The sequence below is a fragment of the Peromyscus leucopus genome, chromosome 8a (assembly GCF_004664715.2).
Source record: "Peromyscus leucopus breed LL Stock chromosome 8a, UCI_PerLeu_2.1, whole genome shotgun sequence".
In the NCBI taxonomy this organism is placed as follows: Eukaryota; Metazoa; Chordata; class Mammalia; order Rodentia; family Cricetidae; genus Peromyscus; species Peromyscus leucopus.
This window is the reverse complement of record NC_051085.1, coordinates 40131104-40202702: the sequence shown is the minus strand read 5'-3', so window position 1 is coordinate 40202702 and position 71599 is coordinate 40131104. Positions and strand designations below refer to the sequence as shown.

At 45.2% G+C, this 71599-nt stretch overlaps 3 protein-coding genes across 3 annotated transcripts; 2 read left to right on the top strand and 1 right to left on the bottom strand.

Moving 5' to 3' along the window:
- The first annotated feature begins 24836 nt into the window (after window positions 1–24836).
- LOC114687111 (sperm motility kinase Z-like) lies at window positions 24837–33053 on the top strand. Its single transcript, XM_028861815.2, has 3 exons — window positions 24837–24920; window positions 25129–26673; window positions 32458–33053. The coding sequence occupies exon 2, from the start codon at window positions 25143–25145 to the stop codon at window positions 26631–26633; it is 1491 nt and encodes a 496-aa protein (XP_028717648.1). The 5' UTR covers window positions 24837–24920; window positions 25129–25142; the 3' UTR covers window positions 26634–26673; window positions 32458–33053.
- A 14271-nt stretch (window positions 33054–47324) lies between these two features.
- LOC114686101 (p53 apoptosis effector related to PMP22) lies at window positions 47325–59596 on the top strand. Its single transcript, XM_028860734.2, has 3 exons — window positions 47325–47614; window positions 56695–56835; window positions 58148–59596. The coding sequence occupies exons 1-3, from the start codon at window positions 47401–47403 to the stop codon at window positions 58372–58374; spliced, it is 582 nt and encodes a 193-aa protein (XP_028716567.1). The 5' UTR covers window positions 47325–47400; the 3' UTR covers window positions 58375–59596.
- A 415-nt stretch (window positions 59597–60011) lies between these two features.
- Window positions 60012–62290, bottom strand: LOC114686110 (zinc finger protein 652-like). The gene has a single exon (XM_028860743.2). It carries the CDS (start codon window positions 61973–61975, stop codon window positions 60674–60676), a length of 1302 nt encoding a protein of 433 aa, XP_028716576.1. The 5' UTR covers window positions 61976–62290; the 3' UTR covers window positions 60012–60673.
- Window positions 62291–71599: the final 9309 nt, after the last annotated feature.

Here is a 71599-nt window from a genome sequence, read left to right as displayed (position 1 = left end):
AGAAACCTATAATCCTAAAAGGCTAGGAAATAGATAAGGAAGACGAAACATCAAAATAAAAAGCTGAAGTATTTGGACCAGTAGATGGCAGTAGAACATTGTTTTTCAGTATAATATTGCAAGACACAAAACTGGCTAAACGTTAATGAAAAAACAAAAACAAAAACAACTACTAGTTACCCAGTATGGTTTAGATATCCTGTCAGGCATGGTGGTGTGTGCTTGAAATCTCAACACTTGGGAGTCTGAACCCAGAGGATTCCTGTCAGTGTGGAGCCAGCCTGGGTTACATAATTATTAGACATTGTCTCAAAAAAAAAATGAAGATAGATAAACCAAAATACTTCTGTACTTTAGTTAGTGGTGATGTATTGATATTAGTTGTAAGACACAGCAGTAATTCTAGTGAATGAAATGCACTATATTAATGGAAGTTGTTAATAATGGGGAACTGGGTGTGATATCATGACTTTTTTATATCTGCAATTGAAAAAAAAAAGAAAATTGTAACTCTTCCCCAAATATTTTGCCTTCTTTGTTTGTTTACTTATTGATTTATTTACTTTCCCTTTTGAGGAAGGGTCTCACTAAATCGGCCTGGCTGTCCTAAATTCACTATATAAACCAGGCTAGCTAAAACTTACAGAGATCTGCCTGCTTTTTGAAATGGTTTATTATTTGGAAAAATCACTCTTGTTATAGAATAAGTAGAAAAACTCATTCTCAATCATTCTCCTCATGTAAACTTACATATGGAAATCTTTGAAAATGTAGTTTTAGATAGACAAAGTTGAAGATATACCAAGATTTTGTTTATACATTATCTCCATGTTCCTTATTTGGTTATGAAACCAGGGCTAAGTATCACAGACAGCAGATGAGTCACTCCCAAGTAACTACTTTAAAAACAAGTCAAAGAAAAATCTCTGCCATTTTATTCAATATTTTCTCTTTGGGGGATGTTCTCTGTGGTCATTGCATCATAGCCATGCACTAGTGTGCATGGACCACAATTCTGTGTAGAGTCACATAACTGTGGAATCACCAAAACATGGCCAACAGTGAAGGATTACTAAGGGTGCGTTGACTTAAAATTAATTTATTGTCAACTGTGTAATGAGTCTGGGCTATTGTGGCAGCACTCAGCAGTGTTGATGGGTAACTGAGCTGCAGCCTTGGTTCAGAACACACGACATGTACACTGCACGCTGTCACTCCACACAGTGTCAGCTAAAGCTGCACAAAACACCTGGTGACAGATTGCCCATTATCAACCACAGTGTTGACACAGTTCAAAGTCTTCCACCCTTGTAGAAACAGTGGTTTAGTTACGGAAACAAAGGCTTTTAAAAATAATTTTGAAAAAGACTAACAATATAATTACATCATTTCCTTTTTTTCCATTTCTTACCTCCATAACCTCCCAAGAACCCCCTTTCTCTCTTTTAAATTCATATTAACTGCATTTTTAAGTGTTGTTACATCTATATGTATATTCCTAAGTACATAAATACAGTCTGCTAAGTCTGTCTATTGTTACGCGTGTTATGTTCAGTGCTGATCATTTGGTGTTGGATAACTGATTGGTGTGCTCTTCCCTGGGGAGGACTATTCTCCTGATTGGTGTGCTCTTCCCTTGGGAGGACTATTCTCCTGATTGGTGTGCTCTTCCCTGGGGAGGAATATTCTCCTGTTCTCAGCTTTCCTTAGTTCCCTGTAGTTCTCTGTGTAGAGTTGAGACCTTTTGAGCTTGCCCCCTTCCACATTAGCATGTCTGTTGGCGTCATCATTGTTCAGATCAGAGGAAAAGGCTTTGGTAATCTTCTGTGTCGTTCTTCAGCGTATATCGTTGAATTATATTGTGGTAGAATGTTTCTAAAAATTATGGATTTAGTTTTTGACTAGAGTTTCATAAAAAGTGATTAAATTAATTTTGACTTGTGACTAGGACAGCATTTCTGATTTCTGCCTTTTTGGACTGTGTATTTATTTGATGTGAGGATATCACCTTGGAGGGTTTTCAAATCAAAATGTCCTTTAATTTTTCACCATCTCCTGTAGTATAGAGACTGTTGTGCCCACTGTACTGACACTGTACAGTTAAGTAAATCACCGGCTTTCTTCATGTATTCTCTTAAAATATAGTTGATGCAGCCAGCATGCACAGATATGGTAGCCGTCACGTGAGCATGGGCCACCTGCTAATAGCCACACTCCCCAAGAAAACTGACTCTCCCTTCCCAAGCTGGCACCAATGGTCAATAGTACCTCTGCTAGGGGTGGGGCTGCATGTCTCCCTCCTCCACCCATGCTAGAATGTTGACAGGCTTGATCTTACACAAGTCATGTGCAAGTAAGCACACTGCCTATAGGTCCGTGAATACAAGGGCCATGTCACATTCAGAAGACAGCATGCCACTTTCAAGATCTTCCCTAAGCCTTTGAGATAGGGGGTAGAAGGTTAATGTAGATGTCCAGTTTGGGGCTGAGAATTCAGGAACTTAGGCTCAGATCATTGGTTATAAGTCTCTGCCTTAACCACTGCCTACAGGGAAAAATAATAAATGCTCTGTATAAGGTTGAGAGCTGCATTGATCTATGTGTGTAACATACATGTTTAGAAGACAGTTTCATCACACTTTTATTTAGATAGACAACAGTAGTCTGTTCTCCAGGGGCCTATGACCTCCCTAGCCAGGACTTTTGATGAGGTTTACATCTGGACACGGTACCTCTTGTTTTCTGTGATTCCCATTTTGGGGATGGAATGCTTACCCTGTACCTTGGACATCAGTAACTTATATTTTATAGATGGTCACAGGAAGAGTTCACGATAAGTCTCAGAGGAGCCAATGGAGAAGGACTTTCAGGCCATCTGAGACTGCAAAGACTGTGAAGTCCTTGAAGAGGCCCAAGCGTGTTGTGCGTTATGAGACACACAGGAGCCTGTGGGAGCCAGAGCAGAAAGGGGTGTAGATCTTCAGTGACCTCTCCCTCATGTTTCGAAGACCTGGTCCCTAGTGCAGTCTTGTGCAGAGGAAGGGGCCTACAGAGGTGACTGGGTCCTGGAGACTCCCATCTAGTGACTGGATGAATCCATTTATGGATTTGTGGCTTGAGAATTCTCCAGAAAGCAGCATTTGCACAAGAGCCGGCTACGCTTGGCTTACTGGCTGCCGTGAGGGGGACGGCCTTGCCCCAACAATTGTTCCCAACAATTGTCCCCAGCATGCCACAGGAAGCAGCCACATGTGGTCTGAAGCCCCAAATAGCTCAATAGATCACACTCTGTTCTAAGTGGACAGACTCAGGCATGTGTCTCAGGGATGCAAACTGACTAGTTTTCTCATTCCCACCCTGACCCCTCTGTGTGCAGAAGGAACTTCTCTGGGACACAGGTCCCATGAAGACATCAGTCTCTTCAGTTGCCCATGGTCATGAAGAGCTTGGGTAGCAGCAGGTGGACTTGGGGTTCCTACATTGATTTGGGACTTCTGTACATGTGAGTTGGGGCTCAGCAAGGCATCCCAGGCAGGATGGTTGCTGTGCTCTGTTTTGCAGAGGGAACAAAAATCAAAGAGATCAGTGAGCGGTCAAGGAATACAGGATTTGGGCAGGATGGTAGCAGTTCCAAGGTCATTACTTGGTAGGTAGGCTTTGCTGGTGCACAAGATGTGTCTATATGAGCAGGAACCATCCTGTCACATGGGGCCACCTTCCTTTTCTCTCTTGCCACATAACTTCCTATCCAAGACATATAGCTCTTTGATTGGAACCCCTTGAGCATCCCAGCTTACTGAAATAGCCATATCTGCTGTTAGGCTTTAGAAGGACTACCCTGGACATGGATCCAGAGGGAGAGAATGTCATCAGAAGATTAACCTTCTTGCATAATGTAGTTAAGGAGTCGGATTGACCAGTTACTACTTGGGAATGCTGGAGAACATGCTCATGCCGCTCGGTGACATGAATATATAGAATATAGAATTGTCTACAGAACTTTGTCAGACTCCTCTCTGTCTGTCTAAAGATGTGAAACTGTCTAATGGTGCCAATGTTCCCAGTGCTCACACCTGAACTTCCTAACATGGTCTGTCAGGGTCTGAAAGCCACACAGATCTGGATTTATTTCCCACGGGTAGCTCCGAGCCTGGAACCTTCAGAAGTATTCTCAATGATTTGGCACTGTTGGAGGGACCCAGATAGGTCTCCACATTCTGCCTTTTCAATTAACTTTCCAACATGACTTGTAAGAACTCACTCCCCAAAATGGTGACTGTTTTACAAGGAGAAAGTGGAAGAGAATCTCTTTGATTATCTTTCATGAACATCCATCCCATTCAAAAGTATGTGAGAAATGCATATCCAAAGTACCAAGTGTGCTGTCTTACATCTCTTAGCACTGTAAAGCACAGAGAAGAGCAGGCCAGGGGGCACGTCCCAGGAACAGCAGTTTGGCATGGCTACAGGTGGGCCTGTCTCCAATAGCTTTGGGCAGACTTTTGGCCCACAAGCTTAGTTGGCCAGATCTTTGACTGGAGTACCAGATTGCAGCCCATTCTGATTAGAGTCTGCTGATTCAAGTTTCCACTTAATGAAATGCTTTGTCCTTATCATAGAGTAAGCTGAACGGGATCTTTGTTAACGGAAATCCCAGTTGACAGGAGTCCCTGTCAATTGGGATCCATACTGACTAGGCTTTCCATTGATTAGAATCTTCTTTGACTGGAGTTTCCCAATGTTTGCTCTGTCTCAATGCACATTGACAAGGATCAGTTTTGTCTTGAGTCTTCATTGATTAAAGTCCCCATTGACTGGTATTCACGTTGATTGGAGTTCTTGCTTACTGGAGTTCTCTCTGGTTGAATTTTCACTGATTGTAATGACATTGACTAAAATTCCTACTAATTAGGATTATACTGATTGGAATCTCTGCTGACTGTGAGAAAGTTGACGATCTTTACCTCAGGCTTTTGTCTTAGGATCTCCCCAACAATAAAGTGAGTGGTCCGTGAAAAGTGGATAAACAAAGGGAAGTTTATTTGCAACTTAGATGCCACAATTCAAACAGAAAACGAGAATTTCACACCGGAAAGTGGAAACTAAGACCTTTGGAGGCAGCAGGATGCCAGTGAAGAGAGGTTGGGACTGTTGGAGCTGTGAGCTCCAGGAAGCTAACCAAGAGAAGTCTTCTCTGGAGACCCAAGTCTCAGAAGCAGAAGGTCTCAGAGGGCCGAACAGTAGGCCAGTCCCTACAGCAGAGTAAGTCAGTCCCTCAAGATGACGTTGCAGGCTATGTCTCAGTGGCCACCGGGCTGCTTCCTCCAGCTAGAATCTGAGTCATGTTTTGTACTGGGTGTCTGAGAGGATGCTGCAGTCCTCCTCCTCTGTCTTCTTCCATGAGTGGTCCTGTGAGTGTGACTACGGTGTGTTCAGCCTTCCTTCAAAGTCAGGGAGCCAGAGGCAGGATCCGACTAAGCGCTAGGCAGGTGAAACAGATTTACATAGTTTGAGGAGTTCCTTGCCCTGTGCATACATTGGGGGCAAAGAACAGAAACGAACCAGGGACAGGCCTGTCAAACTCAGAGAAGAGACAGGAAAAAACACTACCCAAACTGAAAGGAGGTGGTGGGGTGGGGAGGGGCGGTTCCAATCAGGTCTGCTGCTGCTCAGTCCCCTCTCCTTCCCCTCTCCATCCCCTCTCCATCCCTGCACTGTAGAGGAAGCTGAAAAAGAAGTGGCCAAGGACAGTGTGGTCCAACAGCATCGGGGGGTTTCACCTGGGTTCAGCTTCTAAGGTTATTTTTTAAAGGCTATGGCTGCTGATTCACCCTTCAATTGGGGGCCTCTATTATCTCTCTCTCTCTCTCTCTCTCTCTCTCTCTCTCTCTCTCTCTCTCTCTCTCTCTCTCTCTCTCCCCTTGAACAGGAATCCCCTGGGACTAGAGTTCTGGATGACTAGAATACCTCAGGGAGAACCTCTATCGTTCGCTCACTCCCTCCTTACTGGGCAGGCCCCTTGTCCAGGAATTCAGAACCCATGGTAGCCTGAGTTTCCTACCTGTGTACCCCAACACAGTGACCTCAGGATCATGGAGCTCGATGTACTGTGGCCGGCCACTTTAAATGTAAGGATACACATGGCAGGGACTCTCAGGGAAAGTCATCACCCTGCTCTGCACTGCTCTCCAAGCTGGGTCCTCCTGTCTGAACTTGGTGATCTTTACCTTCCTTCAGCATCACTTTCTGTTCCCATCCCATAAACCTCCCCCCCCCCTTACTCCATCCTCATCCTCTGGTAACGCCCTTCTCCTCTTTCCTTCTCGCTTCACAAGCAGGATTGTCGTGTACGTTATGAGCTATGATACCCATGCTTGAGGTTTTACAGGAGCTTTTATTACGTAGTAGACAATAGTAAATTAAAAACAACAACAACAATAAAAAGTGGGAGAAGCAGCAGATATAGGAAAATACCTCCAATTGGGGGGGGGGATTACAAACACCCGAGCGATGACTGGGGGAGAAGAAACAAAACGTAACAGGATCCAATGGGGGGGGGTCATACAAATATCCAGCTGAAATCAACTGGGGAAGTCCCTGGGAGGCAGCCGGCTTGGGTTCTGATTCAGCTTCCTCTTTGTGAATGAGGAACTTCTAGCTCCTCCTCCTCACTGCGGGTGGTTTTCTAGCAAGGGGCAAACCATGGTACCAGCTGTTAGAGATTCCTGTCTCGCTGTTCTCAGACAGTTTTTACTCCCGGGCTGTTTTGCTTGTCCCTTCCTTGCTTGTTCCAGAATCAAGGGGGACAACCCCACCCCAGACGAGGGATCTTGGTGGACGCTTTGAGACAAACACGGTTAGGGCTCAAGTGTGTGTGTCGGGAGTTGGGGCGAACTCCACTTGCAGATCTAGCCTTTCACTGACCCTAAACAACACGTGACAGTTTACTATTGGAATGTATTCATAAACAGGCCGTGGGGATTGTCTTCTGAGGTGCTAATGTGTGGGTGGGCATGACTTAACTGCCGCTCAATGTCCAGATCTAGCCTCCAAATGTGCTTCTTCACCCTGTGAAGGTACAAAATGTTGGTCTACCACTAGACAAGGACATGAGTAGCTAAATGTCAAAACGGACCTGGCTCATTCCTTTCAATTGCTCTTAGAAATCTCACCTTGCCCCTCACTTCCTGGGAGACACTCTCATCTGGCAAATCTGACAAGGCTGAGGGTTTTCAGGGCAATATGTGGCAGCACAGTCTTAATAGGCATGTCCCAATCCTCCTCTCTCCCTTCTGGCCCCTGGGCTGGCCTGAATTAGACGCCGATTCCTGGTGTGTTTGGCGCCGCCATGTTGGAAGGTCTAACTGCCAGTTTGGCCTGATGCCTGGCCCCTGAGGAGGTGGTATGAGGCCATGGTCTCTTTAAGATTTTGTATATTAAAGGCTCTCTAGGTCTTGGGTATCAAGCCCATTATCTTCCACGGCTGCCACAATTTCAGAGTCTGGGCAGACGACGTCTCCATCACACAGCCATGGGTAACCCATGAGATTTTGTACAATTGGCCTCTGCTTAGCGTTTATTATTAATAATGGACTAATAATGCATGCTTATTAACTCTCTGGGAAGCTTATAGAGGGCATCATTTTGCACTTGAAGAAATTGTTCCCTAAGCTCTGACAAGGTGGCCCCTGCAAACAGGACAGGACACGTTGCTTTATAAAACAACTCCCAAAGTCCAGATGTCTACTTTGGGGCCATCCTAAGGCAGGTCCAGGAAGACTTCTGTGGGGGAAGGACCAAACTTTCAGGCTACATCAGTCCTTCTAGCCTTTGCCTGGGCTTGAATTGAAATTGTTTTTAATCTTTTGCTCCCATTCCACTAGGACATTATCAGGACCCAGTGGTCTCTGTGAGCTATGTCTTCATCAGGGCAATAGCCACTAGCAGTTAGGAACCGTTGGAAGGATTTTCAGCCTCTTTCAGGGTGCTGGTCTCCTGGACATGGTGGAATAGCTCTTCTCCCTCAGTTACTTTCAGGATTAAGAAAGTGTGCTGTTTGGTTTGGCTTACTTGGATGAATGAAACAATGTTAGGGTGGTTGACTGTCGTCACAAGGACCGCCTCTGCAATCACTGGTTTGAACCACCTCTCCCATTGGGCCCGAACTTTCACAGTGACTGGTTCATCTGTGAGATGATGGTGGGTCAGCATGACCTTAGCAATGTTGTCTTGGCCTAAAGTCTTTAGGATGATGATTGCCTCTTTATCGTAGATGACAGGCATGGTGTGGGGCCCTGATGACTCCTTGCTGTCACTATACATTGTGGGTGGGACATTACTACAGAAAGGGAAAGAAAGCAAAGGAAGAGATGAAGTAGGAAAGCATAAGAAGTGAAAAAAAATTTAAAAGGAAAAAAATATAAAAAAGCAAAGACTGTATACCATACAGACAGCTAAAAATGAGAAAAACCAAAACTGCATTTAAACAAAACCCCAACCATTAAATCCGAAACCCAAAAGCCAGCTCACAGTCCAGTGAGGTGGAAGGTTCAGAGTTCAGAAATGTGTGGATGTGAAGTGAAAAAATGCACAAGGGAAATAGAGAGATGGCCAAGGATGGGAGTGAAAGACTGGTCCACGCTCAAGTAACTGCAAAATCGTTAACATGAAGAACTCCAAACCAAAGGCCAACTAAGTAACAAACTAAAACATCAAATAAAAAACCACCCGGAAAAAAAAAAAAAAACACAAAAAAGTTAAAACAAAAACAAAAGGAAAAATACAATAAATAAAACCAGAGAATGGAAGCTAAAACTCAACCCAACCAGACCAAAACAATGCTAGAAAATCAAACCTGGTGAAAGCCAGAAAGTTGTAAATTCCACAGATCCAGAACAGTGCCAGAGGTAAACACATTCATGACAAGGGGGAAAAGAGCTGAATGAAAGTAAAATAAATACCAGAATATATTTTTTAAAAATGTGAATAAAAATGAAAACTAGGAAAAAAAAACCCTACAAAGACTGAAAAAATTAAAAAAGGAACTAATAATCAATTAAACAGATACATGGGAGCAAATGAACACACACCTCAGTAAACCATGTAATGAAAAGAATAATCTAGAGACTGGGGGGGATATCAGTCTACCAAGCACTTTGGTTGTAAGCATGAGGTGGGGAGTTATGGAAAATACCAGTCTCAGTGCAAGGTAAGTCAATGACTGTGCATCCTTGGAGCTGGGTGGCTGGCCAGCCTAATCTGCTTGGAAACTATAGGCCAGCTAGAGACTTCACTTCAGGGAAGGACATACCTGGAGTGAGTCAGCTGATGTGGAATTGTTACCTTGGCCAGCAAGCTTCCTTTGCATTCAAATTGGGAAGTACTTGAAAGTCAGAAGAGGCAGCCATGAGTGAGGTAGGTGGGAAGGCTGTCTCTGTATAGTTACAATTCCCTGGGGGATTGGCTGTTTTTCTGAAACCTACATGGCTACTGGAGGCCCTTCTTGCTCTTACTTAGAACTCTACAGAGAGGTGTGAATGTTCTGCCTAAAAAAGTTGTCACTATATGTGAGGCAGGGTAGGGGTAGCAGGAATAGGATTTCCCTTGGCTGGACTGTGAGGCGGGTGACAGTCCTGATATTGCAAATACCTCATCTACACATATTCCTCCCCAGGCTTCTCAGAGGCCCTATTGTGTGTGAAGAGCTCTCTGATGGCTTTCCAGGGGACATGGGGCATTCACTTTAGAGCAAATGTTCTGAACAGGCTTCTGCTTCTTTCGTGATTGATAACAAGTCAGAAGAAGATACAAATGGCTACAGTTATATCTGTTACCTCTGCAGAGGATACTCTGGAAAGGAAGGCAAGACCTAGAAAGTGTTCGATGGATCTTCTCTTGTTTACAGAAGGGTGGTCATCACCAATGGCTCCTCTAGACCCTGTCCTCACCTTTGGGAGCTCTTGGGTGCAAGGGCCTTTAAAAGGAACATCTGGTACATATATTTATATATATTTACTCTGCACGGGGATCCAATCTAGACTAAGTGAGTAGACAGTCTCCCCCACTGTGAGCAGACCCTAGCCTGCGTTGAGAGTTAGATGGGCTGGATTCTTTCTGGGTGATGCTTGATAGGCACTTGCAGATTGCTGTGATGCCTAGGTACTTCCAACTTTCTGCCTATTGTTTTGAATAAATGAAGCACCTTCAGGAAAGCCCTGGAACCCATAGATGGGTGTACTGGGGTAGCAGATCCTAGTGGTCAAGAGTGTCCCTGAAGATGTCCACTGATTGTACCGTGGGTCCTGCTACCCTGATGATCTTTGGACTATGACTGCATTTGTTCTCAATTAGATAACCCCTGCCCTGGCAGGGATGACTTTAGGCCTCTCTCCTTAAGGATGCATGTTCTCTGTATAAAGACTGTCTTATGGTTTTTATAAGGTTTACTTGGGAAGTTGCTGAGTCCCGTAGCTTAACAGTATGTACACATGTAATTTTAACTTATAAAGTGTGCACTTGGAATTCAACTTCCTTTTATTACGGTGCTAATACTTCTTTTATTCAGGTGCACTATCTTCTAAGCCAAATAATTGCCATGGCATCACTATGCCACATTTCAAAAGATCATCACAGCTAGGCTTGTTGATAATTGATCTGTTAGTGTTATTAAATCTAAAAAAAAAAAAAATGCCTGATTATTTTTCCTGAATGGAAAAGAAGGCTGGAAAGCTTAAGCAGATGATAGGGATCAAGTAAGTTGTATAAATATGTAAAAGGTCAGAATTCAATACACTGATGTCAAAGCTCTGCTTAAATCAATGGAGTTATGATCTAGTTTCCCTAGCAATTAAAACACTGCTTAGAGAACAAATACGTTCATTTAATCAAAATTTATTTCAATGTTTGGTTGTAACTGTCATTCTGGGTATTCAATAACCATACTTTGAGGTCATACTAATGTGGTCAGGAAAATTAAAATGGTGACTATATTCTCCCTTGCCCTCCAAGGTCAAGTAGGTCCTACAGATACAGGCATCTCTCAAAATGTTCTTTAACTGTTAGGAGTCACCTTTTCTTTTGTTAAGGAAGACCATGGAGATTCCACCTGGTGAGGTCTAACCAGTGTCCAGTCAACAAAAAAGAGGGTCAGTACAAAGGGGAGTTTTCTTCCATGTTTCCAAGCAGAGCCACATGGAATTATCTTCACATGGAATGAACACAGTTATAAAAGGAAAGTTAGATGATTCAGCGGTTCCTTTCAAACCCAAGTAACCCCCAAGGACCATATCCTCAACTGGCCTTGACGATAAAAATAAATGTAGCTTCCTCACAGTTAAAGAACACCTACCTGCATGGTCCTAAACATCCAGCAGGAAAGTATAACCAAAGAATAAAATGATTGGTGTACATCTTTAATGGTTTAAGGAACCACTCTGTAGACATAGGTTTAAAACCATGTGAGATGTTGGTTAGACAACTATTTCTCATTAGTGATTTTCTTCTTGATAACAAAATTGCTGCCCAGATATAAGACATCATGACCTTGGCTCAACTCAACACTGTGGTGTCTTATCTGTAGTCAAGACAGACAATCCCAATCTTATTTCAATGATCATTTGATTTTCAGGTTAAATTTCTTTTCTCTCTCCCTCTTTAGAAGCCACGTGAGAGAGACCTCACTGTGGTTCTGGTCACTCCAAGAGTTGTCAAAGTATCTGAAAACAGATTCATCACTCTCCATCCCAGCCTTGGATCAATTGCTACTATGTGGGATTTTTCTGAAAATGGTCACCTAGTTTGGTCTGTAACATAGTGTGGTCTCTAGTATTCTCTCTACTTGCGTCCTGCTTTTATGGATGGCCCTTTAGATGGAGCCTCAGATATACTGGCTGCCAAAACAAGACCAGCTCCAGGAGCCTGCCTACCTCATGGGAGTTCCCTCTCTCTTGGACTGACACCCCTCTGCCCTACTACGCCCCCTCACAGCATGAAGCAGCTAGAGCGGTCATCACCCCCTTTCCTGACAGTAGTTGGTGTCAACCTCTGAGGGCGGGAACAAAGGAAAGTTGGATGGTTATAGGTAGACTAGGAAAGCAAGAGCAGGCCTCCTGAGAGGGCTGTTTCGTATTCCCAGAAGATATTGTGAGGAGAAATGGTAAGATGTGGGAGCAGAAACAAGAGAGGGAAGGGGAGGACATAGGGACCCTATGTAATTCCCATCAGAATCCCTCTAGAGGGCTTCGAGCTGTAGGTATCTCCATCCTAAAGGAATAAAGCTGTTACTTTCACCATCTCCATGGTTGAATCTTCTGTCTTTTCCAGTGTTCAGTTCTTTGTTAGTGCAAGGGAAGAACTCAACTACCCACTGGACAAACACCATCAACCTCCTTATACAACTGCTGCGGGTGTCCTATCCAGTGCCACACAGGATTTGAAGGGCGGTGCATTAACTTTCTCTCAAATTGCAATACTAGCCTGTCTAAATCACTCAACTGTTTGACTACTGTACACACACACACACACACACACACACACACACACACACACACACACACGTGCGCGCGCACACACACACACACACGCACACGCACACGCACACGGGGGGGGGGGAGATGGGGGCGATGGAGACAGAATATAAATGAATGGATGAATGAATGAATGTAGATGAGCAGAGAATCCCAGGAAAGGATGCAGAATGTGAAAAAATACATAAATAAATATGTTACCATCAAAGTGTGTGTGTGTTTATAGTCCAGATAACTTCAGGGGTGACTCTGTAAGACAAGAAAAGTGTACATAATGGTTGTACTCTGAACAACTATGTGTCCTCAAGAGGAAATCCGATTTCTAACAATTGTCAAGCTGCTCTGCCTGTGCTGTGGGAATGCTTTCCCTGGGGAGCCACAAACAGCACCGACCCTTTACAAGGCCCCAGTGACCAACCAAAGTAGGATTCCACCATTGTCCACACTGAGGAACCAATTTAGTGGGCTAACTTGCAAAGGATGGGTGAGGGGATACTGGCAGGAGCCCGGGTGACCCTAAAGCAGCCACACTGACGTGTCTTCACCCAGCATGGAGGAGGGCTTCCCCAGACTGCACAGAGGGAGCCCCTTTCCAGTTCCATGCCCCAGCCTAATACTCTGGCACATTCTGAGAATCCAGCCCACAAGACCAGGGGCAACAAGGGCAGAGTTGCACACAAATGACTCAGGAGTGGCTGGAGACTCAGAGGAGGGTCTCATGACTCTCCACTCCATCCTTCCGTGAGGAAACGTCAAGACTCAACAAGTCCAGTTCCAACAGACCCCTGAGAGTGAAGGCCTCTCATGTGAAGAAGATGGTTTGCTGGAGGGACTGTGTTCTACAGCAGCCTGACTGCTGTACTGTGGAAATCAAGTGTAATGGAGGGCAGTTGGTGGGAACCAGTTTTCTCACTAATGGAGCAGAGGGCGGCTACGCTAACCACTGAACCATGAATGCCTCTCACTGCTGGAAGGTACAAATGAAGGGGAAGAAGTTCAGATGATCCATGGGATGATGCATAAGAACTGCAGACGGCATGAACTCATCTGTAGACTGATAGAGATGGTCATAAAAAGAAATATTTATAAACAGGTATTCTTTACACACATGTATTTCTTGCTTGGTCAGCTACCAGATCCTAAACAAAGTAGCAATAAGCAAGTATAGCATGATGTGTTGGTTTCAAATATTCTCTCACAAAAGGGACCAGGGCTCCTTGATGAAATAGCTACTTTGGGGACACAAAATGTACAGAAGAAGCCTAGAGCACATTGTATCACAGTGCCATGATATAAGTGTAAGGGGGGAGTTGAGGGGAGGATGAGAGAGAGAAATACCTATGTCAGACCCTCTGAATAGCCAAAGCTTGAACACTCTGAGGAAGGTAATAAACCAGGATTGAATAATAATCCGAACCATAAAATTCTACTGGATATTCTGTCTGAGCCCATATTGATAAATGATTAGATAGCAGGAGTAAAGATAGAGATGGTATTTACATAGGAGCATTCAGAATAATTCATGGGGACCCTCGGACCCAAGGACAAGGAGTGTGTAAGTTCTAGTTTGAAACACCTGTTCCAGAGTCCCTTCCTCCCAGAGTCCAGTCCATGAAAAGTGGGGGAAGAAGAGTAACTTCACCCCAACCAGGTGCCTACAGTGAACATCCCCGTGGCTGCACCGCTCACGTGACCCAGTGAAAATGAACCTCCCCCTCTGCAGCCCTCCTCCTCAGCACTGACACTTGCAGTCTCAGCATGAGAAACCCTGGATGAACCAAACGGAGACATTCTGCACGCCACCTGACCAGGACATGCCAAAAGGCGTCAGTGCCATCAAAAGCAAGGGCCATCTTGGAGATAGCCACTCTGCAGAGGACCCCAAGGAGACCTGAAAGTGGGGTGCAGTGTAATGGACAGGATGAGGCACTGTAAGTATGAAAGGGCATTCGGGAAAGTCACGAATCTGAACAAAGCATGGTGGATAATACGGGATAGGTGTGGGTTCATGAATCTGGGTAAACGTGGCACATTCAGAAGCTCATGATAGGAGCATGGGTAAGAGGATGTCTCTAAACTTTCTACGGGCCAGAAATGATTCTAAAATGAAATTCTGGACAGAAAGTGGGGGGAAGGCAAGGGAAAGCAAGTGTTAGTCAACATTAGGGCAGGCTTGAGGAAACAAAGGCCACAAGCCAAACCCAGCCCACTGGCTGTTTCTGGGGGATCGGGATCAGCTGATGTTCAGCAATGCCCATTCTTCTACAGACTGTCTGTGGTTGCTTTTCCACTACACTGCTGGAGCAGTTACACCAGAGACCATGAGGCTGCAAACGTTAAAATGCTCATCAAGTTGCTCCCAGATGAGGATGAACAACAGAAATGAACATCAAAACATGGGCTCCAACAGGGAGCTCACAGTAGCAGTAACTGGGAGAACTTCATGTATGACGGTCCATGACTGCCCTGGACAGAGGTAGGTCCATCCCTGTCACTTTCCAGAAGCTTCTTTCTCATTCAGTCATGTTCTCTTACACTGCACAATACTTCTCAGAGCCAGGACCTAGTAGCATTTTCTTAAATGCTCTGATCTCAGGAGGAAACAAATGTTGTTCTGACATCACCCAAAGGTGCTGTGGTCACGTCCCCAGGCTGTTCACATTTCACCAGTGTGTTCCTATGCTGAGCAGTCACCTTTTGGGAGGACAGGCTGGAGACCGCCCAGACCCAGGAGTGGAATTGTCCACTCCATCAAGATAATCCCTCAACTGAAACCAGCAAGGAGTTTCAAGGCCACCAAAGTCAACTAGATGTGATGGCAAAGATGTGGGACCATTTATGAATGTTTCTTTACTCTTTGAGGACCACATAACAAAGCACTGGTTCCAGTTTGGTGGCATCACTGAATGAGCGTGTGCTATTCACAGTTGCTCATCCATCTTGAGCTCACTGAGGACCAATCTTGAGGATCAAATTCTAGCACACCAGGAAGGGCAGAATGTGATATAAAGAGTCCAGGTCCTTGGAAACCTCAGTACAGTTGCTGACTAATGGCACTGTTCCTGGAGATCTTTTTGTGTGAAATAATAAATTCTGTCATCCTCAAGTACATCATGTTCAAATATTCTGCACAATTCTACTCTAGTAAAAAAAAAAAATGGGTTTGATTTTTGACAATTTAAGAAACCAAAACTGTAACAGCGCTGTTATTTATATTATGCCTTTAATATTTAAAATGTATTCCAAATATGATTGTGCCTCTACATTGCAAGAATTGTGCATGAGAAATGATTCCTGCTTTCCAGGAATGCAAAGTTACAAATGGAAATGCACACTGTAAGGAACAAGGACGTAGGTTGTGACAAAGGACCCTCCCTGAGCAAAAGTCAGGCAAAACTTATCCTGAAGAAGCAGCAGAAAAGATAAACCCTTGCCCTGAGCAAAGTACATCCATGTGCAAGCATGGCATCCTCACTGCAACCTTTTGAGATGGGAGCAGGTATCCTCACCTGATAATAACCAAAACCATAGCAGTGAACTCAAATAACTTGCCAGATCAAGTCAGTGAATGTTGGAGCTGGCACTGCACGAAGCTGGGCACACACCTCCACAGTGCTGCTCTGCCCCTGGTACAGTGTGCTGCTGTTCTCATGATACACCCTCTCCAATCAGCCAGTGCAGGCATGTGATAGGAAGCCAGGTCTCTAGAAACCCAACCAACCAAGGACACAATTCAGCTCGTACCAGCTTCAGTTGGCCATTCATCCTGTCGCTTACACGAAGAAAAATCTGACATGGGTACTGGGTATATGGGCCAAAGGTCAGTCTCTCCCATGCTCTCCCCCACAAGCATGACCTGAGAACTGCAGATGAATGAAGGGAGCTGACTTTTCTCAATCAGATCCCCTGCTCGATCCTGGCCAAAGGGAAGTACAGAGCTGTTTCCATTCGTCCCACAAGTGATTCTCAATTCAGAGATCAAAGTCCACAGCAAACAGCAGCCACTGCCAGCCTAGAAGGCAAAGGGGAGGTGCTGGCAGGGGGGTGGGGGGGGGAATGCTGCACTAGCCACCATTCTCTAGCTGGCCAGTATGTTCTCCAACAAAAATTATCTAAATGTCTTTTTTTTTTTTCTAAATGTCTTCTTAAACACTGATGTGGGGATAAATTACTCTTTTAATTCTGTGCACATGTGACAAACAGGCCTAGAAGAAAATGAGCAGTGCCATCTTGTGACAGCGTGAATAAACACCAATTAGGTGAAAACTATGGAAAACTGAAATCATAGTAGACCATAAATCTCAAAATACCTCAGCAGGAAGACGTGCTCACGGGAACACAGAACTGTGACCATGTGATGTCACCACTACTCAATGTGATCGGCAGACTGATTTGCTCCAAATTCCTGATCAACATTGTGGGAGGCCAGCTCCCACCTTTTAAAGGGTTCCTATGAGGAGGAGAGAAGAATAAGAAACATTTAGATAGAAAGAAAACAGAGAGGAGCCAACCAGAAACACAGGATAGCTTCGGGAGGACCTGGATCAAAATCTACTGGTCCCTTCTGTCTCTTCAAAAGGGCTTTTTATAACAATGCCAAGGGGCAGGGCAAAAGACCTCCCCCTTTCTAGACCAAAGCCTACCTCACAGCCAAGTGCAGACCTTTCCAAACATGTGGTAACCACACCTGTGGTCCGATCATTGCCCTATGCAGCCCTGCTGGGTAAAGCAAGCTCAGATCTCACTATGAAACTTCTGTGGGCCTCCAAACAATCATACACAAATAAAAAAACCTAATCCTCACATACATAGGGAATGGACTCAGAAGAGACAAAATAATACTTATAAAAACCTAGGTCGGAGAAAATATGTTTCTTGCTTGAAACTCTCTTCAAGGCTACAGTCGGTAACAACCGCAGCAGAAAAGTCAGATACACAGTTTGGAAGTGGAGGGTGACTTATGTGTCGGTGTCTGGGCACACTGCAACTTTCCCACAGATTACTCCTGGTCTAAAACCTCCAGTGACCTGTCCATGTATCCTCAAATCTTGGTTGACCATGCACTCACTGGCCCTTCTGAGGACACCGTCGCACCCTACGCTCAGTGGAAAAGTACAAAGAACTAACCTCGTATTTTCCCACGTGGGAATACTTTAAATCCATGCTGGGTGTAACCTGAGCTGGGAAGCAGAGGATGCAGCGCTTTAGAGCCAACCCCCAAACGACATCTGTCTAGCCCATTGCAGAGGGTCACTCCAAGGACTGCTTAGCCTCACATCTATGCACATGAATGTAGAAGCAGCTAACATATCACTCTTTATGAAATAGAGGAAGCTGGGTGCACACACATAGGGATTCTTTAAATACTGGCTAGAAAGCCAATTCTTATTGCAATCATGTACTCAATTCAGCATATATATATATATATATATATATATATATATATATTATAATATCCTGCTTGAGTGAAAAATCGAGGGGTAGTTCAACTACATTATGAAAACAGATTCTCAACAGCAGGTGACTGTCAACCCAAATGTGGCCCCCACGATGCTTCTGCATCATGGATTTTGTCAAACGGCACACAGGAAGGCTCTTAAAGACATGAAGCAGCTGACAGGCAGAAGTTGAAGGAGGCTGTCCTATCCAGCTCTTCACGTGACACTTCTGAGGTCTGTCCTTCCTAGCTTGGCCCACTGCTTCATGTCACACTCCACTGCTGTCCCACAGCCACTGCTAGGTATCAGGCCCCGCCTTCCTCTAGAGTCCCTGGCAGCATCCCACATACATGGCTAGCTACCAGGCCCTGCTGGCTGCCCAGCTGCCTCTGCTCCCCAGCTCTTCTGGTCATGTATGTGGGGCTTCAGCAGCAGGGGTGTCGGAGTGGGGACCCAGGAACAGGGTGTCAAGCAGGGCCTGATAACTAGCAGTGTATGTGAAGTCACAGTGGGGGAGGGGGAGGGATGGTGTACCTAACAGAGCCTGAACCTTAACATTTTCTGAGGGAGGGGAGAGGCGTTCAGGAGGATCTGCTATTTTTCATTGTTTTTGTGGGGATGGTGTCCCTCATGGCCTGATTGCTAGGAAGGTAAGTTTAGTAGTCAGGTATCTCTCAGGACCTGAACCCTAGAAGCATATTTGGGGTGCTGGTCAGGTGTCCAGCAGCACCTAAGTCCTTCGTGGTAGATGTAAAGTAGGGAGTGGCTGGTGTCCACTGGGTGTGATAACCAGCATTCTGGCATGGCCTGAAACACAACAGTCTTTACAGACAGTGAGGGGGCTGGGAGTGTGTCCTGCAGGACTTGTTCTCTAGCATGCTATCTGGAGCAGGAGGGAGTCAGTAAGACCTAGTTCATAACAGTGTATGCATGGCTTGAGGGGAGCATCCAACAGAGCCTGGCATCTAGCAGCGGATGTGAAGTAGGTAGCATCAAGCCCTGGTATCTACAAATGTATATGTACTAGGGGTGTGTCCAGCAAGGTTAATTGATGCCTTCCAGTGTGTTGAGGTTGTCCAGCAAAGCCAGCCACTTACATGTATTGGTGAAATTATTAAGGCCACTCCACGTAGTTCAAAGGGAGATTTATTTAATGACGTAACTTACAAATGAAGGAAGAGGTAGGTTGCGGGTTCTGTGAAAGACACAGCGCAGTCCGGCAGTGTTCTCTGGGGAACTCTCCCCAGTCTACCTCTAGCGTCCACGGTCCAAGAAGGAAGAGTGCGGCGCATCCCAATCTTGGGTCTTCAGGGCCCTCTCTTCGCCCCGCCGTGTAGGCGTGACAGTTACTGAAGTCTCAATGGGGGTTGGAACTTCCAGATCCAAGCTGGAATGGCTACCCACTACAACATGTGCTGGACATGCCCTTTCCTGTGGCTGACCATATAGACTGCTACTTTTCACACTATGTTGGGAAACCCACTCTACCACTCCATATTGACCCAAACTCACAGGAATAAGGGTCCCTATGGCAAGGTATCAAGAAGTACTGGGGATTAGGAAATACAGAAGACAGAAAACTGGAACCAGGAGGTCTTGCATTAGCCAAGCAAGTTTATTAAGTATAGCATCATCTACATTATTTGCAGGGGCAAAATGGGCCTAGGATCAGCAGAAAGCTAAATCACACAATGCTGGCAAAGAGAATACAGGACACCTCTCATACATAGATTCCTTAGGACTGATACCACAGCCCTGCAGGGGGAAAAGCCAGATTCCCTGGATCCGAAACCTTAACTCCTTCGAGGCCCTTGCTCCAGCCCCAGTCTGGACCTTGCTAAGTCTGGCCCTAGGCAAGGACAGAACAATTGCTCTCTCTGTCTTTTCATCAGGGTCTCCAAGAAAACCTTATATCAGCCTGGCTCTCAACAGGTTCCTTTTTTGTTTTTTAAGGCTCACAGATGAGTTATTCATTTCTGAATGTCTAGGGGATCCTGAAATCCCTAAAACCACAGGCCTCCTAATATCATGAAGAGAATCGTACAAGTGGTACAACACTACCGTGTACAATACTGAATAAATGTTGAAGGATGTTAAAGGGGCTAAGTCCCTGTAGCTTGTAAATAAATCTTTGGCCATCTCAGAAAAAGGGGAGTTAAATATGAGATGAGCACAGCCCAGGTCAGTAACTAATTGCCCTAGGGTTAATAAATCTCAACTAACATTCTCATGATTCCATATCCACTGTAAATGATTTTTAACTTTATCTCATTTCCATTTAGATTGATTATAGCTTACAGGAGTGATGTAGACATATCCAATACCAGCATGACCTTGCAAAGTTAACAGACGGTAGGTTATAGTGTTATCTCCTAGGTACAACATCACAACTTCTAAAGCATTTCACTTACCTTTTCGTTTTCTTATCTACACATTTTTGAGTGGCCAAAGCCACAGAGATACTATACTTAAGCAAGCTGATTAACAAAATGGGCAGCCTGTACTTGTTCAGTAATGCCCATTACAGAAGCCGCTACAGAAGCCATAGCAGTGATTACTGTAAAAATGCCAGCTAACATCTGACCTATGAACCTCCACTTTCTAGTGAGAGCCTGATGTAGATCAGGGACAGCCTGTCGTCCAGTGTCACCATACCTCACACCATTAAGGGACACAGGGGCCATAACAAAGGAAAGCCGTGAAGCCAGAGAAGGCTCTTATGAGCAGAGGAGGCGTCCACACTTTTAGAGAGGATATGATGGATATGGGCAATTCTGAAGTGTGCCCCACTTTCTTGAATAGACAGCCTCTCAGTCAGTAATATATGTGGAGAGTTAACACAATCAACTAGTCCAAACATAAAAAGATGCCCATATCACAGTTGCCCCACAGGCAATCATGCTGTTCAGGGCTGTGGCTAACAACCAAGGGTCTGGCTGGCATTCCTCTCTGGAGACATTTTAACAGGGCACAGCTAATGAAGGGATTTATCTCCATCCGGACCAGATACCTAGATGTTTCATGGGACAAAGCAGAAGGGTGCCCAGCATGGCCTGAAAACTAGACGTCTCTGTGGGATGACAGAGGGTGGGGGATCTAAAATGGCCTAGGTCGGTCCTACCACTTGACGGGAGAAAGGCAAGAGGTCCAGCAGGGATAGACATCAATGGTGAGGGGAGCATGGTGACGTTTGCCTCCCAATGGGCTGATTTGTAGGGGTGTAAATGGACTGATAGCATGTTGTCCATTGTGGCCTGACCCTCAGCAGTGTATTTAAGGGGTGGTGGGGGTGAAAGGGTATTTAGTAGGATATGATGCATAGCAGTGCATGGGGTGGCGTGTTGGGGATTTTCCTGCCTGTCTTGAAATATAACTGTATGTTTATGGACAGTGGTGGTGAGGGGGATAAGTCCACCAAGGCCTGAGCCTAGAACAATACATAGGGTGGAGACAGCAGGCAGGAACTGATCCATCATAGTAGGGCTGAGTTACCTAGCGAGACCCCAAGTATATGAGGCGTCAAAGGAGGGCCAGGGATTGACATCTAGTGGTGTATACTGGAGCACCCAACAGGGATTTATGCCTATTAAGTTTATGTGTGGGCTCTCTGGGGGCAGTGCATTGGGGAGGTTTGGGAATACTATTCGCGGGTGGCTTCAGGGGAGGACGTTGGATGGGTTCTGCTTCCTAGAAGTTTACATGTGCTAGACATGACCTCTCCTTTTGTTGCCCCACATACTCTGATAGTTTTCATGCTCTGCTGGATGTCCTCTTACACGACCCCATATAAACGGCTACACATCAGGCCCGGCTAGACACCTTATCACACAGCGTATCACTTACACTGCTAGGAATCAGGTGCTGCTGAAGACCTAATTCTCATAAAACTTGTGAAACACACATTGCACTGTTTCAGGTTCAGTTAAATACTGCTATGTGATCCCACAGGACGTATTAGGTATAGGGGCCCTGCAAGACAACCGCTAAAGGTTATCACCTAACATGCCTCTGCTTTTTATCAAGCCCTTCTGGGTATGCACACACGCATGTGCTCGCGTGTGTGCGCGCGCACACATAAACACACACACACACACACACACACACCACTCCTATTGCAAGTGCACAAAAAGTACTATGTATTGGGTACCAGTTGGCCACTGCCCTCTATCCCACACAAGATGCACGTATTAGGCCACAGAATATACTAACACCTCCAGCAATACCTAACACACCCTGTTTTCACTAGGCCCTGCTGGACGACGTTCTCTCTGCCCCACATACACTGCTGGACATCACACCCTACACAGACATGCTACATGAGCTGGCCAGCTTCCCCACAGCCAGAGCCCACATGGCATCAGGCCTTGCCCAACAACCCCTGCAGCTCTGCATACACTGCTACAAATCAGGACCCCTGGGACCCCTCCCAGCCCATATTTTGTGATAGGTACCCAGCAGTGCTGGCTACATCCTACCTACAATGCCCCGAACAAACAGTGGTATTAATCACACCCTGCTAATCATATCCCCATACACTTACTGCTATGTATCAGGCTATTGTGGACCACTGACGCACACAGCTCTAAATACACTTTCAGAACGTGCCCTGATGAACACAGCCCTGCCACTTGGCCAGGCATATTACTGATTATTTGTTCCCTCTGCTCCCGCCTGACGTCCCATGCACTACTAGATCTCAGGTCTGGTTAGACTCCCCCCTGCCACACCGTCCATGTCCCTCATACAAACTGCTCACCAGCCCCCTGCATTGCCTCACACATGATGAGGTATCAGGCCTTGTAGGATAGCACCCATGCCCGCACCCATGCCCCACCTAGACTGCTAGGTACCAGCCCATTTAGGAACCCTCTCCTTCCCCTCATAAAGTACCAGCATCAGGCACTGTTAGACTCACGCTCCACTCCTATAGCTTCCCAGTCTATGATGCAAGTTTACACACCATGATGATCATTCCTACTTGCCCAGAAAAATTTCTAGGGTCAGGTTCAAACAGATAGTAATCCTGGGTCCCTGCCCACAAGTACTACTGGGTATCAAATGCTGTGTCCTTCATATACAGTGCTGGATAGAAGAGACCATGAGGGCCCCACCCCCCACAAATACACACCATGCAGGGCTAAGCATCAGCCCAAGCGATACACGACATTTCCCTTACTGTGAGACATCCAGTCTTGCTGCTCTCCCTAGACTGACTGCTACATATCAGATTTGCTGGACAGCCCCATACTTCACACACACACACACACACACACACACACACACACACACACACACACACAATCAGTGACTGAGAGAGTAGACATCGAACTCAGCAGAAGAAATCCAGCTAGCATGTAAGCTTTTATTTCTCTCTGCTCTTGACTGTAGATGAAATGGGACTAATCCTTTGAGGTTCCTGCCTTGATTTCCCCACAACGATGGACTATAACCAGGAACTGTACACCAAAATGAACTACCTTCTCTGCCATGTCACTTTTTTGTCAGGGTATTTTATCACCACAACAGGAATGGCACCAGGACACCATCCCATGCCTGGCTCCTCTACACTGTTGGGAATCTGCATGTGGCCCTTGAGTGTGGGGGCGGTGGGGTATTTAGCAGTTCTGATAGCAGTGTGGGGGTGGGGGTCCTCCAGCCATGGTGCCCAGCTTCAATCTCTGAAAGCCTAATGATCCTCTGCAGAGCCCACCAGAGCCAGAAGCTTTTAAGTCCTTTCAGTTTCTGTGAGATTTGCACAGCCATGACCTACACATGTCCTACTTACTGTGACCTCACGAGGAGCCATTGTGAGAGTCCACCCAGCGGATACAATGGTGTGGCCTGGCCTGGTTTCTGTGGGTCTAGGAGGCGGGGTGGAGTTTTAGCCTGTGTGATTTACTGATCTCTAGTGAGGTTGTGTGGTTTGTGTGCAGTGTGTGTGTCTGTGTGACTGTGTGTAGGTGTGTGTGACTGTGTGCTGTGTGTAGATACATGCTTGTGTATGTGTGAGTGTGTGTGAGTTCATCTGTCGGCCTTGTACAGCTACTGGGGAAGGCCAGAGCTCCACCGTCAGTGACTCCCTAAAGGTAGGGTCAGCCTTAACTTCCAAAGCAGTCATTCCCCGGCCTGTGTTTCTCCACTTCAGCTAGGCTGGTTGGCCCAGGAGCCTCTGGGATCTGCCTCTGTCACCTGTGTGCCGAGGTGAAAGCTGGTGACACCAGGCCTGTTTTGTGTGGTGATTCTTTGTTCCCATTGTTGTGGTGGGGAGTGATCCTTTACGTCTAACTCAGGACCTCAAGCTTGCAAGGGAAATTCTTTACTGAATGAGGCCCCTCTCGAGCTCCTGGACACTTGGTTTTCTGTGTTTAGTTCTATTTATTTTTCTGCTTACATTCTTATTTTTCTTGGGTGTTTAATGGTTGTGCTTGGGGCTTTTTTTTTTTTTTTTTTTGCTTGTTTTCTGACATGAATTTTTGTTATACGTTTTTAATTTTTTATTTTCTTTTTTAATTTTAACATCCTTTAATCTTTTACTTTTTAAATTTTTTAAATATTTAAAACTTTAAAAATAGTACTGATCATTAGTAGTGTTCTTGGTCTTTGGAGTTTATACCTATTTGGCTTGTGGTTGGTTTTGATTCTCTGATTCTTGTTTGGTGTGCTTTTTTTTTTTTTTTTTGCCTGTCTGCCTCCATTTACTTCATGGACTTTTGGGTGCTTCTGTTTCTGTTTTGCTTTCTTCAGGCCTCCTGGCGTTCCTTGGGTTTCTTTGGTTGGTGTTGTGCGTAGCTGGTCTGGTTTTGGCTATTGGTTTTAAAATTTTGTTTTCTTTTGAGTATTTATTTACTGACTCATTCTTGTTCCATGCACTTCTTTCCCTATCCCCCAGTTCCTGGTGAAGTTTTTCGAGTAGCATCCAGAAGATTCCTGAGCTGGGATCCTTCCACTTTAGTGGATGGTGAGTTAGGTCTTGGTTTGGGTGTCGAGTTGGGGTTTTGTCTGTGTGTGTCATTGGTGCCAGAGTGGAAAGCTACTTGTGGGTGGGGTTTACACTCTGTCCTTTGTTTTGATTTTCTCGCCCAGGATGTTGGGACTTCCATTGCACATGTCTCTGTACACTCCCTTATATCTCCTGTCTCCCTCCCCTCCCCTTCTCTTGGACGCAGCATCACTACCAACCATGTCCAGTGATACAGAGGAGGAGTCCTCAGAGCCCAGCACCATGCCCAGCATCTTTGGGGAAGAGGTGTTCACCAGGCAGTACACCATCCTGAAGGCCTTAGGCCAGGGTGGCAGTGCGAAGGTCATGCTGGCCCTGCACCGTCTCACGGGCGCCACAGTCGCGGTGAAGGCTCTGATGAAGCAGGAGAAGCGGAGTGAGCCGCCAGCGTCTGAGGTCGACATCATGAGGATGCTCAGACATCCTAACATTGTTTCCCTCCTGCAGGTGATAGAAACAGAGTGGAACATTTACTTAATTATGGAAGTGGCTGAGGGTGAACAGCTATTCAATCGCATCCAGAAGTCTGGATGCCTGAAGGAAGATGAGGCGAGAAGCATATTAGTTCAGCTGTTTAGTGCCATAGGCTACTGCCATGACAAAGGTGTTGCTCATAGAGACCTAAAGCCTGACAATGTCATAGTGGATGAGCACGGGAAGGTGAAAATTATTGACTTTGGCCTAGGTGTCAGATTCAGGCCTGGGCAAAAGCTGGAAAAGCCATGTGGCACCTTCGAGTTCATTCCTCCCGAAGTCTTCCTGGGCTTCCCTTATGATGGCCCCAAAGTAGATGTCTGGACCTTGGGGGTCCTCTTATATTATATGGTGACAGGGATTGTCCCATTTGCAGGGGCCACCTTGTCAGAACTCAGGGAACAAGTTCTGTACGGGAGGTATGACATCCCCTATCAGCTTTCCAAAGACTTAAGGAGCATGATCAGCCTATTACTAACTGTGAATTCGAGGCAGAGGCCAACTGTGCGGGACCTCATGGGCCACCCATGGCTTCAGAAAGGGGAAAAGACATTTACAATTCATTGCAATGGAGACACCAGCTGCCCAGACCTTGAGATTATGGCAGCCATGCAAAACATTGGGTTTGACACCCAGGATATAAGACAATCTTTAAAACACAGGAAGTTCAATGAAACCATGGCTGTATACCACTTACTGAGATGTCAGGCATGCCAGGACTGTGACAGTAATGTCCACACAAAGGTAATGAACCCAGGAGTAACACCTTTTCCTTCTGTTGAAGACCCTGACATGTTTTCCCTGCCCCTCAGGAGAAGGGCCAGTGAACCTTCTCTTCGGATATTAGTCTCACCCACAGAAAACCCTGATCAGAGTCAAAGGAAGGAGATGGATGACCCTGACCTGCCCGAGAAGACACCCAATCTGGGCAGAGGTCACAAGCGCTCTATGACTGCGCCGTGTATTTACTTACCAAGAGACAATGTGATTGATGTGGAAGACACCAGCTTCTCCAGTAGCTCCCGGTCAGGAAAGGCCTCAAGTGGCCTGGAACAGAGCAGAACTTCAATCTCAAGCTCCCTGCAGCTCAGAGGCTGGGCAGGATGGAAGAAGAGGATTCTGGCATGCATCCTCAGACTATGCTGCTGTATGTCATCCCACAAAAGGTGTCCAAGGAAAGTGTACCCCCCAAAGTGAGGGGACACTGAGATGACAAGAAGTGTGAGGCATGGTCCAGGTATGTTTTGCTTTAATCTATGCTTTTGCTCATGGCCTTATGTAGAGACAACCATTTTTAGTTTCTTGGTGTGCAATGGTTGGGAGGTTCTATGTATCCAGATGTTTTCTCTGGTCCTGGCCAGCCCCGCAGTCCCACAGCCACTCATAATCACCCGGAAGCTTAATATTGCTTACAAACTTTATGACTTATGGCAGGCCTCTTCCTAGCTAGCTCTTATCTCTTAAATTAACCCATTTCTATTAATCTATGTTTTGCCATGTGTTCTGTGGCTTACTGGTCTGCTGGCATATTGTTCCTTGGACAGCAGGCTGGTGTCGCTCAAGACTACCTTTCTTTTTCCTGTCTCTCTCCTTGGATTTCTCACCTGCATCTAAGCTGCCTTGCCATAGACCAAAGCAGCTTATTTATTAACCAATGGGAACAATATATATTCACAGAGTACAGAAAGCCATACCCCAGCATTTCCCCTTTTCTATCTAATCAAAAAGGAAGGTTTTAGCTTTAATATAGTAAAATTATATATAACAAACATTCATTAAGCAAGAATTACAGTTATAATATCTAGTCTATTTGTGTTTGGCAAAATTAAAGAAAATATTCTATCTAGCCTATATTTGTGAGTCTAAAGTTTTATATCTAATTTATCTTTTATCATAACTAAGGAAAATTATAACTATCTAGTCTTCAACTACATCAAAGACCCCAGAATGGTATAATATTACCTAAGTAAACAGGAAGTGCATTGTAAACAACTTCTAAAAAAACTAGAATGACAGAGACCACTGGCTCCCTGGACAGTCACCCAAAGTTCCTCTGCAATATTGGGGCATCCGTCTTCAGCCTATAGATCTAGAGCTTTTTCAGTTGCTCCTCTCTGTATCCTGCAGAATGTCTGGTAGTCTCCTCTGCAATGCAGGAACCTGAAAGACCATCTTGCCTTGTTTTGGCAGAAATCAGCAGTCATTTTCCCATGGGTCCTCCATGTCCAGGTGATACAATCTTTTGTCAAGCACCATAGGCAAGGATAGTTTCTTGCCCAAATGTCTAGCTTTTGCCATAAGGAAAGCAAACTCCACATGGGGTTTCTTCAATGGCCATCATCTTCTTTGAAGTAAACTGATGCTGCCAGGAGCAGACTTGTCTCACTGTCCAGAAAGTCTAAGTTTTTTAAAACAGTTTAAATGTCACATTCTCTAAGTCTTTGAAGTGTTTGAAGATTACATACCTAATTGAAATGTATCTATGTATACCCAGAAAACTTAACTAACATGACTATAAATTTGATTATCATAGATGACTAATTATTCATCTGTATTTCTTAATTATATTTTACAATTTTAAATGAATTGCATAAACATAATTCCTAAAATAAGAATAGAAATATATATAGTATAACAAAATTAATTTTAAATTTGTATCAGTAAACCAAAATCCATAGCAATGTAAAACATTTTAAGCAAGTTGTTGCTCTTTAATAGTAGATTCAATAATCTACACTGCTATCCTATCATATCTATATCCCCTTTTCTTCTTTAGAAAGAGATTGCATTTTTAGTCAACCTCCTTTAAATAAAATAAAGAAAAAAAATAAAATAAAAATAAACATTTATAAACAATATTTTGGGAATTTGGGCATAGCTTCTCATACTACTTCCTGCTGGTTGGGAGCACAGTTAGTCTTACGGGGACACAAAGATAATTTTAGGATTATGGTCAAGTCCTGACTGGAGTAGTCTGTGAGGCTGTATTCTCTGAGCCAGTTGCCTTGAAACTGTTCTGGATGTTGGATCATCTGGAGACCTCTCAGAGGGTCAAACCATATTAACCTGGAAGAAACCCACAGCTTCTCATCTTCTGTGGAAAGAAAAGCAGAACCTCTTTTCCAAAGCAATGTATGCTTGTACATAAATTTTGAAGTCAAGATACCTTTAATATATATATATATATATATATTATATATATATATATATATATATATATATATATATATTGGTTTAACTCAACAACCTTTACAATCAAATGTCTTTCTGCAGTTAGAAATCCCAAAGATAATATAATCCAGACTCTCTGTGTGATTTCCATCTTTACATGGCTTAACTTTTATATTATTCTTATTGTCTCTTTAAAGACTTTATTTTATAAAACTTTTATTTCTTTATATAATTGCATATACTCCTTTTCCTCTCTCTTCAAAGCCTACATACATTTCTGCATAAAATGTTAACCGTTTAGAGTTTTATTCCATCTGAATCTGTCTTGTTATAAATGTATAATCCTTCTCTAACCAGGAGAGATGTTAAACTGTTAAGCTGTGTGGCTAGAATGAAAAGCTGTAGCACTGGCTTCTGACTTTGCCCTCCTCAGCTTCCCAGTATGGTGGTGGTATGTTTACTGCCAGCTCCGGGAGCCATGGGCATTAACAACTCTCGGAAGCAGTGGGTCTATGCCTCCATCAAAGCAGCATGCAGCCCAGAAACCATTTTTTTTTTTTTTTGGTCTGTACTAGCAAAAGCTATATCCACCACACACCACGCTGCATGGTGCTTGGAGATGCCACTGTGTACTGCGATGGGAATCCACCATGCCACTTAGCTCATGGTGGCTGGCGGCCAGCTCCACCTTTCAGGCAGCTGTCAGGAGATGAGTCTGTGCTGCTGCTGGCATGAATCTGTGAGACTAGGAAGCCCAATGTTACTCCATTTCTGTGTGTTCAGAATCTTTAAGCTTTCTTAGGTCTATAAGGCTTAATGCCAAACAGTGAGTGCCAAATATAGCCAGAAGGTTTCTCTGGTCCTGGCTACCCACCACCCCCTCTCTGTGGTCCTGCAGCCACTTATAAAATAATCACTCAGAGGCTTAATATTATTTACAAACTCTATGGTCTATGGCAGGTCTCTTGCTAGCTAGCCCTTATATATTAAATTAACCCATTTCTATTAATCTGTGTTTTGCCACATGTTCTGTGGCTTACCAGTCTACTGGCATTTTGTTCCTTGGGCTGCAGGCTGGCATCTCTCCAGACTCCTCCTTTCCCTTTCCTGTCTCTCTCCATGGTTTCCCACCTGCCTCTAAGCTGCCTTGCCATAGGCCAAAGCAGCTTATTTATTTACCAATGGGAACAACATATATTCACAGAGTACAGAAAGACATCTAGATACTGTGTGATGTGGGCTCCTCTAACATCAAAAACAACTAAAATTCTTTCTTACTCCAAGAGGGAAGAACCAGGACTCAGTCACAATGAAATCAAAACCAATGTCCAGTGTAAATCAGATGCTGTGGTTCAGTATCCCAAGCCCAGGATTCAGGCTCCTCTGGGCTCCACTCATCCTCTGTGTTCCTGTGATGTGGTGTCTACAGCACACACGTCTTGTCTTGTCAGGTCAGCCCGACTCAAGCCACACCTGTCACTGTTCCTGGTGGTCATCCCACCGTCCTGGCTGCTCCACCATGCTGGGGTCTGCACTGCAAGGAGGCTACATCTTCAACAACGGCATCTCCTGGCCTCTCGCAGTGCCCAGCTTCAGCTGTTCCCCACAGCCCTTTGACCCCTCAGCTTTCATGCACCCAACACCAGGACCACATGGGAAATTCTGACACATGATCCGCTCTGGCTGCCAGCATGAGATGCAGCCCTTGCCAGCCCTGGACCACAGCTTCTGTGTGATGACCCTGAGGAAATGCTTTCCAGGAGATCTTGGCTCCATGATGCCTGTGTCTTCTTAGTCATCGCTGATGTCTCAGCCAAAGCTAGGTTGTATCAATTGTCCCAACTCAGCAAGGTTTCTCCTTAATGGTTCTGATCTCTTGTTAATCAAAGATGATTCTTCAGCCTCTGCTGATGAGAAACCATAGGTTCTTAGTTCAAAATGTAGACTAAATGGCTCTGATAGCATCTGCTTCTCTCTCAAACATCACCATCCAGGCCTCCATTCTATGCATTTCTCTCATCCTTCTCTGCCATCCCCCACAAGACAGCCCATTAAGCTTTGAGAACAGAGGCTCAGTGCAGGTTTCCAAACACTTCTACAATCTTCCCCATGCCAGCATGGTCAGCTCTATCACAGAAAAACCCCACAATCATGGTGCAATTTTCTGTCTTAGTTTGCTTTCTGTTGCTGTTATGAAACACTGACCAAAGGTAATATTGTCGGGGCACAGGGTTTATTTGGCTTTCATGTCCCAATCGCAGTCCACCATTGCAGGAACCCAAGATTGGAACTCAGAGAAGGAACCTATGGGCAGGAATTGAAGCAGAGACCATGGAAGAATGTGTTCTCCTGGCTTGATCCCCATGATCATGTTCTGCTTCTTGCCTTATACCCCCAGGACAACCTGTCCACAGTGGCTGTGCCCTCTAAATCCATCATTAATCAACAAAATGCCCCACAGACTTGCCTATAGGCTCTCTGATGGAGGAGTTTCCTCAGCAGACTCTCCCTCTTTCTAGCTTGTGTCAAGTTATCAAAACCCTAAGTAGCACAGCCTGAAGTATAGTCCCTTAAACTTCAGAATGAAGCATATTTGTTTCAAAGTGTCTTTAAAAAAAGCCCTGTTTGAGCATGGGCTGGTCCCTCCCAGACAAAGGGAAAAATAAGAGCACAACAGCCCAAGAGTAAAAATACTGTTTCTGAGAACAGCTAGCAGGTCCATTGCCATGGCCGACAGATTTGACTGTCATTTGCCCCATGATGTAAACACGCCTGCAGTGGGAAGTTGAAGCTAGGATTTTCACCAGGGAAGCTCATTCAAGTGAAAGCTGAATTGGAACCCAAGGTGGCAGCCTCAAAGGTTGTCCCCTTATGACGTTAACCTGATGCTTGCGTGCCCCCTGATTTGATCCTAATTAGATCCTGTCACAGTTTGATTATTCTCTCAATTGGGATACCCCAATCATCTCTGGTTGATGTTTGTCAACCTCCAATCTTTTCTATCTACTCTTCTATAATGTCATTTCAAGCCTTGACTTAGATTTGAAATCTTCATTCCAAACCCAAAGCACAGTGATTGTAGACCATTATGCAGGATGTACAAAACCATCTTTCTTGTGAAGATCCAAAAAGTTGAACTAGAATTAAAGCGTAGAATGATGTTTATCACAGAATGGAGAATGGAGGAAGGTGGGGCTGAGACTGAGGCCCTGGGTATGATAGTGATGGATTTCATAGTGGGAGAAAGAGAGATGTGACAAAGAACTAACTTTCAGACAGGAGGAACCAGCTTGGAGAGCAGTGCATTGCAGGGTGATCACAGTCATTAAAAGTCCCCATCTTGGGCCTCTTTGCATTTAAAGTGGCCAGACACAGGACACTGAGCTCCACGATTCTGTAGTCATTGTGTTGTGCTCCTTATGTGGACACACACAGCTGCAAGAGAAGGGGTGTGGGAAATCCTGCCTGCTGTGCGCTCATCATTCCTGGTCTCGAATGTTCCTTTGTTTAGGAGGGAGGTAACACATAGTGGAGATTTCTACATGGGAGTACTCCTGCCATCTGGGAGTCTCTCGGTGAATTCCAGTTGATGAGAGAAGGGCCATTGATGCAAAATAAACAACTGGAAATAAACAGCATCAACTAGAACAAAAGGAACAATCCTCCTGGCTGCCAGACCCGGATACAGGCAAATCCTCAGCTGTAATCTGGGGACACCGTCCCCCATCCCTCCTGCCCAGCTTCCTCTTCCACATAGAAGGGACAGAGGGGACAGACAGCAGCTCTGCTGGAAACCACCCCACCACCCAGTTCTAGCAGCCTTTGACTTGCTCTTCTCTGGATTTGACAGGCTTTCTTCTGACTGGCCTCTCCATCTCAGCACAGGCAGAAGCCCAGCCAAGCAGCATGGAAGTCTATCTTTTCCCAGCCTGCCTCTCATTGGCTCCTGTTTCTGCCTGGTGTCCTAGTACCCGGGTGACCTGACATCAGAGGAAGACTGGGGAGTTCACAGTCGGACACACTGCCCTGCTTGTCAGAAAAGAAAGAAGAGGGAGGCTGGTGCTGCCCTCAAGACTTTCCAGAAATGGACCACCCCAGACTTGATGCTCCAGCTCGGGCTGGGAGCTCCTTCCTGCTCCTTCCACTAAAACTCAACCTGCAGCTACAACCGAGGGGCTAGCTCCTGTGGAGGGGGTTACCTTCAGTTCTGCCCGCTGGGACCTGCTGCTTCTGGGAACTGCTCTCCACAGAGGACTGCTCTTCACTGCTTTTGGGGGGCCTCTGAACGATGACAGCTGTAACTCTCCCAGTCTCTCTTGAATGGCATCCTGCTGCCACTGAGAGTATTAGAGTTCCTACTTTCTGGGTTGTATTTCTTTTGTGTTTGTGTGTGTTTGTGTCTGAATGGTTCCTCCTATGTTGGAAATAAAACTCTCCCTCTTTTTGTCTCCCTTCACTGTCTGTCCATGCCAATCTTTGAGGTAAGGCAGCCAGCTGAGATGAGTAGGACTGACTGTGTCACAGCCAGCAGGGAGTCCAGCCAGTGGCACCTCAGTTAGCAGGGACTCTCATCAGCAAAGATGCCAGTCAGTGGGAGCTCCAGCCAATAGGGATGCCAGTCAGTGGGAACTCCAGCCAATGGGGAGGCCAGTCAGTGGGAACTCCAGCCAATAGGGATGCCAGTCAGTGGGAACTCCAGCCAATAGGGATGCAATTCCATTCAGCAGGGACTCCTGTGACTCCAGTGAGCTTGAGTCCTAGTCAGCAGGATTTCCAGTTTGTGGGGTCCAGTGAGTGGTTCCTACACTCAGTGAGAATACCAGTTAGTGGGAACTCCAGTTATCTTTGAGTCCATCTAGAGGGCACCACAAGCCATCAAGGACCCGGTTCAGCAGGTCCTCCTGTCGATAGAGACCCGAGTCAGCGAGAATGGCTGTTAGAGCAGATGCCAGTCAGAGAGGATTCCATCCTCTGGGACTCCAGTCGATGACATTGGCCTTTCCAAGTATCTCTTCTGTGGTTAGATATTAGAAGTCTGCCCGAAGCTTCTGGAGATAGAAGCTGTTGTACTTGCCTGGGTGGCACCTAACTGCTGTCCCTGGAACTCCTCATCCAGGCCTCCTGTGGGCTTCACAGTGCCAGGAGATAAGAGGGAAACACAGTGGAGCAGAGTGTCTCCTGAGTTCTTCACAGAATCTGAATAAAATTGATGTTCATAAATCCCCATGGGATCTTTTTTGCATCTCCCTTGTACAGTATCAAGGTGTGTAGCTGCTATTTTAGTGGTGGGCAGTTATGCTGAGAATTAGCCAATAGCCTGAGGACAAGGGACTTTGAAGAGTTATTAAAGTTCCACTAACAGTGCCAAGTCATAACAGTCTCTGGAGGGACTGGGATCTAAGATGCTCAGAGGGAGGGAATGCAAACCCTTCATGTACTTCACACACGATGGACACTGTTAGCAATTTCAAGAGTGGCCGATGGGAACTCTGGATGCTGCCAGGTATCCCCACTTCTGCAGAGACACACGTGGGAGACTGATGATGTTCTGTGGACAATGCTGTGTTGGGCATCAGAAGTGACAGGAACATAGTTCTAGCTCAATATCTCTGTAACGACCAAGGAAGAGAGGACACGTATTTGAAAGAGAGCAAGAAAGTAGTGTGTGGTAGGGTATGCAGGGAGGAAAGGGAAGGGGGAAATGATGTAATTCTATTTCAATCTCAGAAAATACAAAGTAATTTAAAGAATTGAAAAGAATCTGCCTGAGCATGGCATAAGCATGTCATACTACCTGGTCTGTGACATTGGATGGATGTCTATGTTGCTGGATTCCTTACCTGCATCATGCAAGGTGGTCGTGGTTCCTGTGATATCATGCTGTATTTTTGTTTTTAGATCTTGGGTGTGCCAAGACAGTCCCTATGAGGCTTGACATCGGTATGGCTCCTTCAGCCACCCTGGTACCTAAGAGTTCCCAGTCAGTGTGTCAGATGTGAGTGAGAGGAGGAGGTGACAAGAGAGGAGTATAGATGTCCCATGGGACAGGATGTATCCCCTAACACCAGTGCATGGTGTCACAGGAATCTACCTAACAAACGTGACATTAACCCTGCCCATTGGCTTTATTCTTCTGCCAATCAGAGTGGACTGCTCACTCTGCCTGGGTTACTGCCATAGGGAGACCCACTGATCAAGTTCAGTGTGGAAACCTCAGCTCTACTTCACCTTGCTCAGGCTCTTCATGACCATGGGCAACTGAAGAGACTGATGTCTTCACGGGACCCATGTCCCAGAGAAGTTCCTCCTGTACACAGAGGGGACAGGGTGGGAATAAAAAAACTAGTCAGTTTGCATCCCTGAGACACATGCCTGAGTCTGTCCACTTAGAACAGAGTGTGATCTATTGAGCTATTTGGGGCTTCAGACCACATGTGGCTGCTTCCTGTGGAATGCTGGGAACAATTGTTGGGGCAAGGCCGTCCCCCTCACGGCAGCCAGTAAGCCAAGAGTAGCCGGCTCTTGTGCAAAATGCTGCTTTCTGGAGAATTCTCAAGCCACAAATCCATAAATGGATTCATCCAGTCACTAGATGGGAGTCTCCAGGACCCAGTCACCTCTGTAGGCCCCTTCCTCTGCACAAGACTGCACTAGGGACCAGGTCTTCAAAACATGAGGGTGAGGTCACTGAAGATCTAAACCCCCTCCCTGCTCTGGCTCCCACAGGCTCCTGTGTGTCTCATAACGCACAACATGCTTGGGCCTCTTCAAGGACTTCACAGTCTTTGCAGTCTCAGATTGCCTGAAAGTCCTTCTCCATTGACTCCTCTGAGACTCAGTGTGAACTCTTCCCATGACCATCTATAAAATATAAGTTACTGATGTCCAAGGTACAGTGGCCCAGGGTAAACATTCCATTCCCCAAAGGAGAGCTGAGGGATAGCAAAGTCAGCCAGGTAGACATTAGATCCCCAAATTAGATGTCCATCATGGGACACATTTGGGGCACTTGGTGGTATAACTTGTGTTCAAAGATCTCTGTGACATATCCAATTTCTGTGATAGCCCTGGCCCATGCATGTGCAAGAGCATGTGTATGTATATGTATATGTGTATGTATATGAATATATGTATACTAATATGTATATGAATATGTATGTATATGAATATGTGTATGTGTATATGTGTATGTATATGTGTGTATATGTATATGTATGTGTATGTGTATGAATATGAATATGAATATGAATATGAATATGAATATGTATATTATGCACTGAAGCCAGAAGACCACTTTGGTGTCACTGTTAAAGCACCATCCAATCTTCTCTTTTTTTTTTTTTTTTTTTAAATTTTGGAGACAAGGTTTCACACTGGCCTGACACTCACTTGGAAATCACCAAGTATGCTAGCCTGTAGGCCAGAGGGAGTCAGGACCTCTCTCCAGAGCACTGGGATTACAAGTACATCATCACAGAGAGTCTGTTTTTGTTTGTTTGTTTGTTTGTTTAAATAGGTTCTAGGGATCAAAACCGGGTCCTTATGTTTGCAAGACAAGCATATCATCACTTCACTATCTCCCCAGCCCCGAAGATAATTTTAAACAAATACTACTTGTCCCCAGGGCCATGAGGAATGTGTGTCTCCTACCCCTTACACTAGGCATAGCTCTACAGTGGGACAACACAAAAAACTGTCATCAATATAACTTGATAACCATATCGCTCCAACTCTCTAAGTACCAGTGGGTTACTCGTGGGTCTTATTCCAGTCTTTGTGTTTCCAGACTACTCTTTGGCACAGGGCTGATATGCATGAAAGTTCCATTTTTTTCTTGGGGAAGCGAATGTTGTACACGGTGTTACACACTAACATAAAGACCCCAACAAGAAAACAATCATAGCAGATAAGTCAGGAACAAAGTCCTATTGGCTGCATGTGAAAACTGAGGTTACTTTTCAGAGTGTTTCAGTGAATTTAAAAATAGGCACACCTAGCAAACAAAAGCAGGAAACATAGTTACGGGGCTTGATCTTAGCTTTAAAAATATAGAAAAATAATATGTGTATATGTGTTTATGCATGTGTAGTTGCATGCAGTCATGCAAAATACAAGCAGGAGCACAAAGATTTATCAAAATGTTAATTGTTTTTATCTCTGAGTAGGTGAAGAAGTGATTGATACTCTTTTATGATATTTGGTAGTAGAACAATTTCAGAATTTGTATAAGAGACAAACACCACACAGGTTTTTCTTACAGGGATGGACAGGGTCAGCCAGGCCCTGAAAACCACACCAAACTGTTTCAGTTTTAGTGCAGAAGCCTCTGTGTCAAAGGATTGTGAGTGGAATGTAGTTGAAATTTTCTTTGGGCTGCCAACCAGCTCCCAAATAAAGACACGGAGACATTATTAATTATGAATGTTCAGCCTTAGCTTAGGCTTGTCCCACTAGGTCTTTTAACTTAATAGGACCTGTTTACATTTATCGATGTTTTGCCTTGGGGAATTTTACCTGTCTTTCATTCTGTATGTCCTACTTTCCTGCTTCCTCGGTGTCCATCTGGCTGGCTCCTGGAGTCTCCCTCTGGACTCCTTTTCTTTCTTCCCTTTCTCCCTGAGCCTAAATTTCTCCTCCTATTTACTCTCCCTGCCCAGAAGTCCCACCTATACCTCCTCCCTCACTAATGGCAGTTCAGCTTTTCATTAGACCAATCAGGTGCCGTAGGCAGGCAAGGTAAAAGAGAAACACATCCTTACATAATAAAACAAATGCAACACATCTTTACATAGTTAAACAAATATTCTGCAATACCAACAAATGCAACACATCTTTACATAGTTAAACAAATGCAACACATCTTTACATAGTTAAACAAATGCAACACATCTTTGCATAGGTAAACAAATATTCCACATCAATGGAAAGGTGATGTGTGCCTTTAATTTCTCTGGCTGCTCTGAGAGATTAGGAGTAGAAGTTGGAAAATCAATTAAGAAACTCACCTAGTTAGAAAAGAATCATGGCTTGCATTAAAATAGAGATAATGAACTTGGGAGAGCTGCATGGATTTGAAGCTGGTTTTGCAGGTGGCAGCTAAGTTCCTGAGGATTGGATGTAGGATGAGTACATTGAAAATAATCCTTCACATGTTGCTAGATGTTGGGACCATATAGATGTGTGTAGAAGGCAGAGAAGAGGATGAAAGAATTGATTTTGCAAAAAGGTCAAGTGTGGGCTGTTTCAGACTTGAAACACATGTGATTCGTTTCATTCGATGAAGCTTAGAAAGGATGTCTGGACAGGTTACAAACTTGTAATTTTCCAGTATCAGAGGATTGAAAACAGTTGAGACAATCAAAGAGGTTGTGGACAGAGGACAGAAGGGTGGGACCAGGCCCCAGTGAACCCCACTAGGTTTCAGAACTGTGATGCCAGGGAAGAGGCTTGCAAAAAAGTAGGAAGAAAATAGAAGAATGGAGCTTGCTAGAAGCCAAAAGACTGTTTTGAGCAGGGCTCTCTAAAGTTTTTCCATTTAACATCCTTTTTGCTCAAGAAATTTTTATATGACCCAGGGTATACATAGATATGCAAAATAGGTACACAGATCAGATATTTACTAATGATAAATTATAATGAAGTTATTTTTAAAACAATTCTTTGCTATATATAAAATTTATCCATTTGTTGAAGACAAGCAAATATTTATATTGATAAGATGGATACACTTGCTTATTTTTACATGAAGAATTTAATCTGAGCTAAATATTTGATGTTGGAAGATGTAGGGCCTCTTCAACCTTTTCAGAATTGATGGACAATTTAATTTTAAAACCCTCAAAGGTGAAATCACCACTTTGCATAAATACATAGTGCAAAATGGTAGTAGAATCATGTTTAGAGCCATTTCGTAAATTATTGGAAATTCTGTCCTAATCCAAGGCTAGACTTACTTTAACTCACTTTTATGAAACCCTCGTCAGAAATTTTAAAGGTGAGTATCCTGACACAGTACAATCCAAAGAGCTCTCATGAGGAACTACACAAACACAAAAAATACTCGGATCTTTGTTTCTACAATTAAGGTATTATGTTTCTATGAGAACAAAAAACGTTAGCCGTGAAAACACATCATCTGATAATGGGCAGTGGTCCCCAATCTGTCACCAGGTGTTTTGCGAAGCTTTAGCTGACACTGTGTGGAGTGACAGCGTGCAGTGTACATGTCGTGTGTTCTGAACCAAGGCTGCAGCTCAGTTACCCATCAACACTGCTGAGTGCTGCCACAATAGCCCAGACTCGTTACACAGTTGACAATAAGTTAATTTTAGGTCAATGCACATTTAGTGATCCTTCACTGTTTTAGTGATTCCACAGTTATGTGTCTCTATACAGGGCTGTGGTCTATAGTGTGTCTGGCTGTGATGCAGTGCCCACAGAGAACATCCCCTAAAGAGAAAATATTGAATAAAGGGGCAGTGATTTTTTCTGACTTGTTTTTAAAATAACTACCTGGGAGTGATTGATTTGCCATCTATAATATTTTGTCTCTTCCAGTTTCCAACATGAATAGAGAACATAGAGATAATCAAAACAGAACAATTGAATGTTCCATTATGCTTAGCTTCATGTTTAAACAAAACGTTTCACCTGTGTCAATCTAAAAATTCAATCTGAAAGATATCCATAGGTAAGTTTAATGAGGATGACTGAGAGTGAGTTTTTGTACCCATTCTTTCTATGACAAGAGTGGTTTTCCAAATAACAAACCAGCATTCGGAAAGGAAAGTATCAGGAAGACAGTTTCAGATTGAAAAAAAAAAAAAAAAAGTTCTGCAGATAGTACAAAGAACTCTCATGATGTCCCACCCAGTTCCCATTGTCAACAACTGAGATGAGTATGTTGGGTTTCATTCACTAGAAGTAGCGCTTCATCTTACAACTAATACAAATACATTAGTAGTAGCTAAAGAATAAAGGCATTTTTGTGTATGTATCTGTGTCCATATAGTATCAAATATCATCTATCTACCTATTATCTGTTTACCTATTTATCATCCATCTATCATCATCATGTATATCTATCATCTATCTATCTATCTCTATCTATCTATCTACTATCTATCTATCTATCTATCATCTATCATCTATCTAATCTATCCATCTTTTGACATAAGGTCTTATCATGTAACCCAGGCTGTGCTGGAGTTCACTGTGTAGCCTAGGTTAGCCTGAAACTCCCAGGTATCCTTTGCTTTCATCCCCCAGTGCTGGGATTGCTGGCATGCCCACCATGCAGGGCAAGACAGCTTTAAACCACACTATGTGACTATCAGTTTTTCCTCAATGTTTGGCCAGTTCTGAGTCTTACTAATGCTATGCTGAAAACAAGATTCTGCTGCCATCTACTGTCCCAAATCCTTTCTCAGTTTTGGTTTCTAAGAATTTGTTTTCTTACCACTTTCTAACATTTTAGAGCTATAGTGTTCTTTTCAGTTTCATCTTCGTGTACTTCAAAAAATAGGTGACTAATATGTGAAACTCAAAGAGGTCAAGTCTCACAGATAGCTGTGGACAACCCACGAGCTCCTCAGATTCAGCACACATTGAATAGCCCTCTCTACAGAAGGTTCTGGAGATACAAAATGAATGAATGATAGCTTCTGCAAGGATCTCTGAGTCTAACACAGAATCAAGGAAACTGTTATAACACAGTCTACAAGTCTTCCCAGTGGACACAGGGAAGAATGCATGGTTACTTGAGATTCAAAGCAGGAACACAGGAATAAGCCAAGATCTAGGGACAGTTTCTTGTCTGAACTAGTCTTAAATGACCAGTAGAAAGGAACAAAGTGAACAGAAAAAGAACTGGCAAGAAAAATACTCCAGAAATAACATGAGGAGCAAAAGTAAGAAAATATTATATATGTGAGAAGAATGTTTGTGTGTGTGTGTGTGTGTGTGTGTTGTTGTTGTTGTTGTTGTTTATTGTTGTTGTTTTTGTTTTTTTGAGGTGGGGTTTCTCTGTGTATCCTTAGCTGTCCTAGAAATAGCTCTGTAGACCAGGCTGTCCTTGAACTCACCAGAGATTCACCTGCCTCTGCCTCTGGAGTACTGGGATTAAAGGTGTGCAGCGCCAACATTAAGAATGTTCTTCATGGTGAGTGTAAGATAAGGAAAGATGACAGCTGGGGATGGAGAGGCAGCGGGGACCAGACGTGGAGGAATTTGTGTATCTCTTTCAGGAAGCACAAACTTCATCTGTGTGACGATGGAGGATCAGTGAGAACCATGTGCATGACTTTTCCTGGGAAGATGTTGGAATACATTGCTGGCTGGTAGAGGTCACAGCCTCCCTATGGCCTGGCAGCTTTTCTCATTAGCTCCCTCCCTCCAGTAAAGCTTCCTGCTCTCTACCCGCCCTTATCTAGAGAATGTCCCTGGGCCTGGAGGACTGGCCTTATCTAAAAGCTGTCTCTAAACCAGATGCCTGGTTCTTCTTTGGCTTGACCCTTGACACAGATCCCTGCTGAGGAGACTTGGGTTAGGAGCTCTGCTACAGGACCCTACTGCCACATCCTAAGCTCTGTGATAGGAGTGTGCCACTTAATGCAAATTAGGGCTTGTCCCCAGGCTCCCCAACCCTATAGATTCCTTATACTTCGGAATAAAAATGAGCTGATTCACCGAAGTCTGTCTCCCAGAGGGCTGTCTCCATCATGCTCATGGGTGGCGGACAAAGCTTTCTGTTGCCCCTCCTGCCTCTTTCCTTTTTGGACCTGGTGGCCAAGAGGCTGAGAAGGAAAGAGAACCCCCACAGGAGGCATGAACGTAAGGCTCCAAGGACACGTCAAGGGAATGAGTCTACCCATGTCCACTTTGTAAGCCAATGGGTTTATTGAGTTACTTATCCGAAGTGTGGCTGAGGGGTTACTTACATGAAGCCTGGGTAAGGAGTTGTTTACAACAACATCCATTTGAGGCCCCCAAACAGCTTCGCCACTGAAAAGTCCCACCATGTCATGGAGGATGACCTCCCAAAAGTTGTAGATAGAGTTTCATAAGCTATTAGTTACTTCTACTCAAAAAACCCTAGCAGCGGAGAATTACATGTGTCTGGCAGAGGCAGGAGAGAGGAAGTGGCTGTTGTCTCAGGTGAGGGTCAGATGTCCCCTTCCCCTTCTGTGAGGGAATGTTAGTAGGCCAAGTCTTACATGGGAAACTCCACCTGCTCTGCTTAAGATGGTAACGGCTCTGATTATGTCATATCTGGAAGAGTATTCCCTAGCAGGCATGTCAGGGGGATCGCCAGGCTCCACTGAGTCCCGTTATTCTAGTGATAAGTGAAAGACAGGTACAGGAGTGAGCTGAGAAGAGGCAGTTGAACCGGTAAAACACAGACAATCGGCATGGACAGAGCAGAGATGCTAGACACTGGAAATATTTGGGAAGTAAATGAGTGGCAAATTTCTAATCATTGGGCCACAAAATGTAAGATAAAGAATCAAAGGTGACCTCAGAGTTTTAGTGACCAGGGTGAGAGGGAGCGGTCAGCCCAGAGTAAATATGTACAATACACAAACTGGAAAATGCTACAAATCAGAAAAAAAAATAAGGAAATATTTACAATCACATCACCGAGCAGAGAGGCTGAAATAGAAGAAATAGGACATGAGGGGGTGGAATAATGGAAAGTCATATGAGCAGGCAGAGACAGATGGAGGGAAAGCCACTGTGGTGCAGGAATCTGGAACCCCAACATCTGGAATGCTGACACAGCAGGACCAAGATTTTTGAGGCCAGTTTGGGCTGCACAGTGACAATCTGTCTCCGACACACAAACAAGCAAGCAGACAGACAGACAAACAAATTAAAAGGAAAGGGGACTCGAGGGGAGGGAAGCATGTGGTCTGTGAGAAAGAAAACTCAGATCACCTGATATTCTGTTCAGCGCTTAGCTAGGAATACTTGCCACACGCAGAGGACACAACTATTCTGTGGCCAATGGAAAGACCTTCTCTGCAGACTCACCTGCACAGTCACAGCACAGCTTTAACAAAGCCTCCTGGACCTGACAGACATGCCCAGAAGGTCAGCATTGCAGTGCATTCTGGAGAAAGAGCTGGTGGGAAGTTAGATGTCCATGGGAGAAAGAAAGAAGAAAAAAAAAAAAAAAAAAAAAAAAAAAAAAAAAAAAAAAAAAAAAAAAAAACAAGAAAAGAGGGCAGAAGAAGCCAGTGTAGGAGCACAGAGCATGGAAGAGGGGCTAGAGAGACAGCCTAGTGTAGGGGCACAGAGCATGGAAGAGGGGCTAGAGAGACGCCCTAGTGTAGGAGCACAGAGCATGGAAGAGGGGCTAGAGAGACAGACTAGTGTAGGAACACAGAGCATGGAAGAGGGGCTAGAGAGACAGCCTAGTGTAGCACTTGCTCCTCCTAAGAGGACCTGGGTTAATGTTTCCCAGCACCCAAATGTCTTACAACCATCTCTTCCTCCAGTTCCAGGGGATCCCCCACCCCCCTCTGTTCTCTGAAGCACCAGGCATTTGTGTAGTTGCACTTAAATACATTCCAGCAAAAAAGTCAGACGCGCAAATAAAAATAAATCCTAGAACAGTAGAGGGAAAGGAAGAATGAAACGTGTGTGTGTGCGTGTGTGTGTGTGTGTGTGTGTGTGTGTGTGTGTGTGTGTGTTCATGTACACATACACATATGTGGAGGCCAAAAGCTGGGGTCTCATTTTCTGACTGGTCAGGACACAGCAAGCATCCTCTAGTATCTGCCTTCCTGGTGGGGGGATTACTGGTGGACACCACAGTGCTAGACTTTCCCACAGCCTCTGGGGGAGCAAACCCGATTCTTGATGCTCGGACGGTGAGCAGTTTGTCCACCCAGCCATTTCTCCAGCCCCGAAGGGAACTTTCAAAGAAATACCTTAAAAACTTTTACACACTGGTACTGTGGTTACCGGGGTCAGGGGTGGGAGTGGGTGTTAGAGACACTCTAACCCTGGTGTTACAGTGTCTCTGTTGGAGTCTGGCCTTGCCAGTCAGTCATGTGGGGTCTTGAGAAAGTCATGTGACTTCCTTGTGACTCCCCTCTTTATGAAGATGGCAGTCATACCTCATCAGGTGGGTATGAAATGCTAATGGTACAAAGTAAATACCATGAAAACTGTAGTTAGCTGCTGCTATTATTATTACTATGACTTTACCTGGGAAAATAAAATACCTACAGTATTTTCTTCCTAAATTATAAATTTATGTTTTCATTTGCAACAGTTAGTGCTTTTGTAAGCACAATCTATCATGACCACAATTATAAAATAAAATTTTCCTTATAGTGATGGCAATTATATTAAACCTCAGCAGGACACACACACACACACACACACACACACACACACACACACACACACACACTCCATGCGTCTTTCTGTAACAGTCACATTTAACAACAAAACCCCAGTATTTGTTAAATGCTCTGCAATACCTTTGACTTCCAGCAGGGGTAGCTAGCCAACTATAGTCACTGTAATCCAGAAATTGAGGCATTAAGGCTAGGATGAACAACTGCATTATCTAAAAGCTGTGAGTCATGGTTGATACTCACATATAGAATAGAATTTACTCCTTTTAAGTACAAAATTCTCCGTATTCACACATATGTCCATGTCTTGGTATTTTCAGGTACTACTATTCTAAGTACCTTGAATATATTAGGTGGTGGTTTTGAAAGGGGAGTCTCAGTAGGTAGCCCAAGCTAACTCAAATGTAGCATCATCCTTCCCCAGCCTCTCGAGGGCTAGAATTACCTGTGTGTGCTCCCACACCTAGGCTATGTTAGAATTTTACTTCCCATTAGAACACCGCTGGGCAAACACAACATGGTTTGCACACGAGGAAGCAGAAGCCCTAATACTTTATGTGACCTACAAGTCACAGGGCGAGCGCAAGACAGCACCTGATTTAGGCTAGTTGAGCACATAATTTGAATCAGGCTAGGAATATTATTGTTGGAACCATAAGTGAGAATCCCTGAAAAGAAGCTGTGCCTACAGCCGGACTAATACCACATCTGTGTGGAGAGGTTGGGATGTTGCAGTTCCAGAGACGAATTACAAGTTATTGGATTGCCTACTCTGTTTCTGACACATCCTGCTAGACTTACCGGACCACAGGTTTAAAAAAAAAAAAATCCTTTAGTATGTATTAACTTAGTAAAACCTAGCTCTCTATCAAAGGGTTAAAAAATGCCTTTTTAGACCGCAGCTAACATCTGAGCTCTGTAATTGAGATCCCTCTGTCTGTCTAATCAGACCTCTGTCTGAGCTACCTCCCTGTTTCTACTAATTATTTTTTTTAAATGCCTCAATTTGTAACTTTCTTTGTTCTGTTACCATACAAACTCCACAAAACTGCTTCCATTTTGAAACATGTATTTGGGGAACTTACATCTGTGTTTCTGGGCATTCATCACTCGAATTTGGCTCCAAAACAAACTATTTCTTATCCCCCTTTGGGTCTACAGAACCTAAAGAAGCAGTCAACTCTTTCAGAGATTCTGAACTTCCAGTTGCCTTTGTCCAGCTTGGTATTGATGAGCTCCACTCCTCCAACACTGGAAATTCTATCATTGGAATGAGGCAACATTACACACAGTCGTTCCTGCCCCGGACCTCCCATCTGGACAAGAGGTGAGTGCCTGGGCTCAGACCCACAGAGGCCTGCCCCAGATCCCATCCCTGGGCACCAGCCATTCCGAAGACCTGCCCAACTTGGCCCCAGATTCTGGCCATCTGGCAGGATCTCCTCCACCCCCACTGGGAAGGTTCCCCTTCTCCAAGACCCCCGGCTGACCCTGCAATCTCCATGCCCTGCCCCCATGCCCATCCACCCAAGACCCCAGCCACTTCCTGAGACTTAGAGACTAGCCCCCAGCTCCCATCCCGTCCCGGACCTCCCATCTGGACAAGAGAGCTTCCATTTGGACCAGAGAGAGGCTTCCTGAATCTGTCAATTCTGTCTGGACCAAGAGCACTGATAAGACCAAGAACGAATACACAAAGAGATGGCAGACATCAAGGCAGAAGTACATACAACAAAATGAAGAGCAAGACAGCATCACCAGAACCTAGCCCTCCTCCAACAGCTAGACCTGAACATCATAAAATGGAAGAAGCAGAAGAAAGCAACCTTATGAATAACATCATGAAGAGGCTAGAGCCTTATATAGAAGGAATCAAAAAATTATACACAGTCTAAAATTATTCAAGAAGACACCAATGAGAATTCATTTGATCAGTGAAAGTATGACCTTTATGCCCAAGTATATTAGACATAGCCAATACTTTCGTTATTTCTGAAAGCCTTTAGGTCCTAAAGTTTAGGATGTCAGAGTCACACTTGTCTCCTCCACACCATCGACAAGGTGGACAGTTAACCTTGCCCAGAGCACACGCCCCTGCTGGATTTTGAAACTGAAATATTGACCTCTAATGACAATGTGTGAACTTGGTTTCTGTGAAGTGAAGGCTGGCAAGAGATAGCCTGTGCTCTCAGGCACAGATCTACGCATCTCAGTAACTGAGAACTCAGGAAAAAAAAACACTACGAAGCGTCCTGTCATAATGATCAAGTGGGAAGCATCGTTAAGCGCTTTCCATTTCTTTAAGATAACGTAAGGTTTCAGAAGATCCTTGGGATACAGGGTCAGAGGTGACACTCACGAATGTTTTGGTTGACCTGTCCCAGGCTACCACGGCGCCTGGCACTGAGAACTTGTTTCTCTCAGTGCCACTCCTGGCTATTGCCCCACCCTCCCTGCCACACCTGATTCTCAGGGACAGAAGCTGGCTCAGGACGCTGGTGCTGTGTGCTGACATGCGATTTTACTTGAAACAAAAAAAAAAAACAAAAATTGTGTGAAGTGGATAGAACGGGCTCTAACCGGGTTACATGTGTAGGGAACTTACTAACTGGGGCAAAGGGAGCATGACGTTATCTGCGGGGAGCAACAGGCAAAGAGTTAAAGAGTAAAAAACTGTGCGTGAACTGTGCGCATCCATCAGAATTTCTGAGCTCCCTGATGGATCCAGACTGGAAGTTAGACACCAAAACCACCCAGAAGTGGAGATGGCTTCTTGCAGCCTAGACTGTGCCACCCAGCGCTGCCAAGTCGCCCTGCGGGAAGGACAGGCAGGCGAACAAACAGATGTGTGTCTAAAGAGTCAAGGTCCAAAGGTGGATCCCGGCAGGAAGTGCAGTCTCTGCTTGCGGGGGAGCCAGGGACTTCCAGGTTTGAGCGCACACGTCCTTACATTTCAGGGCCCCTCATTTATTCATTCACAAGCCATTGGGATGTCTCAGACAGGGTGCCTGGAGCTCGAGTGTGGCCTTAGCCAGCGCTCTGCTCACACCGTGTGTGCACACAGCTTGGGGCAGAGCCCTGGCTTGGCGCTGGAGTGTCCACAGGTGTGTGCAAGGCGCTGGCGGCCATCGGGTGGGACTTGCAGGCGGCGGGAGGCACAGGCACGCCCACCCTGGCGGGGAGCCCGGGGCTGGCCTGAGCTCTGCAGCCCGGGTGACCCGGCAGGTCGGGGCGGCGCGCTCTGAGTCACCGGAATCTAGGTGTGGCCCCCGCGCGCCGCGCCCCCGCCGCCAGCCCCCGGGGCCGCGTCCCGGAGGGAGCCGCCTCTTCCTTTAGTCGCCGTGTCCGCGCTCGCGGGGGCCACTCTCCACCACCGTGCCCCGACGCTCCTCCGCTCCGCGCCGCCGCCACCACCGACGGACGACATGCTGCGCTGCGGCCTGGCCTGCGAGCGCTGCAGGTGGATCCTGCCCCTGCTGCTGCTCAGCGCCATCGCCTTCGACATCATCGCGCTGGCCGGCCGCGGCTGGCTGCAGTCGAGCACCCACATCCAGACCTCCTCGCTCTGGTGGAGATGCTTCGAAGAGGGCGGCGGCAGCGGCTCCTACGACCAAGGCTGCCAGAGCCTCATGGAATTCGGTGAGTGGCCCGCCGCCTCCCGGGAAGCCCTTGGGAACCGGACCTCTGGCAGCCGCTGGGGCCTGTCTGATAGGGGTCAGGGGTAGTGGCTGCTTCAAAAGCCCGATCGGAGCTCAGACTCCAGAATCTGGCTGGAGCCAGATGAAGCTGCAGTTTTAGGTGACCCCAAATCAGGCCCAACCCCGAAAGAGACTAGCCCAACTCATTTACAAATAAAAGTTTTGTCAGTTCCCTGCGCAAGCTGATGTCAGCCATCGCAAGGTAAGTATTAAAATAACGTGCCCGGGTGGATTCGTTACACTTCGTCTAACTTAAAACCTCTTTTTTTTTTTTTTCCCTTCATGAGAAAGTCCTTTCAGGCAAAGTGGGAGCAGTTGTGATTTCAATAGATACTTCAGAGTCTTAGCTGTCCAGCTGGTTGTGTTCATGCTTGTTCTGGGGAGGGGCCTTAGTTGAAGCGTGACTGTTAGGGAACTTTATCTGAATCTGGTTTAAAATCGGAGAAGTAAACACTTCACTCCAGTGAAGTGGTGTTGGCACTTTTAACACATCGCAGGAAGCCTCCGTTTGCCTCTGCTTGGTTTGCCTCCGCCCGGAGAAGCCCCAGTACTTGATTTAACTAACAGTCAGTAGCAATTCTTGGGAAAAAAAGCATTTTTCTTCCCGAAGTGGATGTCCCTCTTGTTTAGTTAGGGTAGATACAGTAGTGATTGGCAGTGTGTCGGGAGCAAGGACTACCATAACCAAAGCTTTAGTAATCAGTTTTATCCTTTAAACAGAAAAAAGCAAGTTACTTTTTTCCCCATTCAATTTCTAGTTTCACCATAATTTGATCCTTTTCCTGGAGCAGCCCACCCAGGGCTTCTGCCAGGTCCTGGGCCCCTTATCAGCTGCCTGATGTAGCTTATTCTTTCTGGAGGAACTTCCCCAGACAAGGAGGCAGGTAATAAAATGAGAACGTGCAGCTGTTCCTGCTTTCTTTACGGCCTGTGCTCTCCCTAACCACAAAGACACAAATGCTTGGCCTGACAGAACTTCCTATTGCTACAAATCTTTTAGGGTCTTACAGGGAACGTATTGCCTTGGAATAACCTAGCTATATCTTAAAATGCATTTGAACTCAGTCTCTTTCAGAGGGCTTAAGAGGTACGCGTGTAGATTTTTAAAATTGACTTTGTTAATTATAGCTTACTCCAAGGTGGATCCAGCCCCAAAGAGTACTCAATAGTGGAGTCAGCTTGCAGAGGCAGGATCAGCGTTCTTGCTGGGACATGACTTAACCTGCAGGGCCCTCTTGTGAAACACACACAAAGCCATTTCCATGTTTCTTGCCTTGTAGGGTGAGCTCATCTTTTAGGGTGTGCCTGCTCTGACCTCAGGCTAATCCACTACTGTGTAAATCAAAGGGAAAAGCAAGTTTTGTTTCTAGTTTGTCTCTTTAACCATGAGTCTGAAGCCTTACCTTTTTTCTGCTCTAAGCAAGCACCTACCCAGGATAAAGTTTGTTTCAATTCGCTATGGAAATCAGCCTTAGAAAAAAAAACCTTAGTTTCCTGAAGGAATCTTGAAAAATTGCTTAGTACTTTCATGAGGCAGTGTCTGGTTTTAATGCTAGCAGATGTGTGTTAAAGCAGTTGAACATCCAGGGGAGTTACCTTTGCAGAGGTGATTAAGTGCCCATGTTGTGGCAGACAGCTCTTGCTCAACACCCAGATGCATATCACCCGTGGAAAGTTGGCCTCCTTGTCAAGCCATGGAAGGGGACAAGAGGTGGGAAGCCACTGCACCATCCAAATCTCCCTGTTATAGACAGAGATGAGTTGAAATGCTTCTTCCTTTGCTCACTCTCTGTGGGCTTCTGATTAGTCTTCGACACAGCTGTAAAAGAATGGTGTGTCCTACACTTTAGGGTAATTATCTGGGCAGTCGGGAACTCTATAGATCTCCAGAGAGCTTCAACAGGGCCTTGCTGGAGCTCACAGTGTGCTGAAAGCAGTGGTGGTCGTAAAACTGTACGAATGATGTGTGCCCCCCTCTAGAATGCTTCTTAATGATATTAGAAAGTAAGGTTTGTTTGAAGCTATTAACAAAGCAGGACCTTCATTAGAAAGTGTTTGATAACCATGTTTTGCCAAGTGATATTCCTAACATTAATACTTTTATTTTGGTAGTAAGGATTGGTTATTCTTAGTGATGTTGACAATAATACTAAAGAGTATGCATGTTTTATAAAGGCCAATGATTTCTTAGGAATAAATGAATATACAGCAATATTATATTCTTTATTATTGTTGTTAAAATTTTAAGAATTGTGGGTTACAAGGTCATCTCATCTTTTTTTTTTTTTGGTTTCGAACAGGTTTCTCTGTGTAGCTTTCCTGGAACTCACTTTAGCCAGGCTGGCCTCGAACTCACAGAATGCTGCTCTGCTCCGAGTGCTGGATAAAGGCGTGCGCACACCGGGCTCATTTTTTTTAAAACAAATAAATAAGCCAAGTTAGATCCTGAATATTTTGTGATGGTGGCAGCTAAATTGGATATTTATCTTAACAAATACTTGTTTGAATGTTTTGGTTTGTATTTGTCAAGAAGAATATGAGAGAGTCTAAGCTGACGATTAAACTGATCATTCGAGTTTCGCCTATAAGCCAAACTCAGAACAAAACTTCAGTGAGTATGCACACGCCGCTTTTGAAATGCTGGCACCGTCTTTTCCAGTATAGAGAATATTTCCACAGAAAGGTATTTTAAGCTTCGGCTCACAGACTTCGGAACCCAGGCAAGCTCTGGCTTGTCAGGGTGGAGGATATGGGGATGAGGTATGCACCAGAAGAGGAAGAGCTGTGGAAAGTCAGTGTCTGGAGTCTAGACTGTAAAACACAGAACTTCATATTTACCGAAGACATCCCTTGAATCTCTTCACATGCACCCAGTGTTTTCCCTAGACATCACTTTTCCACAAGTCCAAAAAAAAATAATAATAATAGAGTATCCTATGAAATGTTTTGTCATTAAGCACCTTGGTTCCTAAAAGTGCAGGACATGAGAAAAATACCTTCAAACCAATCATTTGCATTAGGCTAAATTCACTAGAAAAGCCTTTATTCTCTTGCAGCTTTGGGGGTAGTATTATGGGATAGGAGTATGCCCAGGTGAGGTGGAAGGGGTTGGAGGGAGTGTGCTGGGATGGGAGGGGTGGGGGAGTTGGCTGGTGGGAGGGGACAGGAGGCAGGCTGTTGATATTTTATGAGGTTAGATTAGCAGATAGATTTCATGTGCCTGCACGTACATATGTTCACATTCTTAACAGCAAATTCAAGGGTCGCCCGCTCCTTTGATGGGATAACTTTAAAATATACACCGATGAGTAAACTCCAGGTGTTAAGCACCCATGGCACAGGCTAGCCCACTGCCTGTTTGTTCCAGTAGCACAGGCTAGCCCACTGTCTGTTTGTTCCAGTAGCACCCCAGAGAACCTCAGTGTGTTGAGAGGGACTCCGTTTGGCTCTGTCCCTAAGAACACAGACTGCTGAACCTGTGGGACTAGAAAGGAAATAAAGGGCTGGGGTTCCAGCCTTCCCAAGCAGCTTCCTTCTATCTGAGGACTTCATTCCGCCCCTCACCCCATGTAGTTGGTAACAAGTACCTCTCCTATGTGGACTGAGGAGAAATGTACACCCCTATCAGTCCTACTGTCCGGCATTCAATTAGTTTTTAAATATTTGAGGGTCTGTTGGCTGCAATGGGGTGTAGCTGCCCATTTCTGACAGGAGTTCTGTGAAAATTCAGTGGTAACTAGCCACCACCCAGCGGGATTTCAGGAGGAAGCGTCAAGTGTGTAAGGACTCTCCGGCCGCTATAGTGCCTCGCCTGTGGCTCTCCCGCCATTTCTCCGCTAGGCCAGCCATTCCTTAGTGCTTTCCAGAGCTTCTGCAGGATGGTGGCTTTGTCTTATATACATACGTTTTGTAGGTCTGTTCTTAATTGTCCTTGGGAGTTTTGTTCCTCCGGTGTTGAATTCTGCTTTAGCTGAAGGACCTGGGAGGTCACTGGATTCCTGTGCCTCAACCTGACCACACATAGTTTCCTGGGAGTGGGAGGCAGGACAGGTTTGGGATGATGTTGCAAAAGCTTCCAAACGGATGGCATTCCAAAGGCTATGCCTTTGCCTTTATCTCCCTATTGAATATGCGAAACAGTATTTTTGTATGTTGCATTCACCCATCTTCACTTACACGTGGGATCTTTTAACTTTTAAAATATCCAGATTCCACTTCTGCCTGTGACTGGCATAAAAGCCCTCACAGAAACAGTACACAAAACACCTGTTAAGAACTCTGTTCCTCTAGGTGGGACCTTTGATATTGCTGGTTGAAGAATGCATGTTCTAGAATGTACTTGTATGTACTAATATGCGCTTGTATGTTCTAGAAAGGGACCCCACTTCAGTTTGATGACACGTCTGTGCCCTCAGAGTCTTGGGTGGACCCCAGGCAAGTGGGGTGGACCTCACAACTATTTTGGTCTGTTTGGTCCATATGTAAAATCTATGAAGAATATAGCAAACCCATAGGAAAACACTAATTTGGGGATGGGAAAGGAAATTAGTACATTTCCAAAATACTTACAGATTAGGAATATAAGCAGTATTTTCCTTTTTCCTTGGTTTCTCTAAGCATAAACTTTACAAAGTCGTACTTAAAACACAAACAGCAGATCGCTCTTCCTAGGAGGAAGCAAAGCGAATGAGCAATTTTTACCCAGAAACTCTGTTTCCCTGGAGCCCCTCTGGCTTCTCTCGTCACAGTCCAGATAATGAATCACCTCCACACAACTAGGAACGGTCGTAAAGTTTAGTGTGTAAAACAGTAAGGAAGGACGGACTTGTTCATGACTGATAGAGATGAACTCTGCCTGCCAAGAGCTGTGAGCCATCAAATCACGAAAAAGGAAGATTTAGGACACGTCTTGAAAAATGGATGTTTTTCCTCAGTGTTGACAACTGAGATGTAACTTGAATCATCGCATAATATAAAGTAGAAATAGTTCCCAAAGACTTGTGTACAGCTGTAGATGTTAAGCTCCTGGGCAATTAAATGAGATCAAAGGTACCTGACACACAAGTACTTTAGCTTTTCTTTCTTTCTTTTTTTTTAATGTATAAAGTGAGAAAGTAGTGCTGATATCTGTCTGGCCAACAATCCTCTTCTCAGACAGAACATTAGATCTTGAACCTCCTGCTCAGACCTGGTCAGGCGGGCCCCTCCATCCTAAAAGAAAATTGCTGCTGACCTCAGAAGGCCTGCTGTCTTGCTTGGAGAAGTCTGTCCTGTATCAGCTAGGATCTTTAAAACCATGCCAAGATTTCAGTCTAAATGATAGTTAAGTGATTCAGTGTGCCGTGCTGTCAGGAGCAGGTTTGGCGTGTTCTGCAACAGGAGTGCCTTTTCTCAAGAGAAAATGTTGCCTAATTTTCCATTTTGATTTTCTTGAGAGTCAGCATTTTAAGTAAGCAAGACATTAACGAATTGATTGAATAGGGAAAGTGCCCCAGATGGTCCATTTGAATGATACGTTCGCCGGTCGGTACCGGATATGTATATTAGGTTACTATTCCTTTTATGTAATTCTCTCCACATTCCTGAAATGAAGTGTGAGTTACACTTCAGCTAAGTATCAGGAAGAAGTCCCAGCAGTAGCCTGTTTGTGCCGTTCTAGCTGTCCTCAGATGAACAGGTTACATGAATATGACAGCATTACGCAGAACTTATTTATCTAAGCTTTCTAGGCAGCCTGTGATCGCGGCAGCTCAGTTCCTATAGTACGTGCCTTGTTAGGAAACGTTTCTGTTCTTCTGAAAATCAAATGCTGCTGTCTGATGTACTGCTGTGTGCTTGCATTCTCTGTGTGCTTGCGTAGGTGTGTGTTGCCTTGCCTGGCTTCACAGAGGGAAAATACCTCTTTGAATGCAACAGCTGATTTCGTTGAACTTGATGGCCGGCAGTAACCAAACAAACACAGAAACAGACAGACTGCTTGCTATCTGGTCACACACTGAAAGCTGTAAGCTTCTGGGGGTAGCACTGCTTCCATGTTATGTGTTATAGCGCTTACTCATCTAAATTCTTATTCTCCGTCTTCAGGACGCTTACAGAAGGGCACAAGGGGACCATGGAGACTAATGGTGGGGACAGGAGAAGAAAGGATATTACACTTTTGTGTCCTGTGCAGAGTCCAGATTTGATTCCCCTCCCCCACCACACATACGCATTAACACACACTATGTGAAAGCAAGAGAGACTCTCTGGAGGGAGAAAGGGAGGAGGAAAGAGGAGGAGGGAAGAAGGGGAGGAGGGAGGAAGAGGAGGGAAGAAGGGGAGGAGGGAGGAGGAAAGAAAGGGAGGAGGAGGGAAGGGGAGGAGAATAGCGAGGGTGAATTTGAGCAATGCACAAGGACACATGTGTGTGTAAATGTCACAGTTAAGCCAGTTGTGTGGGAACTAAAGCAGCTCTTTGGCGTGGAGGGAAGAACCCCAAGGTTATTAACAACTGAGCTGCCTGGACCCGGTCTTTCAAGCCCTGATGCAGGAGGTCTGGAGGGAGGCGTAGGAATCTGTATTTTAATAAGCACCATTGCTTAATGTGACATTCTGGTCTATGGGCTACCCTTTAAGAAGATCTGATCAATTAATTATCTACCACAGCATAGTCCTTTCCCATTTAAAGAGTTTCTTACACAAAAAAAGAAGAGGCAAAAGTGAGAAAGGAGACTTTGAATTGTATATGCCAGCTTTGACTTCGTTCATGTGTTTTTAAGACAAAATATTCTGGTGTTAACCGCGCCCTAAAATCTCTCACTGGTGTAACAAGAAGAACAAGACTTGGGCGGCAGAGGGGGGGGCGGGGGGGAGTTGTAAGAACTACACCTCTCAAACTGGGTCCAATCACAGAGCATCTCACCCCTCCTGCCCCACAGCTGAGGGGTCATTTGGAGGAGAACATGTATTGGAAGATATATAAAAATGTTTGTTCGAGCCGGGCGGTGGTGGCGCACGCCTTTAATCCCAGCACTGGGGAGGCAGAGGCAGGCGGATCTCTGTGAGTTCGAGGTCAGCCTGGTCTACCAAGTGAGTTCCAGGAAAGGCGCAAAGCTACACAAAGAAACCCTGTCTCGAAAAAAAAAAAAAAAAAAAAAAAAAAAAAAAAAAGTTTGTTCTTCTTACTCATTTGTTATACCCAATCAGTCATGTACCTGAGGAGGCTCTTTAAGGCATGAGACCCCTGGAGAAGGGAAGAATAGGCAGCTTAGCCCACATTTGTGGTAGCAGATAAGGATAGGAAAATGGGTGATAGAAATCTTTAGGGATAATACAGAACCTCCCATGCGTGGAAGGAGTGAAAATCTGAGGTTCTGGGAAGACGTTATGGGAACAGGAAAGAAACTCTTTGGACAAAGGGGGCTGGTGAATTACCAGAGGATGATTTGCACGTGGGCACTCATCCTCACAACCTGCAGCCAAGCTTTTTTTTAGGCTGAGTTCACAGATGAGGAGCCTGTGGTCACATGGTTAGCAGTTGGCAGAGGCAGGGTATCCATGAGCTCTGGCGGCCTCTAAACCCCTTTCTTTTTCGAGGGCCAGGGTTTGACTCTGAGCCTTGAAATGACTGTGCATACAGTGGGTGTGTTGTTGGCTGTGCTGTATTTTAGTAAGAAGTAGAACCCAGGGAAGGGGCACAGAGCTCCCCTTTAAAATTCAGTGAGGAGTGAAATAAGGGCATTCGCCAGTGAGTGGGTAAAGAAAATGAGGAATTTGAGTGCAAGAAAATGCTGAGCTGAAAAAAAAAAAAAGAGTGAAATGCTAATTCATGCTCTGAAATGGCTCATCTTTAAAAAACACTTTGGTGAAAGAAGCCAGTCATACAAAGTCACAGAGTGTAAGATTCCCTTAGCAGGGAATATCTAGGATGCGCAAATTAGGAAGACAAATGAATGGTTGCCAGAACTTGGGATAGCGATGGTGAGGCGCAGAATGGGGAGTGACTGCAGATGGTGTGTGGTTTCCTTCGGGAAGGATGAAAATATTCAGGACTTGTTAATGGTGATAGTATCATAGCTCTCTGGATATGTGTGTGTATACACACACACACACACACACACACACACACACACACACACACACACACATATCAGCCAACACAACCAACACCCATGCAGGGGATCACGCACATCTTTTTAAATGTATGTGTTGGACTCAGGCTAGATGGCCAGCTCTACGTATCTGCCGTCTCTGTGTTAGCCTCACTTCTGGAGTCTCCCTTTACTTCCAAACTAGCAATGAGGGTGAGGTGAGCCTGCAGAAGTTGTTCTGAGGAATTAGTGCATCTCCTGATGTTAACCGCCGACTCTGGATGCCGGGGTGTATGTATGTGAAGAGATGAGGAGTCCATGTGAGTTGAAGGATGGGGGTTAGTGAGTGGGTTGTGCTTGGCTGGTAGATCTCCTCACTTCCTCGCTTACACAACGTCTAGTTGTGTAAGGGCACAGGGTTAGTACTGCCGTGTAGGCCTTCAAACACAGAAGTCAGTTTCTGCCTCACCTCAGTTCTTTTTAAGGCCAATAATGAAGAACTCTCTTGAAATAACTTCTGAATGAAGCCAGACATTAATAGAAACTAAATAATAATCCTTTAAGAGGAAGCATTTCTGAAAGAGTATGCAACTTGAATTGTCTGGTATGAAGAATGTTTATCATGGTCATGTTGCATTCATATCTGTGTGAGCTTTTAAAATTGACCTCTTTGTGTGGAAACTGTGCCAAGAAGCTGAATTTGCATTTTAGAGATGTAAACATTCATCCAAACTTAGAGGAACAAACCATGTTAATGTTCTCCATATCTCATCCAGTTTCCCCTTGAAGTGTGGAGATAATTAAATATTCCCAACCCCTTCACAAAACAAAAGGAAGTCCCTCCCCTCCCCCCAAACTCTCTCCTGGAGGGTGGGGGTCGGATGCTTTGACCAGCAGTTTGGGACCTGGCACGTCTGTCTGTCTGACAAGTGTCCGCGTCTCTGTCTTGCAGCGTGGGGACGAGCGGCTGCCGCCACGCTCTTCTGCGGCTTCATCATCCTGGTCATCTGCTTCATCCTCTCCTTCTTCGCCCTGTGTGGACCCCAGATGCTCGTTTTCCTGAGAGTTATCGGAGGCCTCCTCGCCCTGGCTGGTAAGACAGGAGGGCCAGCAGGTCCTCATTTGTAATCAGTGGGCGTGGGGAGAGTGTTCTGGTCCGTCTCTGTGGCTCTCCACGGAGGACCGCTGGCAGTAATACTTTCTGATTTGTCCCTGGAAATGGCTCGCCACGGGCAAAAGTATCAGAGGACAACTGTGCTTTAGGAACCTGAGTCCCTTTCCCTCTGTGCCTTAGATGGCCTTCTTTTCTCTGGATTCAAATACCAAGGGAACCAGGTTGGTATCTTATTTCTCAAGATACCAAGAGGGGAGCCAGGGCAGAACTCCAGCCATGAACTAGCAGAGACAAACCTGGGCAGCCAGTGTTGGAAGCAGGCCAGAAGTGCCGTGACAGCACGGGTCCCATGCAATCAAGCGAGCACCAGGAGAATGATGGCGGTGCCTGTTAGGAGAGGAAGGGAGGGAGGGAGAGAGGGAGGGAGTAGGAATGGGAAGGGGAGGGGGGAAAGGAAGGAAAGAAAGAGAGGGGAGGGGGGGAAGAGAGGGAGGAGAGGAGGAAGAAGGAAAGAAGGGAAATAGGAAACCCTTTAGCGTTATCTCTGGTGCTCTAGAAAGAACTTATTATGGTGGGACAATGGGGAGGACATGTAATGGTTTTGTCCAGTTAGATCCTCATGTCACGCAGAGTGATTTATTTCCCACTTGTTTTCTCCCTGGTGTCTGTGTAGGACATGCCTTGCTCCCAGGCATCTCTCACACTCATCTGGTTTGGCCCATGATTAGTAGCTAGATTCCTCTAGCCACTAAGCATCCTTTTAGAGACCCTATCATTAGAGGGAGAAGCTTTTGTGAATGGCGATATTGTGACTGTGTGTCCCAGCTGGCTGGGATACACACTGCGACCCAAAGCAGCCTGAGGAGGAAAGGGTTTATTATTATACCTTACGGGCGAAGCCAGAGCAGGAGTTCAGACAGGAAAGGGGTGGGGGAGTGGGGGGATGGGGGGTGGGGGCAGAAACTAAAGCAGAAATCACGGAGGAACCCTGCTCTCTGGCTTGCTCAGTGCTCAGCTTTCTTCCTTGTGCAACCCAAGACCACCTGCCCACAGGTGGCACTGCCCACAGTGCCCTGGGCCTTTCCACACCAATCCTGAATCAAGAAAAACATCTCACAGACATGGCCACAGGCCGATCGGATGAAGACATATCTTCAGCTGAGGTTCCCTCCTCCCTAGGAGGTTCCGGCTTGGGTTGAATTGACAGACACCCACCAGTACACTGTGCATTCATTCATGGATTCATTCACTTGTACTTCCATACTCTGAGCTTCTTTCTCCTTCTCTTCAGCTATTTTCCAGATCATCTCCCTGGTCATCTATCCAGTGAAGTACACACAAACCTTTGACCTTCACAGTAATCCCGCTGTCAATTACATCTATAACTGGGCCTATGGCTTCGGGTGGGCGGCCACCATCATCTTGATCGGCTGTTCCTTCTTCTTCTGCTGCCTCCCCAACTACGAGGATGACCTGCTGGGCAATGCCAAGCCCAGGTACTTCTACACATCTGCCTAAGGTCGGAGGGAGACCCCCCCCAAGAGAAGCCCTGCTGCAAGATGGATCCTGAGGAGGAAACTGTTCTCCAAGCCACGAGGAACCTATGTTTGGGCAGTGTTCCTATGATCAGAAATGCTGGAATAAATGTTAAAGAAAATGCTTCGTAAATAGCGTTAAGTTTCATGTCCTGTGTATGTCTTGTGGAGTTAGAAAAGACTTGTTTCTGTTTGCTAATTTTATGCTAATTTCTCCTGACATCAAATCTGTATCATTTAAACTGCTGTTGTTAAAGAGTGTGCGTGTGGAACTTAATAAGGTAGAAATGAGATGGCTTCTGAGACTTAATTATCTGACCAAGCTTTCGTTTTTTCAAGCTAGAACGGATTATTTCTACTAAGGGCTAAGGAGAGGGGGAGCTATTGGTAAAATAATCTCAGTGACCAAATATCCTAAAAATTAATGCCAAGAACAAACACACTTTTTTTACATTTTTCAGTTACATAAAGATGCAGAATGCTTTCCTAAATGAGCATCCTTTGTGGGAATTGCTAGTCAGTGTTTTGAACAATTGCTGTCTCGCTTAGCTTCGTGTTGACTTGCTGTGGTGACATGTGGGGAAGCGTTCCCATGGCCAAAGCAAGTTCCAATAGTCAGGCCGCTGTCACTACTGAAATGCTATAATGAAATTCCCTCTTTTAACAGAGTTTGACGTAGTTTAAGGGGTAGGGTGTGGGAAGAAGCCATATTAAATCTGTACAGAACCAGCATCCACGGGATGCGAGGATGGACTAGGTCTGATTCGTCCTGACTGGTGGATGTGGTGGCCTCAGGTAGGAAGGCACAGAATGGTCACCACTGCCACAGCAGTGCCATTCAAACACCCTGAGGAGAAGAAATGTCTCTTCGTCATCTCAGCCTTAACTGGGCTCTACTGATAGACAGCTGGAACAGATTTTAACTGTAACAGAAACCTAAATATAATTAAAGCTGGTCTTGCTTGGTAAACAGACTGAAACTGTCTGATCTAACACATACAACTGGAGAATTCAGGAATGAGTTTCTCTGCATAGATATTGGATGGGCTATGATTATTATTTTTACCATTTATACTTACGTAATGGGAACCCGCTTATTTTATACAGCAGATGACTCTTTTGTAAGTTGCGGCAAAAGCAGTTTGCAGTTTTCATTTCCAGCTTCCTCCCCGCCCCCCTCCAATAAACCAGGTGTTCAAATCCTGTGTCTGGTTTGTGGTTTTGTTGTTGTTGTTGCTAATTTTCCATTCTGTAAGGGGAATTAAAAATTCTTCCAATGGGTAAGAAAATTAGACAAAATGAAGTTTCATGTCTCAGTTTTAAGGGTTTCGGTCTTGTTTAGGTATTCAATTACATTTTAAAAAGTTCATCCTACAACTTCAATCTTGTGTACTGGGGTACGTAAGGAATTCATTGTCATAAACTATAAGGAGCTTTCATTGAAACCAATTATATTACATTATTTATTTGGGTTTGGGTTGAAAACCATCCGTTTGTTAAGCCTACATTTAGACAGTTCAGAACACTTGTGGAGCCTGTATCTTTCTGCCCAAACTTTTCGTCATTTTTGTGCATCTTAGGTTTGGGTTGACCCTTCCCCACATGTCAATCATATTTTTTTTTTGATGATTATAAAAAATTTATCTATTTTACAACATGGGTTTAGCTACACTGAAAAAATTACACAGCTTATTGAAATACATTTCATTTTAGAAACAGACTACTAAAGTCTATACAAAAACTCTAAAATAATTTCTGTAGTAAAATAAAGAGTGTGTTAAAAGAGCTACACAAAGAAGAAAATTCCCATCTTCTCTATAATGCTTGATATTGTGTGAAACGTGGCCAGCTCGACTGCAGTCAGCACCAAAAGCTGAAAAGAATTCATTACAATACACAGTGATACAGTTAATGCTCTGGATTAATCTCACAGCCTCCCCGATTAGTATAAAGGAAACCAGGCCCGTCCCCTCTTTGAGGAGAAGACCAGGATATAAAAGCAAGCATACCTCATCCGCTGATATGAAATTATAAAATTCCACAGTCTGAGTATCTGAAATTTAGAAAAGTCATCAGAAAATGCAAGCAAACTGAGCGTTAGTTCGGTGGTTCCCCTGGTTACGAGGGCAGTCTTCTTGTTCACTCCCTCGGGTCAGTCTGATGGTTCACCAGCACAAAGGCCAAGGCCCGGAATTCGGGAGGCCGTGGAGACAGGGAGACCCCAGAGAGGCACAGCTGCACCCTTCTGCCAACTCACCGCGGGGGTGACACTCGGGTGGGCGCTAATGATGCTGGGCCTGGGCCGCGCTGTTCTTCTCTGCCAGGTGCCTCAGGAAGGTGTCCTCGCTCTGGCCTCTGTGGTTTAGGGGCTCACTCTTGAAGAGGGCCGGGGGTGGGGGCAGGTGAGGCACAGGTGGAATGGGGAGGTGGTGGGCATGATGCGGATGCGTGTGGATGTGCAGGTGTGAGAAAGGGTGCGGGACGGGCCTTGAGGGAAGCGTGCCGCCACCGCCCACGGGGTTCATACTGACTGCGGGGGCTGGGCTGGTGGGAGTGTTGGGCACAGCTGGAGCGGGAGCAGCCGGCGCCGAGGTCAGAGGGATCTGGACAGCTGGCGGTACGTTCACTGGACTGGTCACTCGGAAGCACTTCTCCTTGTGGGCCTTCAGCATGTTAGAGAAGCGGAACCGCTGGCCACACACGTCACAGGGGTAAGGCTTCTCGCCTGTGTGAGTTCTGCGATGCCTCTTCATGTTGGGCCGGCTGGTGAAGTTTTTGCCGCAGATTTCACAGATAAAAGGTTTCTCTCCAGTGTGCGTCTTCATGTGCTCATCGAAGTACTGCTTCATGTTGAAGTCCTTGCCACACCACTGGCACATGAACTGCTTGTGCCCAATGTGGATGCTCATGTGGGAGCGCAGCTGGTACTTGTACTGGAACCTCTCATCACAGTTCTCACATCTGAAGGGTTTCTCTCCAGAATGCTGCAAGGAGTGCACCTTGAGTGACATACTGCGCTTGAAAGATTTTCCACAGGTTTCACATGTAAATGGCATGTCTTTTGTGTGTGCGACCATGTGTTTCCGCACGTGAGCCATGGTATAGAACTTCTTTTCACAAATCTCACAGGCAAATTTTTTTTCTGCATATCCATGGACAATCTTGATATGTTCATGAAGGGACCAGAGTTTCTTGAAGGATTTGTTACAGGAAACACACTCCACTATGATCTGCTCCCTTTTGTAAGAGACTTCCTCCTCCTCCTCCTCCTCCTCCGTGTCGTCAGAATTCTCCCGGTCTTCCTTGACAGTGTGCACCTCAGACACTGCCCTGGTCTCCCTGAAAAATGGCTGTTCCTCCGTCTCGTGGAGATGCGGTTTGCTCATCTTGGTGTCTACTAGCACAGAGTAAGGGCTTCCAGACTCTCGTTTGTACACTTTGGTGGACAGGTCGAGCTCCTGGCTGGCACCGTGGTAGAAGGTGGGTGGCGCCTGACTCCGACGGCTCTCTTCCTGTGCCATCCCTGCGGCATGTGCTGCACGGTTCTCAACCAGCTCCTCACAAGGACTGGCTGTGTAGCTCATTGGGAAGTGGCCCAGTTTATGAAGCGGTGCAGACTATGGAGAAACCTCGAACACAGGGCAATCAAGACTCCAATCCGTCTCCATCCACAGAGAACTAACCACTCCAATGAAAACGAGGAACTCCTGGAGCCCAAGTGCAGCTCCTCAGTGTCAGAGCGCCAGCGTGTAAGTCAAACCTGGATGTTCTTACGGCAAGAGCGGAGAGCACTCCTGACTCTCCTCCCAAGAGAGCCACAAGGGACTTGGAACGCCTTATCCGGGCCGCCGCCGCCGCCGCCTCCGCCGCCTCGGCGGCCCATCCCTGCGGCAGGGGCCTGTCGCCGCGCCGCGTCGCTCCAGTCCCCACCGCCCGCCCCAATCATATTTTTTAATGTAGTAAAACGAACTCTAAAAGTCTGACGTGTACTTCCTCCTCAGTGAGCAACACCGTGCGTGCAGACATCCGACAGTGTCCATCCAGCTGGGCCCTCAATGGATTAATGTTGGCAGGTTCAGATTCTAGGATTCACTTGTGTGGGTTAGTTGACTGGTTGGTCACCCCTCTCTCATCTCCTGGTTGTGAGCCTCCTCCTTGTGATGGGCCCTCTTCCATCCAGGGGTGGAGGTGGTAGTCTCTGCCTTCCCTGCCCACCTTCCCATTCAAACACTTCCCCATCATCCGTTGAAAGTTGGTTCTACCACAGTGCCTATAAAGTGTGAGGCAGGGAAGTGACAGGTGGACAGAAGGATGGAAGTATTCTTCCTTCCTGCTTCTTTCGGCTGGTTGGTCCTTGGCACAGAATTTTCATCTTATGCCTTTTGATATATGAGTTAAGTACTTCATCAAAATTTACACCTTTTTTTTTTTAAATCTATTTTCTGTGACAGGTTGGGAATTCAAACTGGTAATTAGTGCTGAAATTTCCATCTGCCAAAATGACAGCACAACTATTTCAAGAAGACAATGGACGTAGAGATGACAAGACTTAAGTCTGTTGTCCAAGGATGACCAGTTACAGACTTCTCCAGAACATGCACTTTGAGTTGTGACCTATTCGACTTTCTTCTTCCCTTCCCTAATCCATAACACACTGTATTTTAGTGGTAAATGTTTTGGGGGAAATACGGGTTGCGGGGGGCAGGGAGCCGATAGGACAGAAGAAGCCTTTCGCTGGAAACGCCAGAGACAAAGGCACAGTAAGTGGCATTACTTCCTGAACGCTCCATTTCTTGCACCGTTACCTAAGTACGCAGGTCCTCCAGGCCCCAGAGGTTCTGATTCCCCACGACAGATCTACAATAAGCACTAGGACAGGTCTCGAGAATTCTGGACAGACCTGACTGAGAAACCACCTAGAGACCAGCAGTACCTTGCCTGAGATTCCCCGCGGCAAGACTGAGGTAGTTTTTAGTTACCTAATTATACTGAGTCTCCGCCCTTTAAATAAGCAGTGCCGGGATCTCAAACAATTATCTCATGTGCACTCTGTGAGTAGCCAGAAGTGCTAAATGCCACTTGCTATTGACTGTAACAAAGGGGTAATACATCATGTCCTTTGCTTTCCACACAGGTGGCTGTGCAGGGTGATTAATTCTAGCTCCCAAACCATACACTATGGAAAGAATGGCCATGATATGCCGTAGGAGACAGAACCATAACGACTCAATCAGGCTGGGTTTTCTCTAAGTTTCCGAGGGATATTCTTATGGGTTAAATAAGCCTGCATGTTGAGAACCTGCCTTGCTTTCCTAGGTTCTCCTGGAAGGGTCTGTGAGTCTGTCCGCAACGGTGGCTCCTGCTGGTTGTGCAGGTGTGAGCGGGTCATTTCCTCAGTGGTCTCAGCATCTTCTTCTGTGTTAGGAATTGAACAGAATCCTCCTGTTCACAGGCATTGTGCAATTACTATTTAACTAATTTACTCAGCTCTTCCAGGGGAAGGACAAAGACTAAGGTGAAGCTGTATTTTTTTGGTGCTTTGTTTCAAATGTTTTCAGGAGTACAGCTAGTTAAGATCACACTGCTATGGAGTTAATTTGTTAATTTGTTTACTAAGAAATAAAAGATGATTTATTAAGATGGAAGTTTTCAACTGTGAACTGAAAGCTTTCAATTCAAGGTGCTGGAGTAGAGGAATTCAGTTCATTTCTTCTAGTAGAACAGAAAAAAAGCCACAGAACAGTAAAGCAGTATCACGGGAAATAATCCATGATGAGAGGGTCCTGCTAGCTGACCAGAAATCTTTATCAAATTCAGAGAAGACAAAAAAACGAATGACGTTCTCCACAGCAGCTAACACATGCAAGAAACTTCAGTTTGTTGGGAGGCTAGGAAGAGATGCCAAGTGCCAGGTGTGGAGGGAGAGAGAAGAGAGAGACTGCATGGGGGTGGAGTGGAAAGAAACGAGGGAGGGGGTGGAGAGCATGTGACCCAGTGGATTAGTGAGAGGTCTGTCCCTTGGGCCTGGTAGTTGACCTGACCTAACACCCACTCCGCATGCTCAGAGTGGGACGACAGGGCCCCAGATGTCTTCCTGTGGGTTAACCCCAAAGATAACAACCAGGCTAATTAGCATGCTCCGCCCTAAGGACGTCCCACATATTAACCATATAAATCTCACCTGACCCTGTCGTAAGGATTATATTTTTTCTTGCCAGTTCTGAGAAGAAACAGAAGCATGTTACTTGGTGAAGTAGGTCAGACAACTAGTCAACATCAACAATGAGAGTAAGAATAAAGGAGTAGAGGGTGCTGGGCAGAGGTTAGTAGGGCAGGACACGGAATTAGCATTGGGGGGGCGGGACATACAAACCTTGCTTTCCTCCCCTTCTAGTGGCTCCCGTGAGCTCTCCTACTTCACCCTACAAGCAGCAGGAGTCTACCTGGCCCCCACGTTTGGGGACATGTGATAGAGAAGAGTGGAGATGATGGGGAATCAAAACAGTAATGGACCAGTGTGGGGGAACAGTATTCTAAGGTGTGGTACTTCTGTTTATGCTGCATTTGTTTAACTCTGTGAAGCCGTGTGCCTGTGCCTGCCTAAAACACCTGATTGGTCTAATAAAGAGCTGAACGGCCAATAGTGAGGCAGGAGAGAGAAATAGGCGGGGCTGGCAGGCAGAGAAGATAAATAGAAGGAGAAATCTGGGGGAGAAAAGGGTAGCCAGAGAAGGAGGAGGATTTCAGGGGTCAGCCACCCAGCTACACAGCAAGCCAGGAGTAAGAAATAAATAACGGTATACAGAAATAGAAAAAGGTAAAAGCCCCGACCGGGCGATGGTGGCGCACGCCTTTAATCCCAGCACTCGGGAGGCAGAGGCAGGTAGATCTTCGTGAGTTTGAGGCCAGCCTGGTCTATGAAGCAAGATCCAGGACAGGTGCAAAGCTACACAGAGAAACCCTGTCTCGAAGAAAAAAAAAAAAGGTAAAAGCCCCAAGGCAAAGACAGATGGGATAATTTAAGTTACGAAAACCTGGCAAGAAACAAGTCAAGCTAAGACTGGGCAATTATAATTAAGAATAAGCCTCCATGTGTGATTTATTTGGGAGCTGGGTGGTGGGCCCCCCAAAAAGTAAAAAGCAAAAAAAAAAAAAAAAAAACAAAAAACAACAAAAACAACCAACCACAGACCAGGTCTGGGTGGCAGTTGGTTCTTCTGGGCATGGTGTGGATGAGTAAGGCAACTAAAGGCAATGGAGGTGTGTGTCTGTAACAAATGATACAGCCAGGATCCGGACTTGTGTGCCCCACTACAACGTCTGAGAAAGTTCCTTTATGTTAGAAAGAGTGTTCTGCCTTTTCAGAGCACTCCTCTGTGACTGGGCCATGTGAGTCATCACCTTAAAGCCTTACACATATAAGCCCTTTTCCAAAATAGCCCATGGGTGTGGTGGAAACTGGGGCATGCCATCTTGATCAGGGAAGCCGACTGATGAGGGCACTTGCAGCTCCACTAAAGCTTTGTGAATTATGTAATATATAGAACGATGTACATGATACATACTGCTTTTCTTAAGTGGCCATTTCGATATTATGTATGATCTGATCCTAACTGAAGTACAGTTTAGTTTTAGACATTAGAACCAGAACCACCCATAGACTACATAAAATGGTGTGCTTTAATTAACATCTATAGAGCACTATGAAATTTATGTTGCAGAAAACATATCTTATGAAGGGTAGCTGTATAGATGAAATAGAGGTCATAAATATAGTTGTATCATACTCAACCATTTTGTCTTATTTATATCATAGAATGTTCTTGATCAGAATGAGAAGCCTGGGGAGAAGATTGCTTTTACTTTCGGGTACTTTGTGTCCAAATCTTTTTCACCCAAGTGCTCAAGAAGAAAGAAAATGTGTAATCCATGGAGAGATGGGTGCTCAGAGCCTTTGCTTTTTGAGCTGAATTATAGGTGAGCATAGCAAACTTATCCAGGGAACAATGTGCCATTTCTAAATTTCACAATTCTGGGTGGTATCTGGGTGTGTGTATGCTCTGGGTGTGGCAGAAATGAGTAGAGTGCACCTCAGGTGTGGGAAAAGACAGCCAAAAGGGAAAATTAAATGACATTCAAACTCAGTCATGTTGACGATCTTCCTCTGGTATTGTTTTCTTTAAGAGCTCATTCTTCTTAGCCCTAGCAATAAGTAACAAATGAGAGAAAGAGGGACAGATACACACACACACACACACACACATACACGCACACACACACACATACACACACAGAGAGAGAGAGAGAGAGAGAGAGAGAGAGAACATTTGAAGATAATTCTCTTGTGAAGAAATGGAATCTTGTTGATTTAAGCACATAAGAGCGTTTCAGCGATAGTGAGTCATCACATAATCCTAATAGGTGGTTGGTTGTACAATGGTTTGCCCGGCCAGTTTTTCCAGTACAAAGACTCATGATAATTAACCAACAATTAGCAACTGCTTTCGACTAGGTTGCTCTTAAGAAGGAACACTTATTTAAAATAAAAATCCTGAACTTAATGGCTGAAAACAAATTGGTGAGTGAGCCTTGGCAAGCGATCTCCTTATGCAAATCTGGTTTCGGTGGTTCTGGTCTCTGCTCTGGGGGATATTCTTACATTGAACTTTTTCTGTGAAAACCTGTGTTTCCATATGCTTAGCCTGCCCTTCTCTAAAGTCGAGCAACATTTCAATGCCCAAGTCTTTCTCAAGAAAAGTAAAACAGAGTAGAACAACAAAACAAAATAAAACAAGCCCTCCCATTTAATTTCATGCAAATAGGAATGACCAAAGAGGAGCTGGCACATTTAGGAAGTGCCAGTATTTGTTGTATCATTGAACTAATGACGACTATTGAATATATCTAGATATCAGAAGTTAGATACAACAAGATAAGAGATATCAGTATGATAGAACACATTCTTGGCAGATCCTAAATGAGAACAAATGCCTTCTTTTTTTTCTCTCTCTCTCTCCCAGACTAGTCCATTAGTCACACAGGGTAGATGAGTCCTGGCCTCACTCTGGAATGGTCTTCTTGGTAAAGCTTAGGAGAAGGTTGCCATTCCTCTGGACCCATGCAGCCATCCACCAAGGATACCCAAGCCTGGAGTTGGGGTGCTTTGTACACAGCTGGGCAGTCCCACCAGGGCAGCCGGACACCTCGGTGAAAGTGTCCAGACTGCCCAAAGAAACCTCACTAGAGGTAGAAAGTATTGTGATTGCTTTCTGGAGTTGGTCAAGCTTTCTACTCCACTTAGATTCCCTACTTGTCTTTTCCCAAATTCTCTCCGTGAAGGCAAAGGCATAGACCTGAGGATTCAGTGTGAGGGTGAGCAAGTCCATGTTTACAAATCCACACTCAAACCCGTCTCCAATGGAAACAGAGGCAGAGTCAAATCTTGCCTCTTGTCCTTGGTACATGACACAGGAAGCCAGGAGCTGTTGTTAAAAAGAAGGAAGAAAGGAAAAGAGTCACAGAGCTGGGCTTTGTGGTGTAGGCATGTAATCCCAACTTCTTGGAAGGCTGAAGCAGGTAGGTTGCATGTTCAAGACCTGCCTGGACTGCAGAGTGAGTACAAGCCAGCCAGGGTAACTTAGCAAGATGCTGTCTTAAAAGTCAATCAATCAATCAATCAATCAATCAATCATCATCATCATCATCATCATCATCATCACATCAGCATTATCATCACCATCATGATAGAGCTAGGGGGTTATAGCACAGTGGCAAAGCACCAACCTAGCACACACCAGGCTTGAGGTATTCTCAAAAAAGAAAGACAGGCCACGTGGAGGCACCTCCATTCCCAGTACTGCCCAAGTAGGTTTGGACTGAACAGGCTAATATAACGTTCTCACAGCAACTAGCTGCTGGTTACCCAGAGCCATGGCGGTGTCCCTGGGTCTCTATAAACGGGTGTCTCTTTTGCACTTGGGCTTGCTTGCTTGCTGCTGCCCTCTTCCTCCTCATAAAGCTGAGGTGCTGACAGCAGCCCTTTCAGGAAGAGAGCCTGCTTCTGACTCCGCAGTCTCGGCTTAGTGTGGTGTGGAGCGCTGTGTCTAAAATGTGTCTGGTTTCTCACACTATTCCACTCACAGTCTTTGGTACTTAGAACGATTTTCCAATTCTAAAGCTATCTAATTCGAGGGCTACTTTGGGGTTTAAGGGGGTGCGTGAAGGGAGATCTCTTGTTCTCATCAAGGCAGAGGATTCTATGGTCTGACAGCAGGCCACCGTGAAGAGAGGCCCCGCTGGGGCCCAGTGTTTATTTTGGTAACAGAAGTCCAATCTTCCCTCTCCACCTGGGTGTCTGTGAGTCATCACAGCATGAGGCAGGGCTGGCAGACAGGGTAGACAAAGCCCGTGTCTGACCTTCTAAAACCTTCCGCGAACAGTGTTGGCATTGGTCTAAGAAGCTCCGTCACCAGCCAATGATAATTCCCAAAGAATGCTCACGCAGCTTACATTCAGTGCCAAGCTGACAATAAAGCATAGGCATCAACTGATAGAAACCATCATTTTCTTTTGAGTTCTACAGATGCCTATAAGACTTCTGCCAGAAAGAAAAGCGTAGTGTATAATTATGATGTGTGTTTTCAGTACATGAAGAAATGTTAGCCTTTCCTTTCTTTAGAGGAATGAATACCAAAAGCTCCACCTCCCCCAAATCCATAATCCATGCTCATAGATATTATTAAAAAAGACTCGATGGTAAGCAATAAAATGCCAGTCATATCTACCACTGGCAAAGCACCAACCTAGCACACACCAGGCTTGAGGTATTCTCAAAAAAGAAAGACAGGAGGCACGTGGAGGCATCCACGTCAGGCATATTTCATTGGATGCACCAAGTAAATGCATTATTGTTCTCTCTAGAGTTAGGGACATTGTGGCTTTCAAGGTAAATATAATGAAGCTGTTACTTAAAACCAGACAGGTTTGATTCCAAATTGGATAGTCTAACTGCTACGCAGTTTTGACAAAACAAAGAGACAAAAAAAAAAAAAGAGAGAGAGATTTAAAGGTTTTGTCTTTTTTAATCATACAAACTTTAGAACTGTTAATACTGACAGAAAAGGAAGACAGGCCTCATGGCACAGGCCTGTAACACGTGTTACTTACAAAGCCTACAAAGAGGAATGCAAGCTTAAAACCTGCCCAGGCTACAGAGTGAGTTCAGGGTGAGCCTGGGGAACTTGGCAAGACCCTGTTTCAAAATTAATAGTAATAATTCCAATAACCATAGGGCTAGAGATATAGTTGATTGCTAGAGCCCTTTTATAGGGCCTGCCAAAGCCACAGGTTCAATTCCCAGTTTTGCCAAAAAATAGAGAAAAAAAATCGATGCCACATGGAGGTTCATCAACCCTAAAACTGTTCAGTGCATTTCTACTACTGACTCATTGAGTGCTAAAGTAAAATATAAGTCATCCAGAGGCCATTCTGATACCTGCACACACTTTATATGATTGTTAGTAATATAGGAACATTTCCAAGAAAGAGCGTGGTGATTTATTTGGGAGCAGATCCTGAGGAAGTACTAAGGAAGGGCTGAGAGTCGGGCAGCATGGGAAAAAAGATAAATCTATGTCTACAGTCTCCTGACTGCTGTGGGCACCTGGGGTCGCATGGCTGATGACCTCTGAGCTGTGTAGGAGGCAGCTCGAACTGGCTCTGGGGAAGCATAGAGAGCTGGCTTATGAACACAGTGGCTTCTGTCCTTCACTGCCAAAGCTTCTTCTTCCGCCTTTCAATCCAGCATGCCTTGGCTGCCTTGTGTGCAGGCTGAGTAAGCTGCCTTGAGGTCAGGTGAAGCCCTGAGGGCAAGAGCAGAAGACCCTTGAGGCTGGAAGCTGCAAGGCTATGCAGAAGCCATTTGCAGGAGCTGTAGGTGACGGAGCACCTGGTGTGGAGGGTGACAGAGCACCTGGTGTGGAGACATCATCGGCATGAGGGCGATGTGCTCTGGGGCCTCAGCTCCTTCTGGCTCTGCTGCCAGCATGGCCGCCCCTCGGAGCAGCCCCTGGTTCCAAAGCAGTTAGACACCATTGTCCTGTAAGTCCAATTTTAAAAGGAGGGTCTGTGAGAAGTCCCACAGCTACAGCTGTGCCCAGCTTCTCACTGGTCTTTTGGAAATGGCATCCTTATCCCCTGGTGATTAACATGGTCCGTTAATCCCAGGGGACAATTAACTCTGTCAGCCTGCTGGTCTACTGTCTGGAGTCACTCCAAATGACCAGAGGCAGCAGTTACAACTGAGTGGAACCCTTATTATGTTATTGTGCCCCGTGGTTAAAGTATTTCTTTTATTTATGCTGTTATACTCTCTGGTTAAAGTATTTTATTTATTTATTTGTTTGTTTGTTGTTCTGGGGATCAAACTCGAGGCCTTGTGTATGGGACACAAGCACTCTATTATTGAGCTGCATCCTTGGTCCTGGTTGAAATATTTCTATTACCCTGAGAGACCTAGACTTTTTAAATTCTGACAGAACTTCCTGTTAGAAGACTATGCCCCACCCCCAAAGACACTGGGAATATGATGTGTGAGGCTGGTCCCCAGCTCCGAATAGTTCCCTGTCAGCCAGTCCCATAGCCAGCTGAAGACGATGCTTTACCATTGGTCTGTTCAGTAGCCCCTGGAAGATAGAGCCCATGAGAAAAGCTGTGACTCCCATGGCCCTGTGTCCACCATCACATCCCAGCTCCTGTCGCTTATGGAATTATACAGTATATCCTATCAACCACTCAGGAATTCTTGGAAGTCCTTAGATAATGGGACCTGTGGATGTAGAGGAGGCCATGCTTTACCTTTCTACTTAGGTCACCAACTGAGTCAGAGGATGAAGCTGGCTTACAAGAAATTAAATTAAATATGAAGTTAATATTCATTAAAATGTATTTAATTGATTATAATAATTAATATTATTACGTATTAAATTAATGGGAGGAAAGCCTACAAAGTTAAAATAATTTAAGAGCTCTTCCAAAGAAAGCAAGCCACAAAATGCTGAATATTTTCCTACTGGGTTGAATAAAGAAGAACAGTTGTGGATAAATTACTGAGCTGCCTGGGAAGGCTAGAGGAAGGCCGGAGTTACTTTAACAAGGTCTGTCTGTATGGGATTCTCTGGGCTCTGACTGCCTTTGGAGGATTTTTCCTC

Bases quoted from the DNA above. Each gene is read 5' to 3' on its own strand.
- LOC114687111 (XM_028861815.2), top strand. From the start codon at position 25,143: ATGTCCAGTGATACAGAGGAGGAGTCCTCAGAGCCCAGCACCATGCCC.
- LOC114686101 (XM_028860734.2), top strand. From the start codon at position 47,401: ATGCTGCGCTGCGGCCTGGCCTGCGAGCGCTGCAGGTGGATCCTGCCC. The intron at 47,615-56,694 runs GTGAGTGGCCCG...TCTGTCTTGCAG, and splicing joins CCAGAGCCTCATGGAATTCG to CGTGGGGACGAGCGGCTGCC. The intron at 56,836-58,147 runs GTAAGACAGGAG...CCTTCTCTTCAG, and splicing joins AGGCCTCCTCGCCCTGGCTG to CTATTTTCCAGATCATCTCC.
- LOC114686110 (XM_028860743.2), bottom strand. From the start codon at position 61,975: ATGAGCTACACAGCCAGTCCTTGTGAGGAGCTGGTTGAGAACCGTGCA.